Genomic DNA, 69,970 nt, shown 5'->3' with positions numbered 1-69,970 from the left:
CCACCAATGCCAGGAAACTGGAGGTCAACCGGTGTGTTATTCCCCTTCTTTCCAGCGGGGGATTTGCATCTGGGTTCGAGGTTCACTGTGCACCGCCCGCCCGCCCAGCTCAGAGCAACCTGTGTTGTCCCAGAATCGCTCCCCCACGTGTCCTCCCTTCCTCACTGACTACAATGGACTCCCCTCTCTAATGAACATACCCAGGAGAATAAAAGTTGTTTTTCTAAAGTTGGGGGGGGGGGGGAAGAAAGGAAGGGAGAGAGGAAGGAAGCGGGGGAAGAAGAAAAGAAAAACAACGCCTGCACACTGGGGCTGGCCAGGGCCAGATTCCCGAGGCCACCAACCTGCACCCCGAAGGTGTCCTCCGTGCCAGAGACCACACAGAACTACAGGGTGTTTGCTTGCCAGTGTAGGTTTTGCTGTGCTTTGTTTCGAGTAATTATTGAATCAGATAACTATGAAGATTTAATTTTTTTTTAAGGGCAAAGGTCCACTGTGTGCCTGACTTCTTAAAACTAACCTGCTAAGCAGGACAAGGAATGTGAAGACACTTGGGAAATCAGGTTGTGCAAGAAGGGGGCTTATTGCTCATTCGGACGACAAACAAAAATGGGGTGACTGGTTTAGAAACAGGACGGAATGCAGGAGGAGCTGTGCGGACAGGGCCAGGGTCAGAGCTCAGCAAACAGCGGTGCGGGGGGCAGGGGGCTCTTCGCCAGCAAGTGCACCAGCCTCCCTGTGCCTGTCCCACTCAGTGGACTCCAGAACCTACACGGCACCCAGTAGGGCAGGGGGTTGGGGACACGATGACTGACATTCCGGGCCTGCAGGTCCCCTCCAGGTCAAGCCTGCTGGGCCGCAGCTGTGCTGGCAGTCTGCCTGACATGGGCAGCCGGCTGGCCTCCACCCAGGGCCGCTCCCAGGGCCTGTGACTGGATGCTCCCTCCCCGACTAGAAGTTCCCAGTGGGCAGGGACCCCATCTGTGGTTAGAGCTAGATTTAGCGAGCACAGCTCTTCCGTTCTCTCATCTTTTCCTTTCCCTTTCCTTCTTTATCTCCCTCTCTTTCTCTCTTTCAAAAAATTTAATTTCATCTCTGTATTTAGCTCTTAAGAGGTAAATGCACATTTTTTGCACCTTTCTTTCTCTCTCTCTCTCCAGTTCAGACCTGGCTAAGGGAGGCAGGTTTTTAACTTCTTAGTACTTCACAAGGATGCTGGGATTTCAAAGGTCCAGAGAAGGCGAAGCCAAAGAAAGGAACTCAGCTGCTCGCCCGCCTTCCGTGAGAGGGCTGAGCGAGCCACAGACCGGGAGATGGGGAACGGGGGCGGGGGCAAACCTGGAAGGAACCTGCGTGTGTGTGCTGGGGGGGCTAAATACAAAACTGTGTGCACGCCACGCTCGGTACCGCCTTTAGACAAAGCCATCACACCTGGGTAAAGAAGAGGAGATGGGGGGAGTCAAATCACGGCGGGACAGGGCTGGGGTAGGACGGACTCCCTGTCACAGGACAATGGCATTTCTCAGTAAGCGCAGCTTCTACAAGAGGAGAGGGGGCCAGGACAGAGTGTGGCGCAGGGGCTCAAGCAAAAGGGGGCTCTTTGGCCCCACATGAGAGAACCTGAGTCCTGAGGGGTATGTTCCCCTCTAAAGAAAAGGGGGGTGTATGCTGAGGGGTGGGTCCTGGCAAAGAAACGCACAGGAAGACCAGATCAAAGCCTTCTGCTCCCCACGTAGCACAGAACAGCAGGACTCATGGTAAAGCTGACCCCCCAAAGACCCAGGACAGGATGACACCCTAACCTAGAATGCAAGATACCCACCCCCTGCCCCAAATGGGGCTTTTTTCATTAGGGGCTTTCTAAATTTCATCTAGAGAATTCTAAGTGATCCCACTTCCGGTGAGCGGCCCGGCTCTCTGCTGACACCTGGTGGGGGAAAGGGCTCTCCTGGCCCAGAGAAGGTGTTAGAAACAGAGGTGGCCCACCTGCCCTGCTTCCCCAGGAGCCCCCGCCTCCCTGGGGTCAGTGTTGGGGGGGTGCTGTGTTAGCTGACCTTGGCCAAGGTTCATGGCTACAAATTGGGCAGTTGGGAAGGAAGGGGAGCAAGAGAGACTTCAAAGGAGCCCCAGAAGATTGTGATCTTAAGAAAGTTGGAATAAAGTTTCAGTTAAAGAAGAGAATTTCAGGAGCAGGGTTGCAGGGAGTTTTTCCTGAAGTCGATGTTTTATTTGGTTTCTCTGACTTTTCTACTTTCCAAGAGAGGAGAGAGCGTGTCTGAGAACAGAGCACAGGGGCAGGTATGGTGGGTGGGCACCATCGCCAGTACAGGACTTTGAAGGCCCTTTTCAAACAGATGAGGTCGTGACTCTAAAGTGCAGAGGGGAAGGAAAGAAAAGGCAAGGGTGCCTATTCTTTCTGGGACCGAGGAACTTGGCCCAGCCGTCAGGTCCGATCTCCCCTCCACTGAAAACCTGGCCTAAAGATGGCAGCCTGAAGGGCAAGGTTGGGCCTGAGAGGAAAGGTGGGGGTCCCGTTCTTAGTTCTTAGCCGGGAAGACCCTTCACTAGAGAGATGCTGTAGTCTGCAGCACTGAAGAGAAGAGAGGTGCTGAGAAGGGAAAGCGAACACCAGCACTGAACGTCAGAGACCCCCAAATCCCAAAGATGCTCTCGGGAACGGAAAACCAGTAAGGATCCATCCTCAGCCGGTACCTTCTCTGTAAAACAGCACTGACCTCCCCCCTCCCCAGCCTACTCCCTCACCTCCCTGCATCTTCCCATACCGTCTCAGATGCTAGCTCCTCCAGGAAGGCTCCCTGGGTTTCCCTGCCCACCTCTGAATCTTCCCCAGCTCTCGAATGGTATGGAAAAGAATGCACGTCTCAGTCTGCCTCCTGTAAAGATCTCCCCAGAGATGCCACAAATTCTAATTATTTACCAAAGGGAGAAAGACTGCTTGACCACGTCCCGCAGGACCACCTGTCTCCGAACGGTGCTGCAAACCAGAGCGGGGGCCAGCACTCCCGCCCTAGTTCACCTTTCCACAGGTGAGTTAAAGGGGTTCCAGGGTGGGAAGGCCGTGGCTCTCAATCCTCAGGTGAGGACAACCTGCCCAAAGCCTCTCGGCTGGTTCCCAGCAGAACCAGGGCAGGAGGGCTGGGATGTGGAGTCCCCTGACCCGCGTCCTGTCCCATCCTGGCTACTTTACAGCCACGAAAGTGACAGCATTTGCCTGCAGAGATCAACCGCTCCACTGAAAGCCCTTTTGGAGGGTCCCTGGGCCCAGGGAGTGGGGGCTGTGTCTTTGGAGAGGATTAGGGGAGGGGGCGTGGGGCTGAGCCCGGGCAGCCTGCATTTTTGAACAGCCAGGCTCTCATCAGTGAAAGGCGAGCGCCATCTGCCAGCCAGCTGTGAGCAGCTTTATTTTGTTTTACTTCCAGCTCCAACTAGTAGGTATTCTCACCTCGTTCCCTAAAAAGGAGGGGTATTTCCTGCTCAGCACCTCCCCCCAAAGAAGCATCTTATTTTAAAAAAAAAGTCTGGAGAGAGGGGAAAATGGGAAAACAAGAAAGAAGTTAGGGAGTTTCCTAGGAAGGCAGCTTCTGCCACCCCGGCCTGGAGCTGCGTGCACCTCTGGGGGGGGACACAGGCCAGCCCCTCTTATCCAGCCACAGCCTGGACAAGAGGGTCTTCCTCCGGGACCCTTCTTCCTGGCACAATGACAGATGGCCTCCCAAATCTGAGCCTGTCTTAACACCTAAAGTCACACTCTACTTCTGGGGAATCAAAGTTTTAGGTCCCCCACCCCCAACCCCACCCCCCAAATGAGAGCGGCCTCTGCCACCTGTAACCTCAGTCTCAGGAGAAGACCCTAGATGTGTCCCAGCCCACCACACGCCAGTCTCTGTCTAGGACCCCCTTTCGGAAGCCTGCCCACCTGCTCACCTGGGGTCGTCACCTCTTTAGCATGAAGCCGAATGCAAACCCAAGAAATGTGAATCCCTGCACGGACCATGGCAGACTCACCCCAAAGGGGAGCCCTGTCCACCAGTTGAAGGATCTGTTGGCCTTTCCTGGATGTCACCTGGCAAATGCACGGACTCAACCATGGTCCCAGGAATGACAAGCCTCTCACAGCCAGTGCTCTCTTTCCACTACCCCAGGACCCTGGGGAAAAGTGGGTCTCCCGACCCCGCCCCCTTCATTTGGGCAGCGTGGGAAGATAGCAAGGAAAATCACTATAAGCTCAACAGCACCAAATGGCCCTGAGGTGCAGTGATTTCCTAAGACCATTCCAGAAGGACTGGGCCCCAGTAGGAAAATTCCCAAAGACACCCACGTGGAAAGGGGAACCTGTTTTCAAGTGTCCATCTTAAACCCTGCCCTGCCTCGGTGTGGGAAGCAAAAGGGACCCAATGTGCAGTTCATTTTGAAGCTAAAGATGAAGAAATGAAGTCACGTAAATGTTTAATGATGAATAGCTATTACTTTTCTGACAATCCAACTTTGAAAAATACCCCTGATGTTTTGCATTTGTTTTTGGGACTGGCCCGGAGCCTTCTAGGCATTTCCTTGGGAGAATGTTGTACTTGGTCCCCGGCAAATCGCCGGCATCGACATTTAGAAATCCTGCCGTAGGCAATTTCGAGGATTCTGCAATAAGGAGGTGTTAGGGGAGACCCTGCTTAGCTGACCTTGGAACATTAACAAGTATTTTAAATTTTACACGTACAATATATAGCTCATCAAACTACGAGTCGGTGTCTACCGCTCGCCCTGAAGGCAGCCTTACACAAGCAAACGTGTATGAATTCACGATAGATGTCCAGGGAGCAGTGGTTTTCTCCCCCTAGATTTTGCGATTCACTTAAAGGGCACAAATCCTAAATTCTCCAAGAAAAAAAACTTTATCAAAAAAATGAAATCTTTGATGAATCTGTTACATCTGAAAGCTCTACTGAGAGACCAGATGGGGACAAAATCACAAGGTTTTAGGCTAAAAACGGAATGAAGAAGCAGCCTAGTCCTCTCCCACTGTGGTCAGGAGGGAGGGAGGCTGGTCGGGGCCCGCTGGGGGTCGGGCCCGCTGGGGGTGGGGCCCGCTGCGAACCCGCCTTCAGCACTGTCACGGTCCTCGGCATCGCCGCAGTGTCCGCCCTGTGCTGGGGGTGGGGCCCTGCGGCCAAGACCAAGTGCAAGACTCTCAATCAGGAAATGTGCTTGGACCATTCCTCCTGCTGGCAGAACTGTTTGCTTTCTGAAAGACCTCATCTTGCCTTTTGCAGTCACCCAGAGGCATCCTGTCCACGGCCCCATCCCACCCTGCCCTGCAAGGAAACTTGAATGAGCTGGTGCTAAAGCGCTGTGGGTCACCTCCACGCAGTGGGTTGGCTCCTTAAGGACCTGGGGCAGCGGCGACCTGTGGTGGTCACACCTGTGTGTGCACTGGTCACACTGCATATGCATGTGGTGCAGCAGCTTTCATGTGTGTTTGTGTGTGGTGGCTCCACTGTCTGTAAGTGTTGGTCACACCACATGTGCATGTGGTGAGGTGAATTTCGTATGTGTTTGTGTGTGTGGTCACACCATGTGTGTGTAGTATGTTGTTCCCATGTGTGTATGTGGTGGGGTAGCTTTCTTGTGCATGTATGTGTGATCACATTGTGTGTCTATGTAGTGTGTTAGCTTTCCTGCATGAGTGCAAGTCACACCGTGTGTCTATGTGGTGTGTTGGGGTTCCTGTGTGTGAGTGGTAATCACACTGTGAGTGTATGTGGTGTGTTGGCTTTACTGCATGTGTGGAGGTCACACCGTGTGTGTGGGGGTCACACCGTGTGTGTATGTGATGTGTTGGCTTTCTTGTATGTGTAGTGTTCACATCAAGTGTGTATGTACTGTGTTAGACTTCCCAGGTGTATGTGTAGTTCACACCATGTGTGTATGTGGTGTGTTGGGGTTCCCTTGTGTGTGTGGTAGTCACACCGTGTGCATATGTTGTGGGATAGCTTCCCTGTGTGTGTGGTGGTCACACCGTGTATGTGTAGGGTGTGTTGCCTTTCCCAAGTATGTGTGTGGTTCACATCGTGTGTGTATGTAGTGTGTTGGCGTTCCTGGGTGTGTGGTCACACCGTGTGTGTGTGTGTAGTATGTTGTTCCCATGTGTGTATGTGGTGGCGTAGCTTTCTTGTGCATGTGTGTGTGATCACACTGTGTATCTATGTAGTGTGTTAGCTTTCCTGCATGAGTGCAGGTCATACCATGTGTGTACGTGGTGTGTTGGCTTTCCCAGGTGCATGTGGTGGTCACACAGTGTGTGTAGGTGGTGTGTTGGGGTTCCCGTGTGTGTGTGGTAATCACACTGTGAGTATATGTGGTGTGTTGATTTACTGCATGTGTGGAGGTCACACCGTGTGTGTATGTACTGTGTTGGAGTTCCAATGTATGTGTGGTATATGCCACACTATGTGTGTATGTAGTATGTTAGGATTCCTATGTGTGTGGTGATCATACCATGTATGTAGTATATTAAATTTCCTACAGGTGTGGAGGTCACCTCGTGTGTATGTGGTGAGTTGGCCTTCCCATGTGTGCACAGTGGTCACACCGTGTGTATATGTGGTGAGTTGACCTTTCCCTGTGTGAGGTGGTCACAGTGTGTGTGTATGTGGTATGTTGGCCTTCCCATGTGAGTGTGGTGGTCACAGCGTGTGTGTATTAGTGTGGTGGTGTTCCTGAGTGTGCGTGTGGGTCCTACTATGTGTGTATGTAGTATGTTGGTGTTCCTGTGTGTGTATGTGGTGGGGTAGCTTTCTTGAGCATGTGTGTGATCACACTGTGTGTCTATGTAGTATGTTAGCTTTCCTGCATGAGTGCAGGTCACACCATGTGTGTACATGGTGAATTGGTGTTCCCGGGTGTGTGTGGTAGTCACAACAAGTGTGTAAGTGGTGTGTTGGCTTTCCTGGGTGTGTGTGGTGGTCACACCATGTGTGTATCTGGTGTGTTGGCTTTCCCAGGTGTGTGTGGTAATCACTGTGAGTATACGTGGTGTGTTGGCTTTAGTGCATGTGTGGGAGTCACACCATGTGTGTATATGATGTGTTGGCTTTCTTGTATGTGTAGTGTTCACACTGAGTGTGTATGTAGTGTGTTGGAGTTCTTGTGTGTGGTAGTCACACCATGTGTGTATGTGGTGTGTTGGAGTTCCAATGTATGTGTGATATATTCCACGCCATGTGTGTATGTAGTATGTTAGGATTCCTATGTGTGTGGTGGTCAGACCATGTAGGTAGTGTATTAAAATTCCTACAGGTGTGGAGGTCACATTATGTGTGCATGTTGTGAGTTGGCCTTTTCTGGAGCGTGTGGTGGTCACATTGTGTGTGTATGTGGTGTGTTGGCCTTCCTGTGTGAGTGCGGTGCTCATGCTGTGTCATGATGTCTTATGGTTCCAATGTGTATGTTGTGGTCACACTGTGTGTGTGTGTAGTATGTTGTGCCCATGTGTGTATGTGGCGGGGTAGCTTTCTTGTGCATGTGTGTGTGATCACACTGTGTATCTATATAGTGTGTTAGCTTTCCTGCATGAGTGCACATCACACCGTGTGTGTACTTGGTGAGTTGGTGTTCCTGGGTGTGTGTGGTAGTCACACCGTGTGTGTATGTTGTGGGGTAGCTTTCCTGTGTGTGTAGTGGTCACACCGTGTATGTGTAGGGTGTGTTGGCTTTCCCAAGTATGTGTGTGGTTCACACCGTGTGTGTATGTAACATGTTGGCATTCCTGGGTGTGTGGTCACACCACATGTATGTGTGTAGTATGTTGGTTATTCCCATGTGTGTATGTGGTGAGGTAGCTTTCTTGTGCATGTGTGTGTGATCACACCGTATGTCTATGTAGTGTGTTAGCTTTCCTGCATGAGTGCAGGTCACACCATGTGTGTACGTTGTGAGTTGGTGTTCCCGGGTGTGTGTGGTAGTCACAACAAGTGTATATGTGGTGTGTTGGCTTTCCCAGGTGTGTGTGGTGGTTACACAGTGTGTGTATGTGGTGTGTTGGGGTTCCCGTGTGTGAGTGGTAATCACACTGTGAGTATATGTGGTGTGTTGGCTTTACTGCATGTGTGGAGGTCACACCATGTGTGTATGTACTGTGTTGGCACTCCCAGGTGTGTGTGGAGGTCACACCGTGTGTGTATATGATGTGTTGGAGTTCCCATGTGTGTAGTGGTCACACCGTGTATGTATGTGGCATGTTGGGGTTCCCCTGTGTGTGTAGTGGTCATACCGTGTGTGTCTGTGGTGTGTTGGGGTTCCCAGGTGTGTGTGGAGTTCATGCCGTGTGTGTATGTGGTGTGTTGGCCTTCCCATGTGAGTGTGGTGCTCACGGTCTGTGTGTATGTGTTGAGTTGACCTTTCCCTGTGTGAGGTGGTTACAGCGTGTGTGTATGTGGTGTGTTGGGGTTCCCATGTGTGTGTGGTAGTCACGCCCTGTGCATATGTTGTGGGGTAGCTTTCCTGTGTGTGCGTGGTAGTTACACTGTGTATGTGTAGGGTGTGCTGGCTTTCCTAAGTGTGTGTGTGGGGTCACACCATGTGTGTATTAGTGTGGTGGTGTTCCTGAGTGTGTGTGTGGGTCCTATTATGTGTGTATGTAGTATGTTGGTGTTCCTGTATGTGTATGTGGTGGGGTAGTTTTCTTGAGCATGTGTGTGTGATCACACTGTGTGTCTATGTAGTGTGTTAGCTTTCCTGCATCAGGTCACACCATGTGTGTACATGATGAGTTGGTGTTCCTGGGTATGTGTGGTGGTCACAACATGTGTGTAAGTGGTGTGTTGGCTTTCCTGGGTGTGTGTGGTGGTCACGCCATGTATGTACGTGGTGTGTTGGGGTTCCCCTGTGTGTGTGGAGGTCACACCGTGTGTGTAGGTGATGTATTAGGGTTCCCTTGTGTGTGTAGTGGTCACGCCATATATGTAGGTGGTGTGTTGGCCTGCCCCTGTGTGCATGGTGGTCACACCATGTGTGTATCTGGTGTGTTGGCTTTCCCAGGTGTGTGTGGTAATCACTGTGAGTATACGTGGTGTGTTGGCTTCACTGCATGTGTGGTAGTCACATCGTGTGTGTACGTGGTGAGTTGACCTTCCCCTGTGTGTGAGGTGGTCACGTTATGTGTGTATGTGGTGAGTTGACCTTCCCCTGTGTGTGAGGTGGTCACGTTGTGTGTGTATGTGGTGAGTTGACCTTCCCCTGTGTGTGTGTATGTGGTGAATTGGCCTTCCCCTGTGTGCATGGTGGTCACACTGTGTGTGTAGATGATGTATTAGGGTTTCCCTGTGTGTGTAGTGGTCACGCCATATATGTAGGTGGTGTGTTGGGGTTCCCCTGTGTGTGTGGTGGTCACACCATGTGTGTACGTGGTGTGTTGGCTTTCCCAGGTGTGTGTGGTAGTCACACAGTGTGTGTATGTGGTGTGTTGGGGTTCCCGTGTGTGTGTGGTAATCACACTGTAAGTATATGTGGTGTGTTGATTTACTGCATGTGTGGAGGCCACACCGTGTGTGTATGTAGTGTGTTGGAGTTCCCAGGTGTATGTGTGGGTCACACCGTGTGTGTATGTGATGTGTTGGCCTTCTTGTATGTGTAGTGTTCATATTGAGTGTGTATGTAGTATGTTGGAGTTCCTGTGTGGGGTAGTCACACCATGTGTGTATGTGGTGTGTTGGAGTTCCAATGTATGTATGATATATGCCATGCCATGTGTGCATGTAGCATGTTAGGATTCCTATGTGTGTGGTGGTCACACCATGTATGTAGTGGTAAATTTCCCACAGTTGTGGAGGTCACCTCATGTATGTATGTGGTGAGTTAACCTTCCCGTGTGTGGTGGTCACACCGTGTGTGTCTGGCATGTTGGGGTTCCCCTGTGTGTGTAGTGGTCACATCGTGTATGTATGTGGCATGTTGGGGTTCCCATGTGAGTGTGTGGTAGTCACGCTGTCTGTGTATGTGGTGTGTTGGGGTTCCCAGGTGTGTGTGGAGTTTATGCCGTGTGTGTTGGCCTTCCCATGTGAGTGTGGTGGTCACAGCCTGTGTGTATGTGTTGAGTTGACCTTTCCCTGTGTGAGGTGGTTACAGCGTGTGTGTATGTGGTGTGTTGGGGTTCCCATGTGTGTGTGGTAGTCACGCCCTGTGCATATGTTGTGGGGTAGCTTTCCTGTGTGTGCGTGGTAGTTACACTGTGTATGTGTAGGGTGTGCTGGCTTTCCTAAGTGTGTGTGGGGTCACACCATGTGTGTATTAGTGTGGTGGTGTTCCTGAGTGTGTGTGTGGGTCCTATTATGTGTGTATGTAGTATGTTGGTGTTCCTGTGTGTATATGTGGTGGGTAGTTTTCTTGAGCATGTGTGTGTGATCACACTGTGTGTCTATGTAGTGTGTTAGCTTTCCTGCATGAGCGCAGGTCACACCATGTGTGTACATGGTGAATTGGTGTTCCCGGGTGTGTGTGGTGGTCACAACATGTGTGTATGTGGTGTGTTGGCTTTCCCGGGTGTGTGTGGTGGTCACACCATGTATGTACATGGTGTGTTGGGTTTCCCATGTGTGTGTGGTAATCACACTGTGAGTATACATGGTGTGTTGATTTACTGCATGTGTGGAGGTCACACCGTGTGTGTATGTAGTGTGTTGGAGTTCCCAGGTATGTGTGTGTGTCACACCATGTGTGTATGTGATGTGTTGGCCTTCTTGTATGTGTAGTGTTCACACTGAGTGTGTACATAGTGTGTTGGAGTTCCTGTGTGTAGTAGTCACACCATGTGTGTATGTGGTATGTTGGAGTTCCAATGGATGTGTGGTATATGCCACACCATGTGTGTATGTAGCATGTTAGGATTCCTATGTGTGAGGTGGTCATACCATGTATGTAGTGTGTTAAATTTCCTACAGGTGTGGAGGTCACATCATGTGTGTATGCTGTGAGTTGGCCTTTTGTTGAGCGTGTGGTGGTCACATCGTGTGTGTATGTGGTGAGTTGACCTTCCCGTGTGTGCATGGTGGTCACACTGTGTGTGTAGATGATGTATTAGGGTTTCCCTGTGTGTGTGTAGTGGTCACGCCATATATGTAGGTGGTGTGTTGGGGTTCCCCTGTGTGTGTGGTAATCACACTGTGAGCATACGTGGTGTGTTGATTTACTGCATGTGTGGAGGTCACACCGTGTGTGTATGTAGTGTGTTGGAGTTCCCAGGTGTGTGTGTGTGTCACACCGTGTGTGTATGTGATGTGTTGGTCTTCTTGTATGTGTAGTGTTCACATTGAGTGTGTACGTAGTGTGTCGGAGTTCCTGTGTGTAGTAGTCACACCATGTGTGTAAGTGGTATGTTGGAGTTCCAATGTATGTATGGTGTATGCGATGCCATGTGTGTATGTAGTATGTTAGGGTTCCTATGTGTGTGGTGGTCACACCATGTATGTAGTGTATTAAATTTCCCACAGTTGTGGAGGTCACATTATGTGTGTATGTGGTGATTTGACCTTCCTGTGAGTGTGTGGTGGTCACGCCGTGCATGTGGTGTATTGGCGTTCTCATGTGTGTGTGTGGTCACCGTGTGTGTGTATGTGGTATGTTAGGGTATCCATGTGTGTGGCTGTCATGCCATGTATATACACGGTGTGTTGTGGTGGTCACATTTGTGTGTTTGTGTGGTGTGTTGGGGTTCCTGTGTGCATGTGTTGGTCATGCCGTGTGTATATGTGGTGTGTTGGGGTGTCCATGTGTGTGTGGTGGTCACGCTGTGTGTGTATGTGTTTGGGTGGCCTCCTCATGTATGTGGTGGTCACACTGCATGCGCAGGTGTGGGGTGGGACTCGTGAGTGTATGTAGGTCAGTGATTCCTCTTGTGTCCTGCATTTGTCAGTACAGACCCACGACGAATGTCCGTGCATAAATGTGGAGGCCACATCATTAGCTGGAGCCCCCGAAACGCTCCGACCCCCAGCACGTGGCCGACGGGGAGAATTCCAGCTTCAAATAAAAGGCCGGGTTGACCAACGCTCCAGGGCCTGTGGAACGCGCGTTTGCCCTGGCGGCCGAGCAGCGCCCGCCTCCCTGGCCTGCTCTCCCGCTCCCGGTCTCTCCCACCGGGATGGCCGCCTTCCTCGGCCCCTCACTCCTACCAGGAGGGGACACCTCCCCCCGCCCTGTCACTCCTACTAGGATGTGCCTTACGCTGCCTCACCATCTAGTGACTACCTGTAAGATCAGTCACCTGGACCATTTCTGGCCCTCGTACAACCAGCCATTAACAAAGCCACCGCTGAGGGGGAAGTGGGCTGCGGACCCCGGGGTGACGTGTACGATGTCCTGAAGGAGCTAACTGAGAATCTCGTCAGCGCGACAACAGAGGGCGGCTCTGAGGGATTAAGATGGACACTTTCTAAGATTTCAGAAGCCCACGAAGGCCGCAAAACCCACGGCGCCGATGACAAACGAAGCTGACTTTTTGTTACAGAGGACCCCATGGGGTTCTGCAAAGAAGAGAAAATGGCACCCATGTAAAGGGCTGTGCTCACGTGGCCAGGTAATTTCAGTACCTATATGCTTCCCAAGTCATTCTGTCTCTTCTCAACAGCTTCCTCTGTCTTTCACTTTTTTTTATGTGGACCCACCAGCTGCTTTACCAGCTGAAGAAACCGAGGCCCAGGCCTGTGGTTCCCAAGGCCGGCAGGATGCTGCACAGGCGCAGGGGACAGGCAGGCCCCTCATGTCTAGTCCCCCTGGCCGCGCCCGGCGGGCAGCCCTTCCTGGTCCCGCACTGCGTGGCAGCGCCTGGCCGTAGTTTATGTGCATGACCCTAAGCCTTATTCTTTTCAGAAATTCCCCGGCCGCAAACTTACCTGAACTCAGGTGCCCTGTGCAAAAAGAAACTGTCATGGTCACATGCACACATCAGCAATCAGTTTGATGAAGGCAGAATTATTCAAACAGGACCGAGGAGAGAGGTCATGTGGCCTTTTGAATGAGGAGAGGAGCAAGACCTGGACCAGTCAACAGAGGCTCTGGCCGCCCAAGTTCACGGGTCTTTCTAAGAATCCACACTCAGCGCGACACTGCGCTGGGGGAAGCTGGGTTGGCTGCCGCACTCCCTAGAGAGCGCGCGTGTTTCCTTCCCATTATCAACTCATTAAAGAAGTTTAAGGTACTGACCGTCCCACACACGGGATGTGTGTGACAGTGTCGTTGGAAACGCTGCCTGACTCACCGTGCGCTCGGGATCAGGCGACAATGGGCGCTTTCTTACCTCTCTCCTCGCCCCAGATTGAATCATTAAGAAACATTTAGTGAGAGCTCATGTGCAAGTTCTGTGGGCAGAACTCTGCGAGTCAAAACGCTCATGAACTCTCCCGGGGTTTCACAAATGACTCCGCAGTGCCATTTGGGATTTTTGCTCTAAGTGAGTACGACAGAGCCACGCTCCCTTAATTGTCACTGCTCTGTCACAGATCAGTTTCCTAACGCCCCTCCCTTACGACGACCCCCAGGAGTGGCTGCGTGAAGCCGCTCTGATCCTCCCCGCTGGAAGGTGTGCGCCCCCACCCCACCCCGCTGTGCCCCCTGCTGCCGTGGGAGACCAGGGCGGCCTGTGTCCACTGGGCACGTGAGGGTGAACTGTCCCAAAAACCCCACGTTGTGTTTCCGTGTCGTTCCCTACCTTGTTCTCGGAGTTCTCGTCTTCTCCTCCCAGGGGCTGGCGTGCTTCATTCTTCATCCGGCTGTCAGGAAGGAAACTAAAGACAAACTCGTTTTTTATGCACGTTTGATAACCATCCAACAACCTGCGTTCGGGTCCCCGGGCTCAACCCCAGGACTGAGCCGATTCATAGACAGGGTCTAATAAAGAGGTGGCGGGGGGGCTGGGGGGCGGGTGATACTTTTTCAGGACAAGTCAGAAAGGTTCCCCCACTCTCTCTCCGGCACATCACTCAAGCAATCGTCAATTTGGCACGGTGTCCTCTGTCTACTGCTCAGTCGGGCCTGTTGACAGAGTGTTCAGGGAGTGAACTCCGAAAGTGAGAGGCCGGAAGGGCTTTGGTCCTGGGCTTTTGGTCCTGGGCGGTAGCCAGGGCTTCTCCCTCATCTTCCTCACTTTTCTAAAGCCCATGCGGCCTTGAGGCACACCCACTTCTCTCTCCCTCCCCAAAACGCAGGATGTCTATCTGCCCGGGGCGACCACAGGCTCTACTCAGACTCTGATGGGACAAGGACCCTGTTAACCTCATTCAGTGAAGTCTGATGAGGTGGGTGTCAGCAGGGCCTGAGTCTCCGAGTCCCTGTTAGTAGGGGCCACCAGGACCAAAGAGGGTCTGGCAGACTGACCGAAGCTTTGATGATGGTGGGGACCCTGTTGTATCAGCTGGTGGGGACCCTGTCCTTTGTTTTGGTCCCTGCTACTCCTTCAGACAAATCTGATTTTGGACCGGACAGCTGGCATGTTAGCTTCATGTTCCGCTGGGAGCCTGGGAGGCACAAGGTGGGTTTAGGACGAACGCCACTTGGCCACAGGTGAAAGGGACCAAGGAGCCTTAGAGACCCGCAGTCATAGGCCGTTCACAGGCCTCCTGGAAATTACATCTTGCAGATGCTTTGGAGGGGCCACGGTCTGGCCGGGCTGGGGGGGGGGGGCAGCGAGCTTTCTCTGGGCAGGGAATGATTTGAAAAAGAAGAGGCGTGACCGGGTATGGGGAATTTCGGGTCTAGCCAATTAGGTTAGCCTCCTAAAAACACATTTGTTGTTTTGCTTAACACCAACCTTCCTGCATAAAAATGCAAGGTGATTTCTCAGAGTATGCGCTGACCCTCTCACCAAGCAGGAGTGAGCCCTGACTAAGAGGAAGAAATACTTAAAAAACAAAACAAAACACGATGAAGGATACTGGGCCCCAGTTATTTCAATAAGCTCATTAGATCCGAGAAAGGCTTCTAAACAGTCTGTTACAGCAGAAGACTAAAAACACAGGGAGGCAGTGTGTGAAAACCACTGCATTTTATAAGTATTTTTTTTGTGGAAACCTGAGTCTGTGAGAACGCTTTAGATCCTGAAGAAAACCACAGGGGGATTTCAAAAAGAATCCAAAGAAAGCCTGCATCTGAAAGAAGGAAAAAAAAGCCCCAGGAACAGGCCCAGGTTGCAGCACTGGCCAACGACCTCAAGCAAACGGTGGAAACCAAACACCACCGCAGCGATGCTGGGCATCTCAGCAATGGGAGCTCACGTTCCATGTCCACTCCACGGTCACTTGCGGCCGGGAGTCTGCCAGGGCTTGGCTGCGACTCAAGAGAGCAGAAGACTACCGGACACCCGTTGTCTGACAAGGGATTTTAAGAGCACACAGTCCACGCATGATAATCATGCTTTACGTTGAAATAATGTGACACAGCTCATTACCACATCTTTTGGAGAAGCATGGATGCCTTCACTGACTTACCTTGCAGAAGTCTTTGATCAGAAGTCCCTGACATATCATCTCTGAGCTTTTGTTTTATTTGCCTATGAAATGGGGTCCTCTCATGTTTTTATTGCCCAAGGCTGTTTCAAGGGACAAATGGGACTCTGTGAAAGGCTTTCATAAATACAGTAAGAATGTGCTATCATTATGCAGAATTGTTGCTACTACCTGTTCCTAATAACTCTAGGGTAGTTTGTGTATCTCCTTCTTTTGGGTCAATAGGGAATAGACAAAGCAGCTTCCTACTAGTTTTTCACTCATATACATATATGAAAGGATGAAAGGTCAAAGGATGAATATATATATGGTGAATTCTAAACTTTAACCTACCTACATAGAAAAAAGTGTTTTGTGAGAGAAATCTGGGGGAAATTGAATTTTAAAAGAGAGGAAGGAATTTTGGCCTTTGAGAAGCATGAGATACTACAGGGAGACAGAAAAGGAAAAATGATGAAAGTCCCTTTTAATTCTACAAATCTGGCCTGCCAGGCCAACCCCTCCCACTGCACCGGACAGCTCAGTGGAAACACTGTGAGCACAGAAAAGCAAGTGCACAGGGTCAGGGAAGGGCGCCAAGGTGCCCACTGTGTGGTGTGACTGCAACTGGGGGCCTGCAGGGGCTGCCACTCAGCTCCTGGGGACTCACTGTTGGAACAGTGTCGTGGCAGAATGGCCAGTGGGACGTGTGGCATTTGTATGCACAAGTTTAGTAAGTGCAGCATCTACCACGAAATTCTAATCTAGCAGTCCCTTCGCTTCTTAAAACACGAGGGAATCCACCCAAATTAGGTTTCCAGAACTGTTTAAGCCACTAAAAGCATTCAAAAGGGCAAGAGAAACGTGGAAACCGTCCATTATTGGACAGTGCTGAATAAGAAAAAAAGGCTTCTAAACTCTTTTAGATATTCTAGAGTTTTAGTCATCCTATTGAGTCTATCTATCTGTTTATCTATCTAACTAATCTTTTCCCCTTTTAAAAATCCCTGCAGGCAGCATGGGGAACACAGTCCATAAACTGCAATAATGTGTATGATGCCATGTTGCTGGCCTCGGGGTGATCATTTTGAAAGGGGTGTAAATATCTAATCACTGTGTTGTACACCTCACACTAGCTAGCACTCTACGTCAACTATAATTTTAGAAAATCTCTGTAATGTTAAGCTGTTTGGGCAATAAAACCAGAAAAGGCATATATCTATACACCAACACACACACATTTTAAAAGCAACAGATGAACCTGCATGTCACAAATTCGGAGCCATGTCAAAGGATGGTCATTTGGTCTGCATTTTCAGCAGTGGGGAGGTGGATGTCTTGTTTTATAGGCCAGGATGTTAGTAAAAGACCCCATCCCAAATGTAAGTCCTCATCCTTCCTCCTCTCCCCTCCCCAGTGAGTGGCCCCAACCCACACAGGGCACTTGGGCAAAATGCAACCTGGTCAGAAATGGCCAGCCTGGCTCTCTGAATTCAGATTCATGGTCTGAGCTTGGTCTCCTGGGCTATGACCCCAGGGGACAGAGGCATTGCAATGCAACTTGGACTTCATTAAAGTCAATGTTCCACCCCCAGCCCCCTGGAACAGGGGACACTTCTCAAGTTCTGAAGACTCGGCCCCAGACGGTTTTCTCTGCAGGGTTGATGTTACATAATCTTGGGTATAAGCTTCCAGTATGGATTTGAGGGGGCAGTGCTCCCCACTCTGCACCCCACCCCCCAGAATAGAGGGCTCAAGATGGAGCAAAGGAGACTTTGGTAGAGACCTGCTGGGAAAGGCTTCATTTCACAAATGAGGCCATCGAGGCCCTAGCAGGCAAGGGACACTGCCCATTAGGGGCCAGGCCCACACTGCCATTGGGCTCTTCTGTCCTCACCGAATTGTGTCCCCCTTCCCAGTAGAGGCTGGCTTCCCAGAGCTATATTTGGGATATTGAAAAGGGACTGTCATGGCAAAATCTGTTGTCTGCAGGGAAACAGTGCATTGTCATTTGAGGCTCTGTGGCTTTTAGTGCAGTTGACGCATCGAAGCATAAACCACCTCCCTCCTGTAGGTTTCTGGTAAAACAATGACATCATTATCTCCCTGGGTGGGCGTAAATGACCATCACATTTAAAACTACGATTTGTGAGAGACGCACGTCACAATAGCACACAGTGACATTGACAGTTATGCCATTCATGAAAACCATCACATATTATAAAGTATTTAACAGACATGTAGCAAAGCCTTAGAAATTGTGATCTTCAAATCCCTCGAAGTCTTAGAGACTCAATTAAAGAAATGAAGATTGTGGAGTTTCACTTTTGAAATTTTCATTTAAGCTACACATTCAGACCATTGCTAATTACTGTTTTGATTTAACTGTGGCCCAAGGAGTCAACACCCCCAATTTGAGCTTAGGAGTCTTGAGGCAGCAAAAGGGGGTGGGGATTGGGAGGGGCCAGGGAAGGACTTGAAGAGAGGCAAGGGGGGCTTGTTGGGGGGGGCTGGAGAGGTGGAGGGGGCAGGCAGAGGGCCCCCAAGGTACCCTTCTAATGTGATTATTTAAACACAAGACCTTTGATATTTTTTAAAACCCCAACCCATCTGCAGAGGGTCTTACCTTTGAGCCTCTTTGCCCCCAGCTAAAGCTGCTTGAAAAGATTCACATGCAAATATTTATATTTTTCAAAAGTCATAGTCAGTGTTACCACATTTTGCCCGCACACTTAATATACACTCGGAGCATTTTTTTAAAGTTTTATTTTAATTGCATTTCAAACACAAGCCGCCAGTTCACTCCCAAGTCACAACCCCTCTTTTAAGCCAAGCCCCTCCTACTGCACTAGGGTGAAAGTGTAAACGATTGGCTTACCTCAGGCTCGTCCCTAGGGAAAAAAAATTATTTCATATTTTCAAGGCACAGCCACACCCACCCCCTGGAACCAGCCCCGTTTGGTTTGGACCCAGACTCGCCTACAGCAGGTTTGCGTGGGTTCCCCTTCCCGCATCCCTCCACGCCCCCACCGGGCGAGCCAGGTGTGTGCAGAATACCGAGCGTCTGCGTGCAGACCCCGGCGCCCCAGATACCTGAGTGTCTGGTTTTTCAACCGTAAAGGCGGGAGGGTTTGGCGAACGAATGAGAAGTGAGGAAACGCTTAGCGCAAAGGGGAAAAAGAGAGAAAGACACACAGGAAAAAACGGTTATGGAGGCCGGCGGGAGGCGGCCCCTCTCCCCGCAGCCCGGGACCCAACACATTACCCAAGACGTCCCACCACCGTGTCTGCGGTTCCCGCGCCGCCGCTGCAGAGCGCCGGCTCCCAGGTGCCGCCAGAGTACGCGAACACGGAAAGTTTTTGCCCGCGCCATGGCGCACAACACAAGACAGCCAGCTCCGCGATACGGTACGCAGTCGGCGGGTGATTTGGGGGTGCCAGGGGTACACTTGAGCATGTCATGCACAGGCGGACACAATATGGACACCAACACACACCAACAAGAAGCCATCTGAGTCCAAGCAGCCGTGCCAGGCGAGGCAGGGGCGCACATTCCCCAACGACCCCCGCCCGCCATGGCCCCAATCAGCTTAGCCGGGGGGGAACCCCGAGGCCCCTCCCCGGCAGTTCCTGGCTCACCTGTGGCCCCCGCCTTCCTGGCTGTCCCCCACCCCAGGACACGGGGTCGTCTTTTGGTCGCGGACGCTGGTTTGTCCAGCTGGAAACGACCCTCAGTGTTGTAGGGTACCACTTTGCTCCCTGGAGGGTATATACTTCGACCACCCAAGCCCCCCAGCAGCCCCCCAACCCACTCCCCAGGCAAAGTTGGGGCCCCTCACTGGAACTTCCTAGCAGGCTCTTCCGGCCTTTGCCCAGACACCCTCCTCCCGCCGCCAGGCCCCGAGCCCAGCCGGGCAGCCCTTCCACCCGCTCCCGGGTCCCCGGCGGCCCTGCTCCCCACGGGCACAGTCCGCCGCGTTACCTAGAAGCAGCAGGCGGTACGAGTACGTGTAACCCATCTTCTCGTCCTGGAGCTGTTTGTCGATGAGCTTGCTGCGCTGCTTCTCCGCGCGCCTCTGAGCGCGCTGCTCCGGGGTTTCCTTGCGCTTCTGCCTGCGCTTCTCCGCCAGGGGAACATTCTTGACCTTGGGGCTGCACGGGGCTCTGGGCTCGGCGCTCTCAGATCGGCCGAAGCAGCCCGTGAAAGCTCGCACGAGGAAGTTGCGGAGCAAGTTACGCTGCGGCTTTCCGCGGCGGTGACCGCACCGGGACTGGAAGCATTTCGAGCATCTGAGGGTCCCATCCTCGGACTCATCGCTGCTGCTGACCGACCCTTCGTCGCAGTGGCGGCCTCGCTCGGACCTGCCCCGCCAGGCATACGCGCGCGGAGGCTGCGGAGTAGGCGGATCGGCAGCCTGGATCTCCGGGCTGGGGGGTCTGAGGGTGCGTATGAGCTTCGGGCGGGCTCCGGAACCAGGAACTGCCCAGGCGACAGGCGCGGCTGAGGCTGCCCGGGCAGCAAGCATGGCTGGGGTGAGTGGGGCGGCCCCAGCGGCTGAAATACTGGAGGTAGCAACCGCTGCCCGGGCGGCAAGGGCTGCCCGGGCGGCAAGGGCAGCCCGGGCGGCAGGGACTGCGCGGGCGGCAACCACTGCCCGGGAGGCAGGGATTGCCCAGGCGGCAGGGGATGCCCGGATGGCAGAGGCTGCCCGGATAACAGGGGCTGCCCTGGTGGCAGGGGCTGCCCGGGCGGCAGGGGCTGCTTCGGTGGCAGGCGCGGCCGGAGCGGCTGGAGCGGCCTCGGCTTCTGGAGTGGCCCCGGGGTCTGGAGCAGCTCCGGTGTTTGGCACTGCCCCAGCTTCTGGAGCGGCCCCGGCGTTTGGAGCGGCCCCGGGGTCTGCAGCGGCCCCTGCGGCAGGAGCTCCATCTCCCGGAGAGGGGACTTGGCGTCCCTCCGCAGCGGCGGCGGCTGAGTTGGCTGAGCTTCCTTCCATCTCGGCTGCTTCGCCCTCGACTGGGGGTCTCTCTGCCTCTGCTCGCTCTCTCTTAACTGGGGCTCTCGAGACCTCGATGGGCGGGCCGTCAAGCGCGATTGGGGGGCTGTCCATGTTGACGGGAGCGTCGTGGACCACAATGGGGGCGCTGCGGATCTCGAGCGGGGGTCCGGAGATCTCCATTGGGGGGCTGCCGCCCACGAAGTATGGAATAGGTCTGACGGCTTCTCGAGATGAGCTGCCGATTGCGTAGGGGACCCAGAGGGGGGGCTCGTTCGTGGTGGGAGTGAGGAGGACCGCACTCGGCACCGCAAGTGATGAGAACTGGCTGCCGCTGCCGTGGCCGGTTTGTAGGCTAGCTCTGGGAAGCCCGGGGGGTGAGCTGTCGTCCCCGAAGGCTGCTCCATCAAACTCAAATGGCATAGCCTCCTCAGGGGGAGGGCTGCCTCCTCCGAAGCCTGCGCTTGCTGGTCTGAGGGCTTGGGGCTCCTCGGGGGGAGTGCTCGAGACCCCCACTCCCGGGGCTCCTGGAGCGATGTCTGAGACCTGCAAGAGATGCTGGCTGCCATCTGCCTGGGGAGGCTGTTCAGACTCATAGGGCATGGCTTCTTCGGGCGGAGGGCTGTAGCTTCCCAGGCCTGGTCTTGCCTCCCTGAGTGCTCTGGGCTCCAGGAGCACTGGCCTGAAAGCCTGGAGGCCTGCCCAGGCCACACTGGTATCTCCAGGCTGCTCCAGGGTCGGCCAGAAGCCTCCCGAGCTGGGCTGCTCGACCTCAAAAGGCATGGCTTCCTCCGGAGGTGGGCTGTAGCCTCCACGAGCTCTGGCTTCCTCCACGCCTTCGCCAAGGCCCTGGAAGCCGGGTCCGGAGACTTCTGGGGGTCCACAGGCCTCGCCTTCTGTCTCGATGGGGATGGGCTCGCTGTGAGGCGGTGGGGTCTCCATCCCTTCGGCTGCGCTAGGCCCAGCACCGGGGGCAGCTGCCCCTGGGGCCTCCAAAGGTGGCTGCTCCTCGGGCTGTTCCCCGAGTTCAGGGGGGATATTGCGTTGTCCTGACATATCGTTGCCGTCGAGGCGGTCGCACACGCCCATAACACGGTGGCGGACTCTTAAAATAAACTTGGGGCCCCAAAAGATGGAGCACCCAGCCAAACTAGGGTGAAGAAAATGTTTTCCAAGAAAGTCAAAGAACCAGCGAGAAAGTTCTCCAGTCTCACTTGCCGGCCCTTGTGAGGTCTCAGGGGTCAGGGCCTCCAGCCGCAGACGATGGCAGAACCACCTCCGTTGTTGCTGGTGGGGTCTTATCTTCTCCTGGCCACTTTTTATGCCCTCAGACTGCCCCCGGGGTCCCCCACCCCCTTGGCCTGGCCTTGTTCCCTCCTCTTTCTGTCTCTGTCTCTCTGTCCTCCAGGCCAGCCCCGCCTGCTTGGATCTGAGGAGCGTGTCGATTCGGTCCGAAAATCGCTCGTAGTGCTCTCTCTCTGCCACCAGGGGACGCCGGCCTGGTGCCCAGGCAGCTGCAGGAGCCGGCTTCTGTCTCCAGAAGCCCTGGACTTTGGGTCAGGGGGCGAGGAGCGCAGGTCTCGCAGGGACGCTTCAGCTCCTTCCACTCCTCTCCCTGACTGATTGGGAGCCCTCCCTCCTCTCTTCTCCCCTGGCCAGAGAGAGAGAGCTCTCCTGCGTTGCGGGACACGTGACGCAAGACGTGGGCCCCGGGCAGCAGGAGCGCAGGAACCGAAACCCTCCCTCCCAGACACAACAGACTCTCCCCGGGGGGAGGAGAGCTGCGTGACGGTTTCTTCACCTTAAAGGACCTGTCGATTCAAGGGCTGCAGCCCCCAACCCCGGGGAGCCTTCGATCCTGAGCCCCTAGTTCAGAACGCAAGGTTTTGGGCGCATGGGAAGGGGGCAAAGGCATGTGCGAGAATGCGACAGGTGGTCGTGAGCCCACCAGTGGAGAGAAGGCGGCGAGGGGTGCAGGGATGGCGCGTGTGTGCGCACAATTTTTTAAAAACGCCTTGGGGTGCTTTCCGCCGCTTCTGCGGCATTCGTTCGCCGACTTGCCAAGGCTGACTCCGTAAAGCACTTCATGTTCCCATTCCCACCAATGCTCTGGGGGGGGGGGGTCTCCGCAGTGGCCGAGGGCAACGCAGTCCAGGTTCCCCTCCATTTATGTGGACAAATGATTCAGGGAATAAGAGGGTCTCGGGCACGTACCACGGAGACCTTGTAAACAGGAGCCGTGGCAGCACGAAACAGGGGGTGCGGGATGCGCACGGGGACCCCACAGAGTGCAGGCCTCAGAGTTCCAGGGGTCCAACTGCTCTGGGGAAGGGTTAAAGAGGATTTCAGTCGGGATTTATGGCCGATTTACGGTGGTTTCAGAGAATGGTCAACCCTGTGCGCACCGAACCCAAAGACACACATCGTATCTTGCCGCGCCGCGCCGAGCCGCGCCGGCAACAGCTGCCGCGATGCGCGGCTGCCCGCCTCGGGTGCCGGCCGTAGGGTCGGCCAGCCAGATCCTTCCTCTGGCTCTTCTCCAGCCCCTCTCCAACCCGCCGCTCTCCTCTCATTACGGGAATCTCCAGGTAGCCGCTTTTACTTTCCAATCACAAGAACCCGCTGAGGCGCCCCTAAACCTGGTCAAAAAACCACCAACCGCCAACTGCGCTCCCGTCTCCATGGCGCGTGGTGGGCTCAGAGCTCGCGGGGAGGGGGTCAATACCACACTGCCTAGGCAAGTTTTACATGATCCACGCATGTGTGCGTACTGGTCTGGCTCTGGGGTCTGTGGTGGGATTTGAGCCCCGGGAAATTTTTGCTACTTGCAGATCACGTAAAACCCGGGACATGGGCATCAGGTCTCTTATTAAGAGGGTGACACGGGCTTGCGAGCCACTTTTAGGTTCAGGTGCAAGGCAGCTGGGCAGGGGAAAAGCGGTCCCCTGGCCTGCGGGCGGGGAAGGGATGGCGGGATGAGTGGAACACAAGGTGGGCTGCCGCAAGCGAGGCGTGTCGCGGTACCAGCGCGTCGTGGTACCAGCGAGCCGCGGTACCAACGAGCCGCGGGCGGGCGAACCACTCACAATCCAATCTCATTCAATCTCACGCTTCCCTTGTAGAATGAGAAGAGCACAGCGCAGCCGCGCTCCCGCATCTGCCGCCAGTGTTGCCGCGCTGCGCGGAGGAAAGCTGATAGCCTCAGCCTGGGCAACGTTTGGGGTCTCGCAAAGGTGTATCATCTCAGCTCTGTGAGTTTACACACTTCCAAATGCCAACACTGAACTTTGGCTCAAACTTTAGTCAACTACATCCACGTACAATGGTTCAACTATTTCAGCATCCACTCTATTTGCCAACTGGATCCCAACAGACAACTCGCTCCCCTCCGACCCCAGGGCTGGGTCAGCCATTGGGCTGGGGTCACGCCAATCAAGGCTGGTTGGCGAATGAGCAGGGGGCATTGGACCGGAAACCGGATATGAGTGGGAGGTCCAATAGGGGGCGCGGTGTTGGAACGCCCTAAGAGGTTGTGCTGTTGGGGTGTTTGGAGATCAGTTGGGGGGTGGCGTAGGGCAGTCAGACCCCAGGCACCACGAGGCCGGCTAGCATCGTGGGGGTCACTTTAACTGACTCCAAAAACTCACAAAGTGGTCGGGAGCTCTCAGGGGCCAACCCCTGGTCTCCCTGATGGCGCTGGACAAACACACCTCACCCAGGGGACCACTGCTGAGGCGAGAACGGAGATTTCCAGGGCCTGGAGGGAGAAGGCCAGGACCCTGAGGGAAGAGAGGGCTGACCGCCCTGGTGCAGATGAGCAGCCCCGATGGATAAGGAGTTGAGGCCCCGGGGATGCTGAGCTCTGCCGAAGTGCAAGGTCAGTAGATGTTGGGGTTGGAGCCCCAGGGAGGCCGCAATGGGTCCCAAAGGGACCGTTGTACTTGCCAGGCCTTGCTCTTTCCCAAAACACTATTTATCAAGCAGGGGGTAGGGGTCTCTTTGTTTGACACCCCGGCGGGCCCATAGGCTGCCTTTGTTCCACGCTCTTTCTGGAGAGCACTGCTTTGAGGGGATCAAGATTGGGCGAGTTACCATTCGAAAGGGTAAGCAGCATAGAGATGAAAGAACTTTGATTGGGTGGACCCTAAAAGTCGTGATGGAGACAATGGCAGATCAAAAGGGCTTCCTTCCTTGGAGGGACAGAGGGCTTGACTATGAATAGGAAGTGGGGGATGGGAGGTGTTGACCCAGGAGGAGGAAAGATGGTAGCACACTGGGGTACAGGGCTGGGTAGGGCCAGCAGGCTACCAAGCAGCAGGAGAGGAGGCAGGGAAAACCAGATGGGGGCTCTCCCAGGACACCAGGAATATCAGGACAAGCAGTTTTGAGGCTATTCTGGTAGGAAATGGCACTGCAGACAGTCTTCTCGGTTGTCCCGTGGGTGAAGAGTTGAGGCTGGTGTTAGGACTGGTTGGGGCAGCGTGTAGAGTATCTCGGAGAATGCAAGGGGTGGAGGCCTGCACCTGGGGAAGGAAGCAGGAAGGCTGAAAGAAGGACTCTCTAGCAACTTGAGTGCTAAAATGGCCTAGAAAGCAGCAGAGCCAACATTTGGCTCCTGGATGATGAAATCCAAGTGGAAAGGGAAGTCGGCAGGAGCCGACCTGGGGTTTGATGGGCAGAGGTGAAGGGTGGGCAGTCTAGGTGGTGATTTTTACAGCCTGAAGTTTAGAAGAAAGGTAAAGACCCCAAATGCAAAGTGACACTCATCCTTATTGGGGTATGAGTTTGCTGGATCAGAAAATACCCTCAAGGGGAGAGATACACTTGGTGCCAGAATCTTGAACACTTGGAGAAGGGAAGGGAGCCAGGGAGGGCCAGGAAGGGCCCAGTGGCTACAGCAGAGGGGAGAGGGAGAACTGGTCAGCTCTGCTAACCTACATGGTGTTTCCTTAGCCTCTACACTGTCAACATCTGGGGCCAGGTCCTCTGTGCTGGCAACTGCCTGTGTAGTGCAGGACGCTCAGCAGCATCCCCAGCCTCTACCCACTAGATGCCAGCAGCATCCCCTTAGTTGTAGCAATGAGGAATGTCTCTCTACTTTGCCGAATGTCCCCTGGAGGGCAAGATTGCCCCCTGCCCGCCCCACGCCAAAGCCACTGCAGTAAACTGAGAAGGGACCTTAGCTCTGAGTAGAATCACCCTAATTTAAAGGTAAATTAGGACGAATAAGAAAAATTGCAGCGTTTAACTCTGATGTTCCTCTTTTTGTCCACCTGTATTTTTCTATAGTGACTGGCCACCAGACTCCAAAAACCCCAAGTTGCTTGGGTGAGTGGGGTTCAAAGCTGAAACTCTACTACAGAAGTGCAGTGGGACTCCACGGAACCTGTAAGTGTGGCCAGATGTTGGAGAAGTGGACAGACCCAAAAGGCAGCTGGGTGCCTGGCCGCAGGGATCCGAGGAGTCTCTTATGGTGAGAGTTGGGGGTGATACATGGATGGGCCAACTAGGGGCCACCCTGATTAGTGGGACCATCTGGTGAGCCTGCGCAGGGCTGGTGACCTTACTGGCTTAAGACAGAAGTGTGATGTTGCCTTGGCTGGACGGGGCCAGCGGTGAGTGGAAGTGGGCAGCACAGTCCAGCAACCCCTCCCCTTGTGGGGGCATGATGTTTAGAGTCTGCTGTTGTCGTTTTCTAATGGCAAAGTTTCTGAAGCACGGATTTCTGGTTCGGGATGGCCTCCTACCTGAGAAGGAGGTATCTACTGCATAGGAGCGAGAAGGAATGAGGGAGGGAAGTCTGGAGCTGCTGGCAGGGCAGGTCGGTCAGGGCTACTGGAGGCGGCAGGGCTGGGGGGAAGGGGGGAAGGACTGAAGCCATGTGCCTGGGTCTGGACCCTGTCCCTACTGGGACTGTGGAACTGGGGGTCCAAACCCAGGGCAGGGTCTCCTGGGTTCCAGCTGCTGAAAAAGCAGCAGTTTTCTCCACGTGGTGTGTGGTGCACCAGGAACAGGATGGGACAGGGCACTATGTCCCAGGTGAACCGCACTTCTGGAGAGAGGCAACCTGTTCAGACCAAATGGCCCAGGTGCCATAGGTAGCAAACCCGCTGGCTTTTTCGTCAAATAACTAACCCCACTGCAAAGATGTTCCTTCAGTGTGGTTCTGAACAGTACCACTGCCACCTGCAGAGATGTGGTCCCTTTCCTTGGTGGCCCCACGCATTACCCTGGGCTTCCCGAAGTCAGTCTTAGCCCTATACTGACGCCTCCACATAGAATCAGCAAACAATGGTTGACATGTTTACACTGGGGGATTCTTACTGCCAAATGCACAGACACATCCAGATTGTAAGTAGCTGCCTGTCAACCTCCTTTCTTAGCTCATCCCTGCATCCCCGGAAGCCCCAGCGCGGAGAAGAGGAGAGGAGGGTCCTCTGACGGTGGGGGTGGGCCTGAGGGTGGGCCAGGGGGAAGGAGCAGAAAGCAGGAAAGCCCACCCTTTCTGTTGGTGGCACTTCCCCCTGCTGTGGCCCTGAGAGGAATCAGTGCAGAACAGCCTCTGCAGCCCAGGCCTGTCATTAGTTGTCAGTGGGTTTCTTTCAAATGAGGGAAAGGAGGGTCTTCCCACCAGTTCTGAGGAAACGGCAAAAGGGAGAGGACACCGGGAAGAGAGCTGGGACCACTATGATGCTTCTCAGCCTCCCAGTGACAAATGGTTTCTGAGTGCTGACTGAGTAGCAATAAGACTTGAAGCCGTTCAATTAATTACTGTTGAGCTGAGATGCGCTGCATCCTCCTGCCTCCCGGCATCTCTTCTGCCAGCCTCGGCCAATGGAGGCAGCAGCAGCCCACTGCTGTCTGCAGAGGGGTCTGCACGACCAGGCTGTTTGTTGCAGGCTAAGGCCTACCGAAGGGGGGAGCGCCTCTGATGGGTGAGGGTCAGGAGCAGAGGCAGTGCTGATACTAAAGACGACGGGACCTAGGCCTGGGGGAATGCAGTATCTGACAGAGTCTGCTCTGGGGCCCGGTGGCCAGGGTCCCCCACAGTGAAGCCAGCACCTCTCTGGAGCTCGCTGGCTGTGCTCAGCCCTCATCTGCATGGGTTGCTCAGCTCTGCTGCAGCCAGGCTGGAGGCGGTCCCCTGGCCACCACGCTCGCGCTGTGGGACCAGACAGCCCCCAGCCTGTGCGTTCCTTCTCCAGATTCACTGGTGATGCAGCAGAGAATTTTGAGGGGAGAAGTGGCCATTCCAGAAAAGACAAACAGTACCAAAGGAAGGGGGCTAATAGAGGGGTGACATGGGGTTTGGGGTGCTGAGGGAATCCCGGAAGATAACTTTGGCTTTAGTGGAAGCTCTGTTTAAAATTTCCGTAATTCATGGTGGAAATTCCAGGCCCCCTGGGGGCTCTGGCCAACATCATTTGCATGTAAGGGGAATGGTATATTTCACCTTCACCCAGGGCCCCAATTCCCCAGAGCAAATTTTCCTAATGAAATCTAATTGACACAGCAACATAAACCAGGCACTTAGAGACCAGCTCTCGCCTGGGGGGGAAGAGAGACTTGTCTTCTTCAGGTGCTGGCAGCTCCAGGCCCTGTGTCCCTCACACCTCTCAAGTTGTGGCCCCTCCCTGAACCAAAACCTAAGATTTAGGATTTGAACTACAAAACAAGATTTCCTAAGGTGTAAATCTTTCTGTTTGGTGGAAGCGAGTGAGCTGCATGTATGGAGACTCCACTGCACCCATGGAATTGAAATTTCTGGGCCAGGTCTATAAGTGACTGGGGGGTGAGCAAGGTAGTGTACCTGAGCTCTCTCTGCCAGTGGCCCTCCACTGCTGTTCTCAGCTATCAAAATGCTGTCAAAGACTGCCACTTAGTGCCCCCCCCCCTTTATTTCTTCAGGTTGTACTGTCCGGCCCAAACATTCCCAGGCTTCGAGACGGCCACCTCCAGTCCTCCTCTTCCTTCCCTGGTGCTTCCCTGCACCCCCAGTTTGTTCTCTTACCCCCCAAACCTCACATCTTTGCCTTCTGCCACCCTCAACTCTACCCCACACTGTGGCCACCTGTTCTCTGTCCACGCAGCCTCATCTCACTTGTTCCCTTGGGCCTTTCTGACCCCCACACCCACCTGTCATCTTGTACCGTGAGCACCCTAAAATAAGCCCCTAGAGTAAACACTGGCCACGCCTACACAGTGGCAGGAGCGCAGCCTCCCAGGAGCAGAGAGCTGGCCCGAGAGGCTGGGGCCGGGGCTCCTGCCTGTACAGCCTGAGCCCCGACAACAGGTGACCGTGGCCCAGGGCCTTGGGGGACCTGAGTCACCGGGCTGTTGAGTTAACTAGGCACCACCAGTACCGGCCTCTGCACTGGAGGCTTTGGGGAAAACCAAAACAAAATCCAGTGAAAAGGGGGAAGCAAACATCAGTAAAATTCACCTTCTGTATAGCTTTGTATTGTGGGGCCTCAAAAAAGGTTAAATATCAAACAAAAATGAGATGTTAAATCACTTAATTTGACATGAGCCAGTTTTGTTTTGCAGACATTGGCTCTGCTTTTGCATCCATGCATTTACAATGGAGGCGGCGGCGTTTGGGGGCAGTGCAGAAACTCTGAGTCACTCCAGGGCTTGGTGGCACAGAGACAGCGCCACCGCACTCGGGAGTGGCTGGTCATCAGATGGCACAGGAGAGGCACAACTGAGAGAAAAAGTCCAAAAAAGCTCCTGGGAGGGAGTGATAATGGGGAAAAAAAGGTGGAGAAAATAGGTTTATCCTAACTAGCTGTAGCTGGTGAGCTGCTTGCTCCGGGCCTGGCCTAGTCAGGACACTTAGAGGTGTTCCTGAAGCACATTCAACACCTCTGGTCAGTTAACACGTGTGGTCAGCGCTGCCGTCTGTCTGCTGGCCCTGTGCCACCACCGCCCAGGGCTTGTTCTCGCACACAAAGAGCAGAGGGCGCAGGTGGGGGAAACAGCTCCTACGAGACCCACTGTGCCTCTGCCCGTGTCCCTCACAGGTTAGTCGCGGGGCACGGCGGGACCCTGTGTTCTCCAACTGGCCTCCTGAAATCATTTTGCCCCCAATTTAAAACCAGATTTGACAAACTCAGATTGGATCAACCCAAAACAGACTTCTTCACAACTGGTGCTTTTGACTTGAGCAAGCTTTGAAAAATGTTTTGGCTCCATCAACGTTAAAATTATTGATAGTCAAACGGGGCAATTCTGGGTTTCTTAAAGGAGTCAGCCTGTAGGCCTGTGGAGCTGAAAGGCATGCCGGGGACACCCCATGCGGCCGTGTTCCATGTGGAGAAACTGAGGCAGAGGCATGCTGGGTTTGACCCGAGGCTGCTGGGCAGACAAGGACTAGAAGATCCTCAGACCTGATGTTCTATGGCCCCATCTCTGGGTGTCAAGATTCGGAAAGAGTCACTGACCCTGCAGAGCAGTGGAGGGGTTCTACCCTCCATTCCGGAGGGGGATCACAGGTGTTGTTTGAGACTGGTCCCCGTGACGTCACTCCCTGTTGGAAGCTGCATCTGGTGTTAGGATTGTTTCTTGTTCTAGGTCACCTTTCTGTTAAAGAAGACCCACCCCCCCCCAGAGACCAGGGTCTCTGCTGGGTCTCCTCTCCATAGCTGCCCTCGTCATGAAGAGGGGCAGTGACACAAATCCACTCAGGAGCTTTAAAAAAAGACCTCATTCTTACCGACACTGAAGTCTCAGCTTTCTTCTTCATTAAACCTGCAGCACAGCTGCCGAAATGGGGCAGGGGGTGCGGGGGGGGGGGCACATCAAGTTCATTCAAGAAACATTATCTTAGACAATTCCAAACTTTAACATTTCTAATTCTTCAATTCTGATAAATATTAATTCAAAGTTTGCCAAAATGTAGAACGCACGCATGGCAGACTGTCGAAACCACGCAGTATTCAAACATGGCTACATGGTCTTCCAATGTGGAAAGTCAGGTTATAAGAGCAGCTTTGTCCAAGAAAAAGCAAGTTCCCATCAAGCAAATGATTGAAATAGTAAAGGGAAAACCCCTAAATATTGGCACACATCATCACGTTTAACTAATTTTATTCTCCTCTTCCTCTGTGTCTCTGTCTGCCTTTAAAATACTGTGGAATACTTGAAATATTCACCTCTGTGGTCAGCTATCAAGTCTGCCTTTCCGGAGAATCCCCTCAGCAGACCCGACCACATCTAGGCCGACCGGCCGGGGAGCCAATTCAAATGCTAACTTCAGTTTAGCAGGTGAGACAAAGGGCTGGTGGGCAGACTAGTGAGTTGGGAGTGCTTGGGGAACTTGCCAGAAACATCTCTGGAAAAGAAGGGGATGAACTGCCTCGGGCAAAAGAGGGTTGGGGGAGTGTGTTGCAAAGCCCCCCTCTCCTCAGGAGGGCCCTGGGCACTTCCCCAGGGGTCTGGCGAGGCCCTCAGTTGTTCTGCATGGAGCCTAATGGACCTCACGCCCTGGAGCAGGACGGAAGGAGGAAGTGGGGGAGGGGAGGAGTGTGGGGGTGGGGAACAGGTTTTCCCCCCGAGAGTGTGTGAAAGAGGCAAACTCTCTGTGTTCCTAGACGCCCCTCCCCCTCAGTGAACCTGTATGTTGCTTACGGTTTTTTTAGCCCACCTCTCCGTGCAGACTCGGGGGAGGGGTATGGGCAAGGCACTGAGCACTTTTAAAGAACTTGTTTATTCATCTTGTAACAAGGCAACATGCTAATTTCTCTGGTGAGAACCCTACCTCTGCAGAAAAACCGGTGAAAGTAGCCCCCATCTTTGAAAGTTAGCTCCCCACACTGAAAAGCAGCCCCAAAAGCCAACTGGAACCCCGGCTACTGCTGCCTAGTCACTGGTGAACTCAGGCTTTGCCCAAGGGAAAACAATGCTCAGCCACAGGAGGAAACACAGCATCACCGTAAGCAGGAATTCCAACTTTGGGGAGCTTCACTTCATTAAGCAATTTCACACGTTCAAGTCACCGGCAGGGCACGGCTCGGCTTGGCGCGGCACGCCTCACCCTCCTGCAAGTCCAAGGCAGCCTCCAAACTTACACTTCCACCCAGCCTGGGGAAGCCCCTGGCCAGCCAGCTGCCGGGGAGTATTTGCCCACTGGGTGTTTACAAGTGAAAGCCACAGCCGCGTGCGGCACTCGGTCGTCAGGAGCCCCAGCCACGGCGCACACAACTTAGTCCCAGGGCGCGGTGCCACCTTCTCTAGGGAGGAGACCTGGAAGGAAGACCGTTTAAAGGTCTGTTCCTTCTGGCTGCTTCCTTTTTTTAGGATTCTAAGAACCCGACCGCCTTTTCAAGCCTCAAAACACTCACCTTTGCCCCAAGTCATTCTCTCAGAATAGTTCAAACCCCAGGAAAAATGAGACGCGCACGCACCAAGATCGATTTCCAAATCAGGAGAGATGGTGTAAATATGTTTCACTTATCCGTCTTTCCCCCCAGGACTGGTGAAAAGGCACACTTTCTGCACCTACGACGTGTTACCGGACTGCAGCTGGTTTTGTGTTCGGACACAGGCAGTTTCACCTCCAGATCACAGATTTCAAACTTGGCTCCTCCCGAGCTGAAAATGGCCGGTGAGCGCTGCCTCCCCACCCCGAGGCTGCCTAAACTGCCGGCCCCTACCCCATCCTGACCGACCGCCCAAAGACTTGCGTTGGATCCCAAACCTTTCCCCAGCTCCGCGGGTGCCGCACTTTTGAAGACCCTTTGTAGGTGTCTTGACGATCTACACGACCCCTCTCCAGCCCACTTCTTGTTCTGCTTTACCTTTCCGAACATGAACACCTCTCGGGTCTCTCAACCCTCTCTCTCACCAGCAGGGCATTGCGCAAACAGCCCGGGACCTCTCCATCCAGGCTGCACCCAGCTCTGTTGCTGGAACAGCTGCGCCAAAAGGTTGGAGATACCCTGACGCAACGTGACCAAGCCTGCGCCGCACCAACCTCAGCAGCCCTGGAGGCACCCCCGAAACTCCTGTACCTCCTGTGCCTTCCCTCCAGGTATCGGTAATCTTAGGGAACCTCCTGGGGCTCTCGAGAGGTCGGCTCTAGGGTGCGCGAGGGCAGGTGCGCACGCTCTTTGTGGCAGCCTCAGCCCCGCCAGTGCCGGGAGACTGGTGGCGGCCAGGACTGGCGCACAGCCGCGTGGGGCACTGGCGCCCAGGATCCCGAGGCTCCAAATTGGAAGCGCCGGGACTTGGGCTCCAGGCTCTGAGTGTCTTAAGCACCTCGCGCAACTTTCCCCGGAGCCAGCTGTCTCCAGAGTTCTCGCCCAATGCTGGTCTGATCACTTCCCGCACATCGCAACAGTGCCGCTACAGCGCGGCTGCTGTGGCTTTTGTGAAAGTTGGCGCGCGCACCGCCAAACCACATTGCAGGCACCCGCTAAAGCCAACTTGTTTGAGACCAGCCTCTTCCAGGAGGGAAAAAAGCACAGGAAACAACTGACTTACCTGTGCGTTTGGGGTGTACAGTCGGAAATCTGGGGCATGTCCAGGATTCAGTTGTGCGTCCTGGGCACCAGCTCGGGGACCTCAGGTGTCTCCAGCGGGGTGCGAGGACCCCCGCTGTCCAACAAGCCTTTGGCCGCCCGGCCGCCCTCCGGTGCACTGGAGTGATTTGGGGAGCCTTTCCGGGCTCACCCTGGCCCCCCACTTCCCGGGATGGCTAGCAATGCCCAGTCACTTCCCACCTTCCTCCCGACCTGCCTTTCCTCCTCCTTCCCTTCCTCTCACAGCTCCCACGCCGACCCCAGCCTCCCCGGTTTCACGGTGGGTAACTCACCTGAATCAAAGAAAACAAGGAGAATCTGGACCGAGTCCTCCATTAGTGGCGCCGGATGGGGATGGGTCCCCTCTTGGAAGGGGACTCCGGGGATGGGTCGCGGTGGGTGGGTTTCCTGGGCTTGCAGCGACGCTGCTGCTGCTGCTCCTTTTTTGGCTCCGCGGATTCTTGCGGGTCCCTCGGACGCTGGTCCTTGGGTTGGGGCTCCTCCCGCTCTCTGGGGCTCCTGGGCTCCTGAGTGCTGGACTGCGCGCGACTTGGGGAGGCGTCGGGGCTCCGCAGCCTCAGAGCTTGGAGACGCTCAGTGAGCGACTGACCAAAGGTGCTCTGCTTCGGCACCACGGGGCCGCGCTCGTCCTCGGGCTCGGGCTCGGGCTCAGTGGTGGGGGCGGTCTCCGTCTCCGTGTCGAAGTCGATCTCAGAGTCAAGTTCTGACTCGGACTCAGATTCGTAGTCGAAGTCTTCCTCGTAATCTGGACACTCAGGGGGGGATGGGTTTCGGTCTGCCACCTCGTGCTCGGTGTCAGACTGGGGGGGCTCAGGGAACACCTGGGCGGCGGAGCGGTGGTGGGCGTTAAGAAAGCTCCGGCGCTGCTGGGCAGCCGCACGGTGCTGGGCGCGGGTGTTGGAGGTGGCAAGGGCGCGGAGGAGCGCGATGGAGCAGGAGAGCCAGAGGAGCGCGGTGGCAGCCCGGCGGCCAATGGATGGGCACAGATCGTTGTAATTGTGGCGAGCTCGGCGCCACTGGTGAGCCCGGAACCTGCGATCCATTCTCCTGGGCGCACACCGAGAAGCCCCGCTGCCCTCTGGCTCTGCAGAGAGCAGCTCCGGTGCGCGTGGGCTGCTGGAGCTGAAAAAGATGCACCTTACAAGGTGAGAAGCTGGGTCCGGAGGTCCCAGCCCCACCTCGGTGGAAGGGCAAAAAGGAAAGAACCTACCTTTCTGACCACTCAACTTTCTAAAGCTCCGCGCTTCTGCTGGCCTCTCTGAGCAGAAAGGAGGGATGGGGAAAGGGAAGGAAAAGTCTGCCTCCTCGCCGGCTCCTCTCTCGAAGTCTCAGACTCTACAGTCTAAGACTCGGGAGAGGTGCCTCCGCCGGTCCTCTCGCCTTGGAGAGGAGAGAGGAGACTGAGGCGAGGGGAGACGGAGAGGTTCTGCAAAGTTGCGCGCCCGGACTTCTGCCGGGCATGTGCAGTACGGAGGCGGGGGCGCCTCCCAGCGAGCTGCGCGGCGGCGGCGGCGAGCTGGTGGCGCAGACCCTAGTGGGCCGGCAGGTGGCAGGAGGGAACCTTGTTTGAAAGGATTTTGGCTAAGCGAGAGGCGGGGGGGCCTGGCGGGTGCCAAGGAGCAAGGGAGTGAGCCACAGGTTGGAGTACTTGGGCACCTGGGCATGGCAGGGGTGCTCCATGGGGTCCATACCCTCTCCCTGATTTCTCCAGTGTGCAGTCTTTAAAATGAACAAAGCCAGAAGCAGAAGCTCAGACCAAACAGAATTGCAGACATTCAGGGGAAATGAGGGTCCCTACGGGAGTATTAAGAATCCAGCCCTAGGCATTTTCCGAGGGCTTAATAGTTTGAGGTTGGTAACCTCAGGCAGTCATTAATCATGAAACCACCTTTGGCAGATCTGTTATAGTGACTATGATTTCAGAAGTTACCAAACAATTCGTCCCCCCCCCCCCCATACAGTCTCAACCTGCTAATTACCTCGTGGACAAGTAAGTACCATCCCTAGGAAGGGTCCCCACAGACCAGCCAGCAAGCCTGCCAGCCCACAGGTGGACCGCCCTGAGCGCCAGCCGAGAACAGGTGCTGGAGGCGTGGCTTCAGAAGCACCTTTCCTGCACTGGTAGGAGGTGGGGACAGTGATACCCCCCGACACGCCTGTGTGTGTGTGGGGGGGGGCAGAGGGTTGTTCAGAGGGGTCAGCTAGCAAGTAAACCTCACTGGGTACCCCTTTTAAAGCTCTCTCACAGGTTTTCAACAGCCCTTCCGGGCCCACCCATAGTGTATTCCAGCTTGAGTTCTGCCTGAGAAAGTGACGGGATCACCTAGAATGTTCAGCTCGGGGGACAGCTCAACACCCTGGAGCACGGTGTTGAACCCTAAGTGCTGAAAGGTTGGAGGGAGTTTATGCAGCTCTTCTCAGCCCCGGACAGTCAGGTGAGCCCCATGGCCTCGAGGGGAGCCCTGGAATGCCCTGGCGTTCCTTCTGTGACCGCTGTTCCTCCGGGGTTGTGCCTGCCCCCCTCTTAAAATAGGGCGCACCCCTTTGCCATAGTGGCAAGACCAAAGGTGGTAGAGCTCAGGGCAAAATCAATTCCTAGAGTCCACAGCCGTGTGGATGAGGCTGCTGCACTCGGGACACATAGTTCTGGTGTCTTTGGGTCCGTGTGGGGGACATGGGAAGGGGCACAACCTACTAGAACCGCTTTCCCTGCGGCCCACTGGCCACCCTCCCAGCGCTCCCTCCCTGTGGCCGAGGAGCCCCAGCTGTGGGCAGTGTGGTGGGGTTCGCCCCCGCGCCTAAACGCTGGGCCCACTTTCAGACCAGCACATTTGGAGTTAGGCGCTCGGTACAAGTCTGGCAGCAGCTCTGGGCGTGTGGAGGCTTTATTCCTCGTCTGGACTGGTCCTGACCTGGCTTCTGGACTGTGTCTGTCTGCCGTGTGGTGTCCTTCCTTCTAGCGTGGAGCATCACAGTGCTGACTGGTTGATAAAGTGGGGTTCAGCTGGCAAACCCCATGAAAAGCTACTGTCTGCATTCCAGTTGTGCTCTGTTCCAGTACTTTCCAGAGAAACTGAAAGGGTTTGTTTTATTGTCACAGGTGCCGGATGGCTCCAGTCACCGTATGGCTGTGATTATGGGATGCTGGACAGGGGCCTCTGCAGCCGGACATCTCAAATCCTGATCTCTCTGCCACGAGGGGAACATTTTAAAGGTTCTGCCCACAATGTCCCACCTGCTTAGTTTTTTTCAAGGAGCGCAGCCTGTTCACGGTGCACGGAACATAAGGACACATTCAGGTGGTTGCAGGCACACACACCGCTGGCGAGTGCCCCTGACATGGGGAGGAGTGCCAGCTGTCGGCACTGGTGTGGGCGATGCTTCCACAGTGCCCGCGAGGAGGCATTCAGCATGTCATGAGTGCTGCGTGCCTGTCACGGAGGTGGCAGCCCAGAGTAGGTCCACGCTCACACATGCAGTGCAACGGCCTGCATTATTCAAAAAGGTGCATTGCGTAACATAGTTCTGGACTCGATTCTGCATTAGTAATGCACGTTCTTTGCAAGATGCATTTTAATCAGCAAACGGACATTGGACAAGACACTGCACTGCTGAGCTCTGGTCCTGCACTTTGCAGATAGGTCTGGAGTCCGGCTGCCAGGGCTCGGGAGGAGCGGAAGGACTGCGCTGAAACGGTGCCGTCTCGCGCTGCGCGCCGAGGCCGAGCAAACGGGTCTGTGCAGAAATGCTCTTTAAAATGCATCATGTGCGTGACTTTAAAAAGTGCTTGCTGCAGAGTGAATTTCAAAACGGAGCAAGCTGGTGATGAACGACCTCGGGTTGTTAGCAGCTGAGGAGCGAGGGGCTGTGTCTGTCTGCCGGTACATACAGTGCGGACGTGCGTCACCGCCTGGGCTGTGCCGAGAGGGGCCCCAAACCTGTTGGGCAGGCATGTGGGTTCCCATCATTACCGTGCTGGACAGTAAGGTGCTTATTTGGAAGAATTTGAGGAATGTTGTCTTCAGCCCCTTCGAGGATTGTCCTGTGGAAGAGGCATTAAGATGTATTTTGAGTGACTCCAGAGGCAGAATTAGAACTGACGGGTGCTGGTTACAGCAGGCAGATTTTAGCCGAGCCCAAGGAGGACTCTAACAATTAGGGCTCTGGAATGGAACGGCTGTCAGGGCTGGGTGGCTCTTTGTCAGAAGCGGTCTTCAATCAAAGGACAGATGACCACATATTGGAGATATTTTCCATGGCACTCATGGACCAGGGAGGGGAGAGCCGGGTGCAGTGCGGGTTCTGATTCCATGAAAGGCACGTGGAGGCCCTGGGACGGGCGGGGGGCTCCTCCGACTCCGCTTCTATTTTAGAAGCGTTGGAAAGTGCAGTGGCTCAGTGACAGGAAGGAATGTTTGGGTGGCATCTCAGGACATGAGCAAACAGGTGTGTGCTGTGGGCCTTTTGTAACCAGGATAGGGCCCGGAGGCCCTTTGAGCCAAAACTCACTTGTTAAAGCAAAGAAATGAGCCGGGTCTGTCTGTTCGTCACGTTGGTCCTCTTTGCCTCCCTTCCCAGAGCAATCTTGGAAATTAAAAATGAAACTGGCTATTCTGCAATCATGCATTGGGTCTCTGCTGTGACCAGGACCTCATGCCGGCATTGTGAGGAGAGGCGGTCATGGAGAGCAAACACCCGCCACCCAACGGCACAGTGTGCATGTCGGTGTGGAACGCCCCCGAACGGTCAGCAGTGGGTCGCCAACAGGTGTCAAAGAATAAGCACATCCACACCAGATACGGAACCTGGGGGAAGCTGATGCTGGCAGTTACAGCCAGAGGCAGAGTTTAGCTGGTGGGCCTCTACCTAGAGATTTCCTTTTCTTTTTGAAGTCCCTGGAAGGGTTGTGTCCCATCCCCTGTCCCCTGGGTGCAGAGCTCTGTGCTGGTCACTCTGGGGAAGACAGGCAGACCCCATGAATTCTCAAAGGCTTGCCAGGCTCTTGTCGTGGGTCCCACGGACACCACCCATTTTCCAAGAGGAGACAGAAGGCCAGAGATTGGTTCTACGCTGCCAGGGGAGTGGGCACGATGGCTCTTGAGCCTGTTTTCTAGCCAGTCCTTGGAAAGGGCCGCTTGTCAGACTTGACTGTGGGTAGGAATGAACGGGGGGCTGGAGGCGCTCCCCACTCCTGACTGGGGCTATCACTGGCCAGGCCCCACCTCCTCCAGAATTTGGCTGTGCCCTCCCACCCACCCCGCAGGTCTGGATGTAGTGCGATTTCTCGGCTCCTGGTCCAACGGAGGTCCCTGGATGCCTCCTCGCTGGGGCAGAGCACAGCGCAGGCCTCTGGGGCCTCCCGCCTGTTTCAGCCCCAGCTCCAGCGTTCAGGCCGTTCGCCCTCTGTCCTAGCCTCTTGCCTGATGGCGTCCTGTCCAGAAGTCGGGACAGGGCTCTGTCTACGAGCTGCCCACCCCTCCATACCCGAAGCTCGTGCCCCTGGCCTGCCGAGAGGTCGGTATCCAAAGATCCCTGCAGCCCAGGTGACTCGTCTGAGATGCCCCCTCCTCCCTGCACATCCGCCTCCTCCTGCTGTGGGAGAAACGGGGCTGATGTGCAAGGGTGACTCAGCCCTCAGTCCCCCGGCTGGAGGGGGTAGCTTTTGTCCAGCTCTCCTGGTCATCCCACCTGCCCCTCCAGCCACTGGCACTGACAGAGGGCCTCAAAGTTGTTTTTCTCTCTTCTGCGGAGGCTCTGACTCACCCTGCAGACTCGGCGGGGGAGCGAGTCTAGTGGTGTCGTGGTTCAGACACACGCGCACAGGAAGCCTTTCCGCTGCAGCTCTTCAGAAGATGATTAGACCAATTTTACATGTCTAGTCGGCGAGGCTCTGGGAGAGGGGCTGTTTCTGTGTGTGCGGCCTGAAGCGGGGGATTGAGGCAATTACCTGCAGGCAGATGACTCTGGGCTCTGTAATCCGTCCATCCTGGTAACCTGGGGAGTTGGCTTCATTCACTGCAGAGCTGCTTCGAGTTAAAAAGAATTCTAAGGCATTTGTTTGTGTTTTGCTCTTGCTTTGTTTTTCCAAAAGGCAGTTGGTGTTAGGGTGTGTGGGTCCCTCAGGTTGCAGGACCCTGGCAACCAGACAGGTGTGTGGGCGTCAACCTGGATCGGTTCATGATCTGCAGCCCGTCACGGGGTGTGTGCAGACCAAGCCACCTCTGCTTCCAAGGTGCTGGCGCTTGGTGTCCCTTCCGTCCTTTCCTCCCACCATTCTCCCCCGGCCCACGAAGCCCCTGAGATGGTGGCCCAGATGGTCCACAAGGTCACCTCACAGCCAAGATAAGAGAGACCCCCATAGGGCCCACAGAGTCACATGCGCCACACACACTAAAGAAAACATCTTGAGACTAGGTGAATGAAGAACAGGTCTTCTCGTGACCGGAAATTAAAACTCATAGGCTGGCGACGACTTCTGGACCTTCCCCCCTCCTTCCATTGTTGTGGCTAAAAATCAGTGTATATTGGGGGTTTTCCCCTTTGCTGGTCTAGAAATTCTGTCACAAAACAGCCATTGCTCCTCACTCGGGAGGGCTAAGCCCAGAGTTTTCCAAATTGTAATTAACCTTGAGGACAACTTGGGTAATTAGGGAGTCAGGGGTCTGGCAGGGGAGCCCAGACAGGAGACTGCCCCCCAGCCCCCAACACACACTCACAGAGAACCAGAGGAATCTAATCACCTCCAAAGGTGCTTTGAACTAAAGCACCCTCAGAACAGAGCTTGAGATGACCCTAAGATACATATAGCAATCACACACTTGGGATTTTTTTTAAGACTGTCAGGAAATCTTCATCTCTGTCACTTTGAAATACTCTGTTGCTGAATTCATTTTTAAAAACAGAAACCAAAAGCTCCCTGTCCGCACTCGGGAGAAGAGGGTCTGGCAAGCCTCTCCCTCCCCTCGGACTTGCGCACTGTGGGTCGTGTGTGGTTCCGCTGGGAGCGCGTGAGTTCACCCCACCCGGCCCTGAGGTTGCGAGGTCCTTCCCGGTGGCTGAGGCTTTACCGCCAGAGGCTCCCAGCCTGCTGGCCGTCACTGCAGACCTCACTCCATCGTCCGAGGGGCAGGTGCCCCCACTGTGTGCCGCCTCGGACCCCGGATAGTGCCGCCCACCCATTTGCCTACAGGACCTCGGAACCGTTGTATTTTATCAAGTTCTGTAGTGGCCTGGCTGATATGGTGACTGGAATTGCATTCGGGCTCTAAACTAAGTTGGGAAGTATTGTCATCTTTTCCGCATTTATTTAGCCTTAAGCCAGAAGTATTGATCTCTCTCTTCATTTGAGTTTCTATTTCTCCCATTAAGGATTTGGGTTTTTTGTTATGTGATTCTAACACACCACATGTGGGGTTGATGTGTGACTAGTTATCCTATTTCCTGAGTATCTGGTACTTCTGTTGCTATTGTGAACTGGCTGTTTTCATTACATTTTCAGGCTATTTGTTATGTGTCTATAGGAATGGTATTGATTTTTGTGCATTCTTCTCATATTCTGCTACTTTTAGAATTGGTTGGTTTATGAGGTGACCAGAGGCCTATGCAGCAGGCACCTGCTGGAGGGTGTCGTGGAAGGGACCCCACCCCTGAAAGAGGCCCGCCTGGGTGGGTGGGGCTGAAGGCTGAGCGTCAGCGACCTGAAAAGAAGAAGGGCGGTTTTCCCCTCAGGCTGCATTTATCCCGAGAAGGGTCGGAGCTTCATACCTTTTAGTGTTTGGGTGCCATTTATTTTTGAATGACAATAGCAATTTGAGCTTTTAAGATTTTACAGGGTTTTATAAAGAGTTTTAAAAAGTTTGTTCTAAGACTTCCGCCAAGATGGAGGTGTAGGTGGAAGCACTTCGCCTTCTCACACAACCAAGTTTAAAAACAACAAAGTTTTAGCAATAAAAACGCAGCCAAACCACAGAAAATTGAACTACATGGAACTCTGACAACAACGAACCCTTCAGCCAAACCTGTAAGAGGGGCAGAGCCAGCAGCAGAGCGGGGGCGGGCAGGAAAGATCCACCGGACCTACCCAGGTGCGCCAGCAGCCGTGGGCGGATCCCAGGTGTGGAGAAGCGGGCAGACCCACTGAGGGCTGATCTCAGTCACACATTCACGCGCAGATAAACCGGTGAAGGAGCTAGCGGTGGTGAGATGGACCTCGCAGGCCCCAGTGGCACAAAGCGGGGGAGAGAACCGCCAATGTTCCTCTCTGACCCCGCTCCCACATACAGCGTCACAAAACAGCGACCTGGGTGGCCCCGCCCTGGTGAACAACTAAGGCTCTGCTCCTCATACTTAACAGGCATGAACAGATCAAAACATGGCTCAAGAGCAACTCAGAGCCCCAGAGCCGATAAATCTAAGTGATGAAGAAATAGCCAAACTTTCAGATGCACAGTTCAAAACACTGGTGATCAGGATGCTCACAGAACTGGTTGATTTTAGTCACAAATTAGAGGAACATATGGAAGCTAAACTAATTGAAATGAAGGGAAATACACAGGATATCAATAGTGATGGAAAGGAAACTGGGACTCAAATCAAAGGAGTGGACCAGAAGGAGGAAAGAAATGACCAAACAGAAAAGGATGAAGAAACAAGAATTCAAAAAGATGAGGAGAGGCTTAGGAACCTTCAGGACATCTTTAAATGTTCCAACATCTGAATTATAGGGGTGCCAGAAGGGGAAGAGGAACAGCCACCAGTGGAAAACTTATTTGAACAAACAATAAAGGAGAACTTCCCCAATCTGGCAAAGGAAATAGACTTCCAGGAAATTCAGGAAGCTCAGAGAGTCCCAAAGAAGTTGGACCCAGGAAGGAACACACCAAGGCACATCATCATTACATTAGCCAAGATTAAAATGAAGGAGAGAATTCTACCAGCAGCAAGAGATAAGGGGACAGTCACCTACAAAGGAGTTCCCATTAGACTGTCACCTGATTTCTCAAAAGAGACCTTACAGGCAAGAAGGGGCTGGAAAGAGGTATTCCAAGTCATGAAATCCAAAGACCTACATCCAAGATTGCTCTACCCAGCAAAGCTTTCATTCAGAATGGAAGGGCAGATAAAGTGCTTCTCAGATAAGATCAAATTCAAGGAGTTCGTCATCACCAAGCCCTTATTATATGAAATGTTAAAGGGACTTATCTAAGAAAAAGAAGATAAAAAATATGAACAGTGAAAGGACAGCGAACTCACAGTTATTAACAACCACACCTAAAACAAAAGCAAACTAAGAGGACAGCTAGATCAGGAGCAGAACCATAGAAATGAAGATCACGTGGAGGGTTAGCAACAGGGGAGTGGGAGAAGGAGAAGTGGGGAGAAGGTACAGAAAATAAGTAGCATAGATGGTAGGTAGAAAATAGACAGGGGGGAGGGTAAGAATAGTATGGGAAATACAGAATCTAAAGAACTTGAGACACGTGGTCATAAACTAAAGAGGGGAATGGTGGAGGAGGGGATGTACAGGGTGGAGGGGAATGAAGGGGGGGAATAGAACAACTGTAATGGCATAATTAATAAAATATATTAAAAATTAAAAGTTTGTTCTAATTGGGTCTTTAAAAAAGACTTGACTTAGCACATTAGAAGAACAAACCAGTCCCAGCCCCACGCTGCCTCTGAGATGCCTTTTGAAGTTGGCGCGCCCTGCGCTCGGAGTTGGAACCGCCACTGGGGCCGCTGGGACTCGGCGGTTGGGTGACGCCTGGTAATTCAGGACTTCGGTTCTGTGCTTTATAATAATCTTTGGTTCGTTATTTTGCATTCTAGTTAGTCGCATCACTTCGTTTTTGTTTCCGCCTCCCTCTTTTGCGGGTTTCCGCGCCTTTCCCCGCCCCTCACCCTGCACCCTGCACTCTGCACGTGTGCCCTGGGGAGGACTCGGCGCCTTCACTGTCGGCACACGGGGGGGGGGGGGGGGGGGGGGGACTCCCTCGCTGGGCATCTTTTTTAAAAGGGTTTTCTCTGAACACTTCTGACAGTGTGTAGGTGGGTGTCTGAAAACAGCAACAACAGCAAGCTGGTGTCCTGTGAGAGGGACTCAACAGAACAGCAAGGGTGAGAGGGGAAGGGCCAGATTTGGGACCGGCTGGGCCTGGACAGGCGTCTGGCCTCCTCCTGCTCCAGAGCTGACCGCTGGGGTCGCCTGTGTGGGTTTCTGTCTCCTGGGCGGCAAAATGAGGTCCTTCTCGGGTCCAACACAACCTGCCTTCCAGGGTTGTGGACATGATCACATCAGCAAAGAAGTAGAAAGTGTCTGGTAATGGCCAGTAGCAAGCAAACACAGAACCAGTCACTCAGTTGTCCTTGTGGTTGTCGCTGATGACGGGTGGAAGTGGTGGTGATGGTGATGGTGTTGTTGGTGGTGATGGTATCGGTGGCGGTGATGGTATCTGGTGGTGATGATGGTGATGACAGTATCACTGGCGATGGTGGTGGTGGTGGTATCAGTAGTGGTGACGGTATCATTGGTGGTGATGGTATCTGGTGGTGATGATGGTGATGACAGTATCAATCGGTGGTGGTGGTAAAGGTCGAGAGGCAGGGGAGTGACAGTGAGGGCTGGGAGGAGCCCGGCGAGGCAGAAAGAACCTAACAGAAAGTTGGAAAGGCCAGTTGAGTTGGGTTTTCTCTATGTGAATTTCCAGTTTTTTAGTGGCCTCTTGATGAAGGTCTTAGAAGCTGGGCTTTGAGCTACAAATCTTTGCTGACTTCTCTCACTGCCAGGCGCCGGGAATGTGATGGTGAGCTTGATCCGACTCTGCCTCTCCACTCAGTGGATCTAATGGGGGGTCTGGAAGCAATGAGTCATCACATTCAGTAGGTCGCCTTGCAGCCTGAGGATGGGCACTGGGAAAGCAGAGGAAGCTGCCCTGAGTTGGTCACGCTGGGGCACGCGCACTGTGACCTGAGGGGCAGGCACTGGCGGCTGGGGTGGTCGCTCTGAGCGTGGGGGTCGTGAGTGTATGGAACCTCTGCTGGAAAGCAGCGGACAGGGTGAGACAGCTGGCAGAGGTCGGCAGGCCCGGGCCGCGGGGTGACTGGAGTCTGCAGGGGTGGCAGGGCTGCCACGCAGGCTGGACGAAATGCCGTCTGTCCATTCGACACCCTTGAGACCATGCGGAACTCTTGCCCTGAGGGCCAGGAGGTGCTGGAATCAAGTTATCTGCTTCAGAGCCTCTCGGCCACAGAGCAGGGAAAGGGAGTTGGAGGCAAAGCCTCTGGTGGTGCCAGCTGGCTCTAGCGAGGGGTGGTTCTAGAAATATACAAAAACGGTGGTGGCAAGAGTGGCCTTGGGGGTTATTTGGGAGGTCACTCAACCAGACTTGGTGGCAGATGGATGTGGGGAATTGGCCGTGTGAAGGATGACACCCTGTACCTTTCGCAGAGCTGGAGAAGGGTGGACGGAACCCCGAAGTGGGGTGAGAGGCCACCATGAGTCCTGTCTTTTTTTTTTTTTTTTTTAAGATTTATTTTGAGAGAGGGGAAGAGAGGGTGAGAAACATCAATGTGTGGTTTCCTCTCATGTACCCTCTACTGGGGACCTGGCCTACAACCCAGGCGTGTGCCCTGACTGGGAATCAAACCAGCGACCCTTTGGTTTGCAGGTCCATGCTCAGTCCACTGAGCCACACCAGCTAGGGCGTGAGTCCCGTCTTTGACTTTGAGTTGGAAGTACCTGTGGACCATGTGTGAGAGGGGGTCAACAGGCAGAAAGAGGTGGATTTCGAGGTCAGCAGTGGGCTCTAGCAGAAGCAGGAGAGCATGGATGGAGAGGGGCCCCCTACCTTGAGTTCCAACTGAAGTGGTGTAGGTAGAACTTGTCCCAGAGCTGGAAGGGACTTGGGAGATGAAGTCTGAGCTCTCTCATTGCACAGGTGGGGAAACTGAGGCTTAGAGAGGGGTTGGGATCTGCTGGTTAATAGTAAAACCATCTTTTGGACGGAAACGTCAGCACCTAGCTCAGTCCCTTGTCACAAGGCACTGAGGGAGACTCCTCATGTAGAGAGGGGACATGATACGGAGTGCAGATGTCAGCCCCCCGATAGATCTATTTTTGTCAGCATCCAAACGGACCGTTCACAGCTTCACATTCTTCTCTTGATCACTTTAGAACTCACGTTCTGCCGGTTCCTTGGTGCAGAGCAAGCAGGTGCTGGCCAGGAGGGGTTTGGAAGCTGTAAATTGAACCATTCCCTTTGCAACTGAGCCCAGCAGGGGCCACGCAGCACTGACTGGGCAAGGTTAAGGCTAGGATCATTGGGTGACACTCTTTCTGCTGGTTATTCAACAGCCCAGCCAGCTCCAAAAGCACCGGGTTTGACTGTGTGGGGAGGAAGTACAGGCAGGCGGAGCTGACGTTTCTCCTGACCCTTCGTCAAGGTGTCTGCCCTAGAAACCTGCGACATGGCAGCTGCTCCTCCCAGCCGTCACTGTGAGCAGTCCGGCGTTCGGGTGCGCCCGGACATGCGCGCCAGAGGCATCGGAAACTGAAGGTGACCCACCGGAGCTAAGACTTCAGTCTGCTTTAATTGCCTCCACCAGCCACAGTCTCCATCCCAACCTCGCAAGTGTTCCCGAAATTACCGACTGCACATGTAGTGACCGGTCTCCACAGAAATACCTTTTTTAAAAAAAAGCATCTGTATCCTGTTGAAGCCTGGCACTTGGCAGGCGTCTCAGAGGCCCAGTCTGTCGAGAGCTCCTTCCCTGTGGGCTCTTGGTCCCTTAGAAACAGCCCCTCTGCCTCTGTCCTGGCACATTCCTTTGACACGCCGACAGGGTCCTCAGGGCCCAACTTCAGGCAGTACGAATGCTAGGTCGCAGGTCACCGTGGAGCTTTGGCTTGGCTGCCCTTCCAACACAAGGCTGCCGGCCTGTCTCCACCGGTGGTGCAGGACTGTCTGTCCCCCTCCCGCCACCCACTGTCCCTCCAGAGAGTGCCGGCTCTGCCAGGGAGCCCAGGCGCCCGAGTGAGGGGCGGGGCTGGCACCGTGTTCCTGCAGGGAAATCCACCCTGTGTCCCACAGATACCCACTCGGAGGCATACCGCAGAGAGATGTGGCGAAACCTCTCTGAAGACGGTGGGAAAGAGGCTGTGTGCCTGGGGTTGGTCCAGCTCCTTCCAGCCCTGCCGACGGGGTCACACCACCCTCACCGGGCCGGCCGGACCCGAAGGGGAGACCTCTTCTGATCCCAAGTCTAGACCGTGGGAGTGGCTGCAGTGAAAAGGACGCTCCCTGCCTTTGAAACCGAGGTCCCCGTCTCCCTCGCCTGCTCCCCGCCCGCTCCCCACCCTACTTGCTGCAGTGCAGACTAGTCACGGTGCCACACTAGGGCCACGGTCCATGTGAGCATGCACGCAGGGCATTTCTGAACATGAAAGGCAGCAGCACTGACTGGAGGAGATGTCCGGCGAGGACAGGACTTCCTGCTTCACTTCATGATGCCACTGTTAATACCACAGTCTAGCACTCGGATAGGGAAGGAAGTACATGAAAGGGCATAGTGTCACTTGTATCTAGTGTACCCATGGCAGTGACTTCTTGTCTCCCACTGGTTCCCAGTAGACACCTGTGGGGCAAGAGGGTCTCTCCTTGGGCTGTGTGCGCTGGGGTCCCTTTCTGGAACCAGGGTGGGAACTGGAGGAGAGGGCAAGCCGTGTGTGCTGGGAGAGCATGGCTGAGGTTCTTCCCAGCCTGCTCCTCCCTGCTGCTCAGAGTGGCCTCCATGCCGGTTGGGGAGGTTGGTTGGGGGGTGGGAGGGCCATTTGCAGGCAGATAGTATAGTCAAAACTCTGGGCTCAAAAGGTACCTTAGAAATTAGAAATCTATTGCAGTCCCCCAGAGACACTGGCGTGGTCTTCGGGCAGACTTCAGTGACCCACTCACTCCACGCTGTTGCTATACTTCTGTACCGGAACCACACTTAACAGTTTCCCTTAATCAGCTTGCTGTGTTACAGCCCAGCAATTCTGCTTCTGAGAATATATCCAAAGAAATCTGAAACACTGATTCAAAAGAGTACGCGCACCCTGTGTCCACTGCAGCGTTATTTACAGTCGCCGAGACCGGGGAGCAGCCACGTACCCATCGGTAGACCAGTGGGTGAGAAAGCTGTGGTGCACTCACACGTGAGACTGCTACTTGGCCCGAAAAAGGAAGGAAAGCTTACCCTCTGCCACAGCACAGGTGGACCGGAGATGGGGATAAGCCAGTCAGAGAAAGACAAGCACCACATGGTTTCGTGTGGAGTCTAATGAACAAAATAAACGAACAAACAACAGAAGCAGACAGACACAGAGAACAGACTGACAGCTGTTGGCGGGGCTGGAGGGCTGGGGGCAAAAGGTGTTGGAGCAGAGAAAAAACTGATGTGGCCAACAGTATGGTGACCACTGGGGAGGGAGAGGGGTGGGAGAAGAGGGGAAGGGGGTGCATGGTGATGGAAGGAGGCTTGACTTGGGGTGCTGAGCACACAGTACAACACACAGATGAAGTCCTACAGAATTGTATACCTGGAACTTATATGATTTTATGAACCAATGTCACCCCAATAAATTCAGTAAAAGAAAAATAAAAAATCAACTTGACTTTCTCACCGTAAATCTAGTTTTAAAGGACAGCTATGCCAGCGTCACCTGGCCTCTGGCTGAGCATGTTTGAATACACGTGAAGACGGCTGTGCAGCTCTCTGCGTGGGCGGTGTTGGCCCTTGTCCCCTGGGAATCACCTTGGCCGCCGCCTTGATCTAGTCTAGCACTTTCCTCTCCCCATTTGAGGGGCAGGGGCTTAGTCTGTGCCCCTGGCAAGGGGAGAGCACTGGACTCCCAGGGAACACTGTGACAGGGGTCTCTGTATTGTGCAGCAGGCTCTCGTCACCTCCAACAGACACCTGTCATCGAAGGGGACACAGTCGGTATGACGGTCTCGGCAAGGCACCCGAGGCTGAGGAGTGGCAGGGTGGTGCTGGCTCCAGCCGGCCCGAGCCTCTCAAATTTCAACGGGACTAAATGACACAGGGTGTATTTTCTTTCCATGACATTTGCCTTCTAATAATAAGTTGACAGATGTCGTTGTCTTGATCTGCCTTTACCGTGACATGTGCTGTCCCTTCCCATGTTTGTGTTTGCGGGTGCAGCCAAGGAGCAGGCTTATCAGTGGGTGCCAACCCGGACAGCCCTTGGCCTCCTGAGGGCCATGTCCCCAACTTCGGGGGCAGGCTCTCAGCACCTCCCTCCTGCCGGCACATCTTGCAGCCCGCCCCCTAGAGCTGAGGTCTTTCCTCTTTTTGGGGGGTGGGTGTGGGAGGTGGGTCTTCTCCATCCTGTTCAAGTATGTGTCTGGACTGTCTCAGCGGCAACAAAGCCAGGCCAAGCGGCCACCGACCAGCCCACTGGGCCTCTGCCCCCCTCGCCACCTTCTGTACAGACCATACGGACCGAGAAGTGCCGCAGAGTTCCTAGCACAGACTAGGTCCTCTCCAAACATTTGTGGAATACTTTTTTCACGTGTATATTTTTGAACTTGTCGTTATGGAAATTTCCACACACACACTGAAGTGGCCAGGAGGCCCAGGGGCCCCAGCACAGCTGCTGAGCCGTCAGCCCTGCCAGTCTTACTCCCTCCATGGCCCCCGCCTTTCCTCTGAGTGTCTTTGAAAGCAAATTCCAGAAGTGACACCACGGCAGCTCCCTCTGAGAGCCTCCACCACTGCTGGGTGCCCTCTCCCCGCATGAGGCCACCGCGCAGGCCCTGGGGCCCAGGAGTCCCCCACAGCCGTACCCATTTTAGAAGCCCCCAAACTGGCCACCGGCGCTTCCCCCAGCCCCCAAAGTGGAGCGGACACAGTTTTAGTGCCCAGGCAAGTTTCAGCTGTGCTTTCTAAAGAAGCGCACGTTTGGAACACACGGAACCCAAGGCGGTGCAATGTCAGCTGTCACCGGCCATGTGGAAAGGCTTGCCATGGCCAGCCACCGGGCCCCCTTGGTGCTATATTAATAGCAGGGCCATGGGGCCCGACGGCACGGAAGCCAGGGCGGACAGGGACAGCTGTGGGGGACATCACACCATGCTCCAGGCATGTGCTCCCGTCCCGGCACACAGGTGGCCCGCACCCTGCCCTGCCGCTCAAGCCCCCATAGCTCTCGCCTGCCTTCTCCTTGTAGGGTCAGGAATGGGCCCGAGCTGACAACACGCTTGACGAGGGGCCAAATTAAGGCTGGCACGGTTGGGGGTGGAGGGCTGGGGTGGCCCCAGCCGGGGTCGGCTTGCACTTCTACTGGAAGCACAGGCACGTGCCGATGGAGGAGGCGCTGCTCCATCAAGTGCTGGGGCCTTGGGTTCTACGTGCCCTGGGGGGACAGAGGGACTTGAACATCACGAGCCAGGTGGCAGCTCAGATGGCAGCAGGGTGGAGGGGGGTGCTGACCCGCTCAGGGAGCTGGGGAGGGTTGGTGCCTGGGAGAAGCCCCACACGCGAAGCCTGAGTGGGCAGTGCTGGGCAAGCAGGAGGGCAGGGGCTGTGGGCGAGGAGAGAGGTCGGCGGGGCCCAGCCCCCAAGCCCAAAGGAATGGGTTGGGTACTGAAGCCAGTAGTTAAGGTCCCTGGTTTTGGTGTCAAACCCAAACTGAGCACCATCCTCAACCCCCACTGTCCACCCCACGCCCCAGGCAACTCACTGATCTGCCCAGTTACAAGGAAGGGACCAGGGCTCCTGGATGATGAAGCCAGACAAGCGGCCCCTGGCACTCAGAAAGGAGTCCCTGACCGGAGGCACTGCTGTTCAGAGCAAATGTTCATCTGAAAACCGCCCCGAGGGACAGACGCAGAAGCTCCCCCCAGGCCTGGTCCCGCCCAGAGACGTTTGTGTTTCAGCAGCGCCGGACTGGTTACAAAGTCTGAATCACAAATGATGCCCTACACTTAGATAGTAGAAGATTTTACCAAGAGCTTTGGAGATTGGACTTCTCCCAGCCCTTGGGGACCTCGAGACACCTGGGGCCTGCTGACCGCTTGTCCACAGGCAGCTGTGGCTGAGGGGCGACCGCCCCCTGTCGGCCGGCCACAAACCCGTCACCATGGGGGCTGGCGGCCACCTGGCCTGTCACTCAGCCCCGAACAGGACCTGGCCTCTGCAGGCATCTGCACTTGTTCCCCTGCAGTCAAGTGGAGCTATTATTATCTCAGAAGGAACAAGGGCCACCAGAATTGGCACCGAGGTGCTGGCCAGGACTCCTTGACTTTGCAGTGACATTGGTCTGGGTGGCCTTGGCCATGGGCTCTGGGCTCTGGGCACTGGGGGCCTGGCATGGAGGAGCGGAGGCAAAAGCCCCCAAAGGAGAGGGTTGGGCCAGGGACACAGCAGGGTTGGGGCAGCTACTGCGGCAACACCAACTGACATCTTGGCTCTTCGGGCTTGGCGGCCACGGCTGCCAGGACCTACAATGGACCTGGAGCCCAGGGTGGTCTGAGTCCCGGGTGTGGCTCTCAGCATGGGGACAGGAGGGTGGAGGGAGCTGCAGGTGCTCTCAGGGCTGCCGGCTGGAGGCGAGCAGCCTTCAAGCTCCCTCTGGTCCCTGCAGCCCGACCTCTGTCTGCCTGTCCGGGCCTCGGGGAGAAACCGTGGCCGCGGGGACCCAGCTGGGCCTCAGGGTGCCTGTGTGAAGGTCGAGGGCAGCTCTCCTCCTGAGAGGAGAGACACTTCCTGTGGGAGAAACACCAGGGCCAGTAGTCTCCACGCACCCTGCCCCCAGCTCAGTCTCGGCCCAGAAAGCCGCCCCTTCGTCTGTTTGTCCCCTCTTCACCCAATGGGTCTGTGTTGCCCGCCATGGCCTGGGCATCCAGGGACATGTCAATTCATTAAAACTTCATCTCACAGGAAAACTGAGGCACAGAGAACTCAGATGACTTGTCCAAGGCCACACAGGTAAAGTGTTCGAGTCTGCACTTGAACTCAGGGGTTGGCTGGGCTCCGGAACCCGCCTTGCAGACCACTGGCCTTGAATGCTGCGTGGGAGACGAGTGGCTCCAGGGAGGGCTCAGCAGACCCTGTTGCTGAGTCAGGTGCCCTGCGGCGCAGGCCGCGCACAGGCCCTGCAGCAGGGAGCCGCCTGGCCGGGGCTCCAGGTCTGGGACACCAGCCTGGCTGCGGAAGGGGAGGGAGGAGGGGCACGAGGGGCGGGGCACGAAGAGCTGCGGGCTGCACCCAAGTGTGGGAGAGGCGCTGTGGGAAGCAGGAGCGGCTGTGGGACCCCTGCTGCTGCAGGTGAGCATGGTGATGCAGAGGGCGTCCGAAGTGCGTCCCAGAGGCTGCCAGCACGTCCCGTCGCCGTGTGAGGGCTCGGGTGACCCTACAGGTCTGCGCTGGCACAGCTGAGGTCTGCTTCTGTGTTGGTCAGTTGGGTGGGGGCCTTCTTTCTGACAGTGTTGAAGAAGGTCCCCGCCCCTTCCAAAATGTTCCTCAGCCCTCTGGGGCTCAGCCTGGAGTGCACCTACATGGCCCAGGGCACGGCGGCCCAGGGGAGAGGCCTGGCGGGGAGGGGCCGCCCCTGGGGAAGACTGCCGCCCCTGGCCGGACGCCACTGTACGTGGGACCCATCTCCCCAGCACGGCCTTCCCACTTGGCACCCTGAAGGGAGCAGCCATCTTTGTCCCCTGGACGCCTTACAGAGTTTTAGGGTTTTTCCCTGACAGGTGAGGAAAGTGAACTTTGAGACAGGTCAGTGTCTGAAGCCCCTTTTCCAGTCCCCTAATGAAGATGGCTGGCTGGCAGGGGCAGCCAGGTGGGAGGGCGACCGGCGCCTGCTGTGGGTGTGCTGGGGAGAGGCCCCTGGCTGCCCCAGGCCCTTCCGGGAGCCAGCCTGGCTCCCTGGGTGACCAATGCCGCCTGGGGTCCAGCCACAGCACAGTGCCCTGGCCCCTCGCCACCAGATGGCGCAGCTGCAGTGACGATGCTGCTGGCGCTGTCCAGGCCTCGTCTCAGGAGAGTCCCTGGGCTGGGGGCTCCCGAGCGCCCTGCAGCCGCAGGCGAGTGGGTTTCCACCAGCTCTGGTGCCCCGCCCCAGCCCTGCCGCCCCTTCTGCTGGCTGGAGGGGCCCAGAGAAGGCTCCTCTGAGCCCAACTTCCTGCCCCTCTGCTTGCCAGCAGGGGCCCTGCAGAAGCTGGTCTGGGCAGGGGATTTGTCTGAGATCACAAGGACAATCTTGAGGGGGGGGGGGTGGCTCAGCCCTCTGCACTGGGAGCCCTCTCTCCTCCATCAGCACAGGGGTCACATTTTCAAAACTACAACTGCTTCTCTCAAAGTTGTTTTATCTACTGATTTGAGAGAGACAGAGAAACGTCAGTTTGTTGTTCCACTTATTGATGCACTCACAGGTTGATTCTCGTCTGTGGTGTCACCCCTGGTCTCCGTGGCCCCATGTGTTAACTTGAAGGGGCTCGACTGGCTATGAGCCAAGTCCCATTGAGCTTGGTAGCCCCACGAGGGTGTGGAGGGGTGACTCCGGACACTGAGAAGGGCTCGGACACCAATGCCCAGGCCACCTCCCTGAACTTAGGGAGCCACTACGTGAAGGCAGGCTTCCCCCCCTTTGATTAGACATTTGGCCTCCCTCAACCGTGGCCCACAGCTGCTGCCGCCGGTGCCCTTTCTGCACAGGTGGCTCAGCAGAACTAATGTTCATTGGATTTTTATGATAAATTAATTATGCCTCACATAATTTCTTCATTACGGGTGGAAGATGGCTCCATGGGAGTGCTGGAGTGGGCCACTTGGTCACTCACGCTGGGGAGGCGCTGAGACGTCATTTCCCCCCCTCCCGCCCTCACCCGCCCTGCACTGGCTTAATGGCTGCATCTCCCAGTCCAGTAATGGGAGAAGCTCACCTCGGCCCAGGAGTGCAGAGGGAGGAGGCAGGGAGAAGTCAGGTTCATGTAGCCCTTGAACACGGAAGGCTGGGATACTGAAGGTACAGAGAAATCATTCTTGGAGACAGAAGGGTCTCCCTCCCTCCATCCTCCCTCAAAGTTCTACTGACTACACCCTGGGACGCTGGTGACACCGCAGTGAGCGGGGTTAGACGTGGCCTGGCCCCTGGGGCACTGGCATCCAGACAGGCACAGACAGGGATCGGTGGGCAAGTGCCTGAGACCTGCTGGGCCCTCCTGGGGGTGGGGATGGGGGATGGGGGATGGGGGCTGGGGGCTGGGGGCTGGCTGAGGTTCCAAGGCAGGAGACTCAGAGGGGGCATGGCCAGCAAAGGCCCCATGGCAGAGAGCCTGGTCCAGCCACAGCACAGTGCCCCGGCCCCAGGAAGGACAGGCCAGCCGAGGGGGAAGAAGGATTGGTACTCATTTCCCAGAGAGGTCCGAGCGTGATGAGCTGTTCAGGAGAGGGAAGCACGTACTCAGATCTGCCAGGGGTCATTTTATGGAGCTGAGTCTCAGCCACGACCACTGGGGAACCGTGAAGGGAGGGTCCCTTCCACACGCAGTCCTAGGTCCGAATGGGCCAGGAGGCCCAGGAAGCGGAGAGCGAGTCCACGGAGTGATGGAGGCAGGCCTTGAGCGGGGCGGGGCCAGCAGGGACCAGGAGGCCGCAGGCCCTCTGCCTCCTCACCTGCAGGGAAACAGCGCACCACTCGGGAGATGCTGACAAGCCCCAGGTGACTCATCCACCCCAATTCGCCCGGCAACAGAATAAACCAATCTTCTTAAACCTCCAACTGTTCTCATCCATTCGTCTTTTTTTTTTTTTTTTTAATATCTGAAGCTCAAGAGAAACCGAAATTCACACCAAAAGAAAAAACCTAGACACTAGATTGAGGCAGACGTGTGCTTATCTGTCTTCCAGAAGAATTGAATTAAAAACAAAGCGCACAAACAGAGCCTCGTGACGTTGCCTGGGCGCCTGGAAGAAATCACGACAGCCCCCCCCCCACACACACACAGGTCCAGCCTCCTCCTGTCGGTCCCCACACAGAAAACACAGGGTGGCAGAGCCCAACCGGGCACAGGCTTTGTGCAGGCCCCAGGGAGCACTCCTTACAGGTGTCCCGTCACTGTCCCAGTCTGCTGACCGAGACACAGAGGCTCAGAAAAGTCTAGTAATTTGCCCAAAGCTCTTACCTTGGAGCTACCAGCACTGGGCCTTGATCCCCAGTGGTGACACTAACAAGCAAAGTGCAGAAAGTGGGGTGGTTTTCTGATCCCTTTGGGGAGGCATCGGAATCACAGGAGGTTTAGCAGCATCCCTGGCCTCTCCCAAGTCCCTGTTCAAGGCCAAATGGACGGTGGGGTGTGTGCCAAGGTCATGGCTGGTACAGAACCACTGGCTGGGCACGCCTCGAGTTTTAACAAGAGGGCTCGAAGAAATGGTACGGACTCCTGAATCAGGGCGCTTGTCTGCTATGTTCCTGAGTCCCTGCCCTTTACAACTCTTCCCTTTGACTACCCGATTTACAAGTCTTCCCTTTCCAAGTCTTCCCTTGTGACTACCCGATTTGGAGCAACCCTGTGGGGGTCCTTTATACCCTGTGCCCTTCAGACAACTGCCACGAGGTTTCCTGACACATAATGACAGGCAGGTGGGAGGAACCCGAGTTCCCAGAAGCACCTGAACCCATGGACTATGTCTGGCAGGCTGGAGAGGCGCTATGGCAGCCACTTTGCACAGCGGTGCCTAAATCAGAATCAGAAGATGAGCCCAGAGTTGAGTAAGATACAATAAAACCAGTCTGGAAATTCAATATCTCACAGCCCTTCCCATCTTTTAAAAAATCCATAATTCATACATAACCCAGTCAGGGGCGTGCAGCTCAAAATGAATTATCCTTCTTTCTAAAGAATGAGGCTGGGAGAGGCATTTTCTTGAATTGCAAAAAATAAAAGGAAACTCCTCGGAGCTCATGGCCCCTGATCTCCACCTCCTTGGCCCAGACCTCCACCCCATAGGGACAGGAACATGACAACTTTTATTCGAAACACATTCTGAAACACACGCTAATTGCACTGCTAGGAATTTGCATTGTGCTGCCTCCTCCCAGGCCTGCGACGATGGACATACAGGTTTATTCACCGCCGAGAGGCTGGTCACAGCAATGGACTGGAAATGACGTAGCTGCCCGCCATGGAGCGCTGGTGAAATCACCCCAGTCCCTCTTGCAATGGAACGGCCTGGGAGCGCTGAAAACAGAAGCCGTGGCTTCCTGTACGATGCGCGGAGGTGCGTCACGGCGGTGCATTGTTGGAGCACGGTGGGGAGCGGTGTTTACCCCGTGCCACCGTCTGCGTCTATAGAAAAGGGGAAAGGCACACGTCCCTGCTGGCTAAGACACAGCCGGAGTGTTCCCAGGCCGGCTGCCATCGGGGGGACAGGGGCCATGGGACGCTCCCTGCTCACTCTTTTATATGTTTTGAGTTTTGAAGCAGAAATAAGGGCTCAGAAACAAATACATAAAATTAAATTTCCTTTTTTAAGGAAAGAAACACAGACACACGGCACTAATTTGGCGTGGAAACCACCTCTGGGGCAGGGATGGAGCGTCCCTCTGAAACAAACCCAGTGTGCTGCCTTCGGGAGAGCCGAGCTCCTCTCCAGTTCTCGAAATTTCTCATCTGGCAGTTGTTTTCTAAGGGCTCTTCACTCAGCTGAGATTCTGTAACAATTTGGTACCTTCTGAATTCCAGCGCGGCCTAAACACTCTTGAGTTGTGGGCATAACTCATCCCAGAGCGCCGTCCCCTGAGCCCCGATGTCCCTCAAAAGGTGGTCAGGGTTTTTGTTGGTACATGGATAGTTATTAACCTGATAAGCAGCGACATTTTTTTTTTTAAATATTTCCTACCTGTGGCAAGGGATGCAGATTTCCCATTCAGCGTGGTGGTGTGAAAGTTCCCTTTCAAATCATTTATCTAAGTAATGCAAGAGCAAGACAATATTAAGTGAGTAACAGCACAGCTAAGCCTGCAGACATGCAAAGACCACAGAGCTGGGACCTGGCGGCGGAAATCTGGGACACACAGCTCTGCACAGCATCACCCCCTCGCCCCAGCAAATCTACTTTCCTCTCAATCATCTAGCCTCTTGGGCTCCCTGACTCAGTATGATCCCGAAAAGAGGAGAAAATAGGCACCGTGGTGAGCTTCCGATGACTCTGCCGAGCCGCGGGTCCAGGTGTGCTGTGATTAGGGCGGTGGGGGCAGCTCCCCAAAGTACACTGGGCTCCTTTGCTGGCTCTGCCTACTTCCGTACAGAAATGACCTTCTCTTTCCATTCCATTCTAGAATGTATTTTCCGTTCCCTTTTAGAAAGTATTGTCCATTCTCTGATGCCAATTATGCCCTAACAATTCTCTATGCAATTATGCTACAGACCCTTAGCTGATAAGGGAGGTCCAATGAGCCAGGGGGTTTGGCTGGATCAGCACTTGCCTGCAGCCCCTTCTCAGAGAAATTGCAGACATGCGGTGCCAGAGATGGGCCCTGGGATAGAGCACCCCACTGAAGACTGACAGTTGACTGAGGAGATGACCACAGTGCTCTAGGGGCTAGTGAAGTGCCAGGGGGCTCCAGGTGACATTGTGGAGACACATGGGAGGGGTTCCAGGCAGACGGCATAGTGGTTGGTCCTCATTGGGACAAGGACAAAGAGAAGTCCAGCAGAGCAGGCTGAGGGTGACACGTGAGGTCACTACTGCACAGGGACAGTGCCTCCCAGAGCCCTAGCTCTCCTGTTTGCCTTCAAACACCCACAAGAGCCATAGTGCCTGCTCGTCTGGAGCAGTCACAGCCTGCTCTCCTGTGCACGGGCTGTGGACACCTCCCATGTCTTCATTATTTTCTTCTAAAAACCCTAGTTAATCCCCCCGTTCAATTTTGACTTAGGATTGAGCTTGGGAAAGGCAAGTTCTTGGGGAACTGGAGTTTCCGAAATGTCTCTCTGCGGTTCTTAGACAACCCCGAAGACGGCTGCGTGGCATGGGGTAAGCCAACTTGCCTAACTGTGTTCTTCCCACTGTGTGTAAGCAGGAGGAGGGAAGGACTTGGACACTCAGCTGCATGGACCTTTCAAAACCCAGGTTCCCAGGCCCTCTGACCTGGGCACTGAGTTGCCAGGAGTGGGCTCCATGGTCTGTATTCTTATTCACCCCCCCCCCCCCCACACACACACCAGCCTTGCGGACAGGGGCCTAAGGATAATTCCCAACCGGATTCTTCTTTCAAAAAGATTCAGCGGCGAGTGGAGGCAGAGTGGAGAACAAAACCCTGATTTGCATGGGGGGGGGCAGAGAAGTTCCCCACCACCGGAGACCCCTCTCCAAACAACCTGCAGCTGTGATTATACATGCAAAGTAAAGCGAAAATTTCAGAGAAGTATCTGGAGAATTCAATTCAGAAGAAGCACATTTGTCTGAAATACCTAGATAATTAAAGAAAAAATATATTCATTGCATAAATTGCTCATTAATTCACTCCTCTGTGGGGGCACAGGGCTGAAAAGCAGGCGCCTCGATTAATCCAAGCCATGAAATCCTCGAGGGGCGCTTTTCCTTCCCTGGGCCTGGGGCCTGGGTCTTTGTATTTCCTTCCTCTCTAAGAAAATCGTAAATGAAGTTGTCCCTTTGCAACAATGGGTTTCAGGTGTGGCGCGGCAGCATGAGTCCTGTAGTTGGTAGGATCAATTGACGTGCGTATTTTCTTCTTTAAAGCACACATTTTGAAATCACATGCATTCTTTCCAGTTCACTGGAAATGCTAATTTCCCCGTCACATCTCCAAGTTACACCGTGTGGGGCTAAGCGAGCAGGAGCTGGCACAATGGCACTTCAGACTGATCCCAATCAGAGGGAGAGACAGGGAAATGGTTAATTTCAGAAGCAGGCCCCTGATTGGGAGAAGAACCTATAGAAGTATTTATTTCCTTAAAAAAGAAAAAGCCCTGAAAATTCAGAAACCACTTGGAGCGAACAAGCATCCGAGACTGGTGGGTTGATTTTCAAGACCCCTTAATGAAATGTCGGCACGTCATTCCCCACTCCTTCCCCTGCCTCTGCCTACTTCTGCCACGGGCGCCACAACCCCTCGACCCCAGCGGCCTCTTTCCCTTCGGCTGCTCTATTCAGCCACCGCGAGCATGTTTCTGCCCCGGCTCTGCTCTCGCCCCCACCTTCGAGGCTCCAGCCCCTGACAGGCACTTGTGGGGCGAACAAAGGCCCCCGCCGAACCTGTAGACTCCCCTGTCCAGCCTCTGAGAAAATACGGTGGGCACCCTCTGCACTGTCAGTGGGAACGCAGACTGGTGCGGCCACTATGGAAAGCAGTATGGAATCACCTCAAAAAATTAAAAACAGAACGAACTGCCTACGACCCAGGGATCCCAGCTTTGGAAATTTATCTGAAGAAACCCGAAACACTGATTCGAAAGAATTTGTGCACCCCTCTGTCCACTGCAGCGTTACTTAGTACGACCAAGATACGGAGGCAGCCCAAGTATCCAACAGAAGAGGAGTGGGTAAGACAACTACGGGACGTTTACATGTGGGATTCCCTCGGCCATAAAAAAGAAGAAAATGTTACCCTTTGCAACAGCATGGACGGACCTGAGAACACTACGCTGAGTGAAATGAGCCAGGCAGAGAAAGACAAATCCCATATGATTTCACTCGCGTGTGGACTCAAACAAACAAACTGAACTAACAAGCAAGACAGAGGCAGACTCACAGATGGAGAGCAGGCTGACCGCTCTGGGGGTGGGGGTGGGGGTGGGGGAAGGGGGAAAAAAAGAGAAGGAACTCATGGCCGTGGACAACGATGCGGTGATTCCAGAGGGGCCGGGGGAGGTAGGAAAGGACACAGGGCAATAAATGGTGATGGAAAAAATACCATAAAAAAAGTACACAAACTGCCCTGGCCGGTGTAGCTCAGTGGATTGAGCGCGGGCCTACTAACCACATGATCACGGTTCGATTCCCAGTCAGGGCACATGCCTGGGTTGCAGGCCAGTTCCCAGCAGGGGACTCACAAGAGGCAACCACACATTGATACTTCTCTTCCTCTCTCCTTCCCTTCCCCTCTAAAGATAAATAAATAAACTAAAAAAAAAAAGTGCACAAACACAAAAGCAAATCTGAAAAGAGAAAGAAAATACAGGTGTAGCCTTTTTATGCCTGTTGGCTGGAGCCAGAGAGCTCGCGTCAGTGTCTTGCCAGGATCAGTACTGAACCCTGGGTGCTCGTGACCTGCTTCATGAAGCTGCGGAGGACCAGTCGTCCTGAGTCAGAAAAACCCCGTGTCAGCACAAACTATGTTCAGGCATTGGGGATACTTCTTTCCAGCTGGCTAATACACTGATGAGGTTTTGTTTTTTAAAAAGATTTTATTTATTTATTTATCTTTAGAGGGGAGGGGAAGGAGAGAGGGAGAGAAATATCAATGTGTGGTTGCCTCTCGTGCGTCCCCTGCTGGGAACTGGCCTGCAACCCATGTATGTGCCCTGACTGGGAATCGAACTACGATCGTGTGGTTCCCAGGCCCGCGCTCAATCCACTGACTACACCAGCCAGGGCTTGATGAGTTGTTTTAACTACTCACTGGAGGACCCCATCCCCAGATTGGGAATTTTATAGACCAGTAAAAAAGCGAAAATTATTAGCGAGGAGATTTTTGCTTTTCATTTTACCAAGAAAGGGTATTAAAAAGCAACCACCTTCAAAGGCCACTTCTCACAAGAGGAAGAGCTGGGGACGCCTGCAAGGCAGCGTGAGCGGGGACTGGCTCTAGGGGTTACTCCCCCGAGGCCAGGAGCCCCCTCTGGGCCTGGCACAATCCAGGCGCTTGGCCACCGGGTAAAGAAGGTCCTGTTGTTCGCAGGTCCACCCTTGGATTTGGGCGCACCCAGCCTGGCACAGAGCTCACTCCCTGCCTCAGGTACAGGGGGAGGTCACACGGTCTCCAGGCTGAGACCCTGTCCCAGCCCCGCCCCAGGTCAGGTACAACCATGCTGAACGGAGGATGGCAGGTGAGCTCCACCAGAAAGCAGACCACAGCAAACGGGCAAGCAGATCAACGAGAGGCGAGTGAGAGGAAAGAGGCAGAAGAGGTGGCCCACTCTTTCTCTTGAACAAGCCAGGCAAGCCAACCCCCAGTTGAGGATGCACCCCAAGGACTCACTAGTGTGGGGGGCAAGGCCTGGCACCCGAGAAAGAGTTGTCTGTGCCCTCCCATGCTGCAAGGGCCGTGGCCGTCCCTTCCCACTCCCTTCCAGGAAGAACCAAGCACCTCCCGTGAGCCCCAGCACCTCTCCTGCTGCTGCCAGGGCCAGGCCACTGTGAAGACCAAGTTCACATTCCTCTCTGGCAGCCCTAAGGCCAGGCATCCTGAGAGGGAGGGCCCGCCTGGGACCTGATCACTCGAGAAGGACCACGCTGGTACCGGCCCTTCTTCCTTCCATGACAACTGTCTTTTTAAAAAGCACCTGCCCACACCGTCTGAAGAATTCACGGGGCACCACGTGCTGCCCCCCCATTCCAAAGGGGGCCCTGGATGCAGACACAGGAGGGACATGGGGATCGGGAGGAAAACCAGCAAACGATGTCCTGGGGGCTGGGTCTAGCCCGCCAGCTAAGAGTGATCGCTACGTGTTAAAGTGATTGGATAAAGACATCAAAAGAAGAAAATTTTTCTTGACACGTGGAAGTTATTTATGGGAACTGAAACCCGAATTTCCTGTAATGTGTCACTGGCACTGGGCCAGGCCCGGCTGCGTTCATCGTCTGCGGCTGCTTTTGCTGAAGGTATTTCCTGCCCGGCGCTTCCCTCACGGCAGGTTTGCTGAGCCCTGGCTGAGCCCACGAGTGGACTTTTAGAGGGTTCCATCCATCCTGGAAATGGTCTGCCCTTGGGCCTGGGTACTTGTTCAGAAGAGGGCCCAGAGCTGTTTCCACTAAGTTCTCCCCGGGCCAGGTTCCCCAGCATACAGGTCTGCCAGAGTTGGCAAACACACAATAGCAGTTACGTTGGATTTCAGAGAAAAGAGAAACTCTTTTTGAATTATATGCCTGTCCCAGTTACTTCACACGCACTGAAAAATTACCCATCGTTTATCTGAAATTCAAATGTCATGGGGTATGCTGTTTTGACCTGTGACAGGGCTAGAAATGTCCCCTCTCATGACCCCACCCTCACTGCCCAGTTGACCTCCTTCAAGGTGGGAGAGGCGGGAGGGGCGGGAGGAGCAAGTGGGGCAGGAGGGGCAGGTGGGGCAGGAGGGGCAGATTCCTTCTCTGACTGCCCAGGCTCCTCCCTCCAGTTTCCTGAGCTATGTGGGGCTTTAGTAAATAAAATGTTACATTTATTGTATTTTGCTGTGTATAACAGACACCCACATTTTTGGTCCAAACTTTTAGGAAAAAATATCTTTCATTTTAATTTTTTAATTCAAGTATTTATTTACTTATATTTAGATGCTTGTTTTTGTATTATAAAGAAGTTTTAGCATTTATTTTTGAGCACATATCGATTACGCTGTTACAGTTGTACTGATCTTCTCCCCTTTGCCCCCCTCCGCCCAGCACGCCCCACTCCCTCAGGCCATCCCCCCACCATTGTTCAGGTCCATGGGTCACTTGTGTCAGTCCTTTGCCGTCTCCAATCCCTGTACTGTACATCCCCAGGGCTATTCTGTAACTACCTCTTTGTCCTTCTTAATCCCCTGCCTCTTCACCCATTCTCCCCCTCCCCCCTCCCATCTGGCAACCTTCTGGTAATTTCTTTCCTCTTGCTTTTGAGAGTCTCTATCTTTAACCTTTGGCCTTTTAATAATGATGTGTCTTGGAGTGGACCTCTTTGCATCCATCATAATTGGGACTCTATGGGCTTCCTGCACTTGTATGTCTATTTCCTTTACCAAATTAGGGAAGTTTTCTTTCACTATTTTTTCAGATAGATTTCCAATTTCTTGCTCTTTCTATTCTCCTTCTGGCACCCCGTGAGGTGAATGTTGGACCTCTTGACGTTGTCCCAGAGGCTGTTTATACTATTCTCATTTTCTTTTATTCTTTTTTCTTCTTATTGTTCTGTATGGTTGTTTTTGCTTCGTTATATTCCAAATCACTGATTTGATTCTTGGCTTCATCCATTCCGCTGTTGTTATATATGCTGCCTCCAAGAGACCCATCTCAGATTGAAGATATGCACAGACTAAAAGTAAAAGGTTGAAAAAAGATGTTTCATGCCAATGGAAAAGAAAAAAAAACGGGGGTAGGAGTACTTACATCTGACAAAATAGACTTTAAAACCAAGGCTATAGTAAGAGATAAAGAAGGACACTACATAATGATAAAGAGAACAATCCAACAAAAGGGTACAAGCCCAGTAAACATTTATGCACCTAACACAGGAGCACCTACATATGTAAAGCAAATCTTGATGGACATAAAAGGAGAGATTGGTGGAAATACAGTCATAGTTGGGGATTTTACCACCCCACTGACTTCAGTGGATGGATCTTCCAGGCAGAAGGTCAATAAGGAGACAGCAGCCTTGTGTTGCTGATGTAGACACACTAGAGCAGATGGAGTTAATAGACATCTTCAAAGCATTTCATCCCAAAGCAGCAGAACATATATTCTTTTTGAGTGCACATGCAATGTTTTCTAGGATAGATCACATGCTAGGACACAAAACAAGTCTCAGTAAATTTAAGAAGACTGAAATCATATCAAGCATCTCCTCTGACCACAATGCTATGTAACTAGAAATCAACCACAAGAACACTGAACGACACGCAGACATGAAAGCTAAATAACGTGTTATTAAACAATGAATGGGTCAACAATGAGATAAAGGAAGAAATCAAAAGATACTTTGAAACAAATGAAAATGAGGGCACAACAATCCAAAATCTGTGGGACACTGGGAAAACAATCCTTAGAGGGAAATTCATAGCATTCATTACAGGCCCGTCTCAAATAACAAGAAAAAGCTCAGGTAAACAATCTAACTTCACACTAAAGAAACTTGAAAAGGAACAACAAACCAAACCCAATGTGAGTAGAAGGAAGGAAGTAATTAAGATCAGAACAGAAATAAATGAAATAGACTATAAAAAAGGAGATATAAGAGATCAATGAATCCAAGACCTGGTTCTTGAGAAGATAAACAAGATTGAAAAACCTTTAATCGGGCTCATCAAGAAAAAAAGAGAAAGGACCCAAATAAATAAAATCAGAAATTAAAAAGGAGAAATAACAACCAACACCCAAAAATACAAGGATTGTTAAGAAAATATAAACAATTAATTATATGCCAGCAGATGGACAATCTAGACAAAAATGGATAACCTCCTAGAAACATACCATCTTCCAAAAATAAATCAGGAAGAATCAGAGAATCTGAATAGAGAGACTACAACTAATGAAATTGAAGCAGTAATCAAAAAACTCCCAGCACACAAAAGCCTTGGACCGGATGGCTTCACAGGTGAATTTTACCAAACATTCCGAGGACTTAAACCTCTTCTTCTCAAACTATTTCATAAAATTCAAAAGGAGAGAAGGCTCTTGAACTCATTTTACTAGGCCAGCATTATCTTAATTCCATAACCAGACAAAGACACTACAAAGAAAGAAAAGTATAGGCCAGGGGTGTCAAACTCATTTTCACTGGGGGTCACGTCAGCCTCACAGTTGCCTTCAAAGGGCTGAATGTAATTTCAACTCCTTGATAATTAAGGAGTAGTTACATTTACACAGTCATAAAATTATTTTGGCCCTTTGAAGGCAACTGTGAGGCTGATGTGGCCACCAGTGAAAATGAGTTTGACACGCCTGTTATAGGCCAGTATCTTGAAGAACATAAATGCTAAAATCCTCAACAAAATATGAGCAAACCAAATACAGCGATGCATCAAAAAGATCATATACCATGATCAAGTGAGATTTGTTTTGGGAATGCAAGGATGGTACAATATTCACAAATCAATAAATATAACACCACAAGATATATAAGTATAAAACCCACAAGATTATATCAGTGGATGCAAAAAAAGGCTTTTGATAAAATACAGCATCTATTTATGATAAATACTCTCAGCAAAGTGGGAATAGAGGGAACACACCTAAATGTTAATACAGGCCCATATATGACAAACCCACTGCCAGCATCACACTCAGTGGTCAAAATCAACAAGCATTTCCCTTAAGATCGGAATCAAGACAGGGATGTCCACTTTTATCTCTCTTATTCAACATAATACTAGGAGTTGTAGCCAGAGCAATCAGAGAAGAAGAAATAAAAGGCATCCAAGTTGGAAAGGAAGAAGTAAAATTGTCTTTATTTGCAGATGACATGACACTGTACACGGAGAATTCTAAAGATTCCACCAAGAAACTACTAGAACTGATAAATAAATTCAGCAAAGTAGCAGCATATCAAATTAATATTCAGAAGTCATTGCATTTTTATATGCCATTAACAAACTAACAGAAAGGGAAATTAAGAAAACAGTCCCATTCACAAATGCTCCAAAAAGAATAAAATACCTAGGAATAAACCTAACCAAGGATGTAAAAGAGCTGTACTCAGAAAATTATAAGACACTGAAGAAAGAAACTGAAGAGGATACAAATAAGTGGAAGCACATACCATGTTCATGGACAGGAAGAACTGACATCATTAAAATGTCCACACTACCCAAAGCAGTCCATAGATCCAATGCAATTTCTATCAAGATTCCAATGATGTACTTCACAGAACTAGAACAAATATCTCAAAGATTTATATGGAACCACAAAAGGCCTTTTTCAGGATACCAACAGCAATCCTGAAAAAGAAGAACAAAGTTGGAGGATCACACTACCTAATATCAAATTATAATGCAAGGCCATAGTAATCAGAACAGCCTGGTACTGGCATAAAAACAGACACACACATAGATCGATGGAAGAGGATAGAGAGCTCAGAAAAAAACCCCACACCTTTACAGTCAATTAATATTCGACAGAGGAAGCAAGCACACACAATGGGCTAAAGACAGTCTACTCAACAAATGGTGCTGGGAAAACTGAATAGACACACATAAAAAAATGAAACTACACCACCTTCTTATACCACACACAAGAATAAATTCAAAATGGATGAGAGACTTAAATGTTAGATCTGAAACTATAAAAATCCTAGAAGAGCCTTGGCTGGTGTGGCTCAGTGGATTGAGTTCTGCCTTGTGAACCAAAGGGTTGCTGGTTCAATTCCCAGTCAGGGCACATGCCTGGGTTGTGAGCCAGACCTTCCGTAGGGGGCACTCCAGAGGCAATGACGCATTGATGTTTCTCCCCCTTTCTTTTTCCCTCCCTTCTCCTCTCTCTAAAAATAAATAAATAAAACCATTGAAAAGAAATCCTGGAAGAAAACATAGGCCGCAAAATCTCAGACATCATTCGTAGAAATTTTTTTACCACATCTATCTCCCCGGGCAAGGGAGGCAAAAGAAAAAATAAATGGGAACTCATCAAACTGAAAAGTTGTTGCACAGCAAAGGAAACTGTCAACAAAGTAACAAGATAATCCACAGGATGGGAGAACATATTCACTGATACATCTGATGAGGGGTTAATATCCAAAATTTACAAAGTGCTTATAAAACTCAACGCCAAAAAAAAAACAACTCAATTAAAAAATGGGCAAAGAACCTGAACAGACACTTTTCCAAAGAAGACATATAGATGGCTAAGAAACATATGAAAATATGCTCAACATCATTAGTCATGAGAGAAATGCAAATAAAAACCATGGTGAGATGCCACCTCACACCCATCAGAACAGCTATCATCAATACAGCAAAAAACAAGCGCTGGTGAGGGTGTGGAGAAAGGGGGACCCTCGTGCACTGTTGGTGGGAATGCAGACTGGGGCAGCCACTGCGGAGAACAGTATGGAGATACCTCAAAAATTTAACAATGGGCGCTGGCTGGCGTGGCTCAGTGGATTGAGTGTTGGCTTGAGAACTGGGGAGTTGCTGGTTTGATTCCCAGTCAGAGCGTGTGCCTGGGTTCCAGGCTGGGTCCCCAGTGGGGACGCACGAGAGGCAACCACACACTGACATTTCTCTCCCTCTCTTTCCTTCTCCCCTCCTCCTCTCTAAAAATAAATAAATAAAATCTTTTAAAAAAATGAACAAATCTTCCTTTTGATCCAGCAATCTTATTTCTGGGAATACATCCGAAGGAACCCAAAACACGAATTCAAAAGAATATAAGCCTATGTTCATTGCAGCATTATTTACAGTTGCCAGTATATGGAAGCAGCCCAAGTGTTTATCAACAGATGAGTAGATAAAATAACTATGGGACACTTTATACAATGGAATACTACTTGGCCATAAAAAGGCAAATTGTACCCTTTGTGACAGTATGGATGGACTTGGAGAATATTATACTAAGTGAAATAAACCAGTCAGTGAAAGACAAATACCATATGGTGTCACTCACATGTGGAATCTAATGAACGAACTGAACAAACAAGCAAAACAGAGACAGACTCATAGATGGAGAAGAGATAAGAGCTAGTTGGCAGGGTGGGGGGGTTAGGGGTTGAGCAAAAAAGAAAAAGGACTCATGGATGTGACCAACGGGATGGTGATTCCTGGGGGAGGAGTTATAAGGCGACTAAATGGTAATGGCAAAAATATAATAAAAATATATCTATTAAACGCAAAATAAAACACAAGAACAGATACAAAATATTTCAGGTACTACCCACATATAATGCATATCATTATTTTTCCCTAAAAAATTGGGTAAAAAAGTGTGCATTATACACAGCAAAATATGGTATTTCCTCTACATTGATTTTTTTTATATATTTTTACAGCATAAGCTCTTTTACGATCACAACAGAAACCCATGCTTATTAAAAACTACACCCTACGTAAAATGGGTGACACATGAAGCGAGGGTGTCCAGGACCCGCTGCTGGATGCCACGCGCCTGCTGCGGCTGTTTGAGTCCGCGCCTCCTGAGTGTCCTCCTGGCCCCTCAGTGCAGCTGCTGCCCTCTCTTCTGTGCAGTAACATCCTGTGGACACTTCCCACCCGAGGGCATCCTACCCACTGATGGCTGCACCATCACCGAGGTCATGTCCCACAGACAAATCTGGTGTGGTCCATCCCTGTGTTACTGCAGCTTGGAGCCTCTTGCTCTGATTATATGAATTAAGGAAGCGGGTGTTACGTTTTTTCTTTTTATTGAAGTAATGCATGTATGAAGGGGAACCAACCCCCCCCCCCGAAATTATTCAGTATCTTTTGGAGGGTGGGCCCCTTGTAGTACAGGCTTCCTCCACTAGGTGAGTGTTCTCTGAACCTACCTGTATCAGTGTACCAGCTGGTGTTGTTGAGAGAGGCTCCGTTTGGCTTCAGTGAATTTTTTAAGACTCTTTCAATTAGTTTGCCCATTTCATGGTGGTGATTTATGAGCGCACCTGCCCACACTGCTCTGAGTGTTCAGCAATTTTTGACCAAAAACATCATGACGCCCAAGCCCCATCCTTTCTGTTCACCTGATCTCGCCCACAGAGACTTTCTGTTTTCCTGGTTGAAAAAAGCCCTCAAAGGGAAACATACTGCCAGTGTGAAAGAGGTGAAACAAAAAATGTCAGAAGCACTAAAAGGCATCAAAATGGACAGTTCAAACACTGTTGTGAGCGGTGGCACAAACGTCTCGATAGGTGCATTGCATCAAATGCAGAGTACCTGGGATGTGACTGAAGTTCAAACATGTAAGAATAAATGAACAGTATTTTATAAATAAGTCAGGTTTTCTGAGTGCCCCCTTGTACAGTCTTTACAAGCCAAGAGCACTGAGTGTTTGTGGTGGAAAAGATGGTCCTGACTCCGCACTTTCAGCCCTTCCTTCACATCGTTCTGCCGAAAGAGCGTCTGGGCTGTTCTGACCTACCTGTCTGAGACTGGACCCGCTGATCTCCTGCACAGGGGTGACACTCGGCTCCTCAGCTGGCCTGCGCCCCTGAGGCTGCCTCCGCTTGTGACACCTCACGAATCTGAGCCTCTTTGCCCTGGGTGGCGCCCGACTCCAGCCTGAACTGCACTCTGCTTGGCCCAGGTGAGCATCGTGAGGACCAGATGCTCCCTGACCTGCTGGTGATGCCGGGAGGAATGGAGACAAAGGCCTGCCATCCTGCAGAGCACCAGGCCTCCTGCCCCTCTCCACGCGGCTCTGAGACCATGACCCAGCCCCTTTTTCTTGATCCAACCCACATTTGCTCAAACAACCCCCAGCTGTCTGCCAGGTGGGGCGCTGGGGTGTCAGGAGAAACACCTGTCTTCTCTTGGCGCTCGGCAACTGGCCCTGGCCTCGCCGCAGGCTGGAGCCTGAGCCACGGGGTCTTCTGGTCACTGGGTGCACATGCCTCGGGAACGGGGGTGGGTGACCATGGGACAAGTTCATACCCACCAGTTCGTCTTTCCTGAGCGGTATCTGGATGCCCAGTCCCAAGGTGGGTGCCCAGGAGACACAACAGAACAAGGCCTGCTCCTTCCCCAGAGGACCTGACCCTGCGGAAGGAGCAGGTGCCACGCCCATGCAGCGGGAAGCACCTGAAGCGGCCGGAGGAGGGCCACGAGGCCAAGAACACCAGGCAGCATCCACGCAGCAGCTGGCCCCATGCACGTGCCCCAAATAACTCAGATAAATCCCTATACATTCACCTGGGGAATCTCACGACCACCCCGGAGACGAGGAAAACGAGCGGCAGAGGCTCACTGGCCCCACAGCTTATGAAGGGCAGACCTGGGGGTCCCTGCACTCCAGTCAGTACACAGCAGTGACAACAGTCACGTGGACAATAACAGTGAGGACAGTGCTAATGTAAGCATGTGATTCTCACCAGTCCCACAGGACGGGGGCTCTGTCCTGTCCCCATTTCCAGACGAGGCAGTTGAGACTCGGTGGTGATGTTAGGAGGGGAAGGGACGCCTGCTGGGGCAGGGGCTGGACTTCCTGGAGGAGAGGGCAGATTTGGAGGGGTGAGGGGAGAGGAAGTGGGCACTGGGGCTCTTCCTGGCTGGCGTGTTTCACTTTAGCTTCTCCAGGATCATGAGCGCGATTCTGAGGATGACATCATCAGCTCAGGCTCTGAAGTCAGTAAGGGCAAGAAGGCCAAAGAGGCCGAGGAGGCGCACATGGACTTTCCCTGAAAGTCGCTGTCTTCACTTTGGCTTGAAAACCACGCTGGAGCTCTTCCTTCCCGCCACAGGGAAGGCCCTGCCTGCCCGACACCCTGCCCTGCTCTTTGGGACTGCAGCACGCCCAGCGTGGCCCATGGACTGCGGCATGGACCGACCTGAGCCCTGCGGGGACGCCTCTCTGAGCACGCCTGTGCCCCTGCCCCTGCCGTTCAGGGTCTGCACCTTACCAGGGCCCCGGGCGGCCCCATAAGCAGCCCTTTCCTGGACAGCAGAGGAGATGTCCTCTATCAGCACCGCCCAGGGCAGCAGCCACCCGCCCTGTGTGGCTTTTGAGCACTTAAAATGTAGCTCATGCAACTGAGAAACAGATGTTTCATTTTACTGAATTAAAATGAAATTTCAAAAACTAACACTTGACTGAGTTATTGGAAAACTTGGAAGTGTGTTTAGAACAACTTGGGTGTGTGGATCTATGTTTTCCACTCTAAATTTTATGAAATCGACATACAGGTCAAGTACTTCCAATGAAAATTTAGCATTCGAATTGCAATGCTGTAAGAGTGAAACGCATACCAGATTTCGAAGACTTGCTATGGCTAAGGTTGTCTCCTTAGCAGGAGGGCGTGGGAAGCCTGCTGGGAAATGTGCCCAGAGCTGAGTTAAAACAGACCGCTGGGGAAATCCCAAGCTGA

General features: G+C 53.3%; 2 protein-coding genes and 1 long non-coding RNA gene across 7 annotated transcripts; 1 reads left to right on the top strand and 2 right to left on the bottom strand.

Moving 5' to 3' along the window:
* Positions 1 to 18,390: 18,390 nt before the first annotated feature.
* LOC128625777 (guanine nucleotide-binding protein G(s) subunit alpha isoforms XLas-like) lies at positions 18,391 to 21,746 on the bottom strand. The gene is given in 9 exon segments (XM_053671129.1): positions 18,391 to 18,450; positions 18,452 to 18,475; positions 18,477 to 18,676; positions 18,679 to 18,727; positions 18,730 to 18,827; positions 18,830 to 18,893; positions 18,895 to 19,244; positions 19,468 to 19,965; positions 20,050 to 21,746. Coding segments are annotated over 9 exon segments (2,862 nt in total). The 5' UTR covers positions 21,569 to 21,746.
* Positions 21,747 to 23,983: 2,237 nt separating this feature from the next.
* LOC119055307 (uncharacterized) lies at positions 23,984 to 46,844 on the top strand. 5 transcript variants are annotated; one of them, XR_008392679.1, is made up of 9 exons: positions 23,984 to 24,356; positions 25,769 to 25,952; positions 30,646 to 30,745; positions 31,951 to 32,084; positions 32,328 to 32,510; positions 34,983 to 35,142; positions 35,259 to 35,456; positions 36,122 to 36,235; positions 45,374 to 46,844. It is a non-coding gene; the product is annotated as an uncharacterized LOC119055307 (long non-coding RNA). The 5 variants fall into 5 exon arrangements; XR_008392678.1 differs by lacking the exon at positions 45,374 to 46,844 and having other exon boundaries at positions 32,331 to 32,510; positions 36,122 to 38,224; XR_008392676.1 differs by lacking the exon at positions 45,374 to 46,844 and having other exon boundaries at positions 36,122 to 38,224.
* Positions 33,297 to 34,497, bottom strand: LOC119055349 (neuroendocrine secretory protein 55-like). The gene is made up of 2 exons (XM_037153546.2): positions 34,232 to 34,497; positions 33,297 to 34,143 (listed from the first exon to the last, which is right to left on the bottom strand). Exon 2 carries the CDS (start codon positions 34,062 to 34,064, stop codon positions 33,336 to 33,338), a length of 729 nt encoding a protein of 242 aa, XP_037009441.2. The 5' UTR covers positions 34,065 to 34,143; positions 34,232 to 34,497; the 3' UTR covers positions 33,297 to 33,335.
* Positions 46,845 to 69,970: the final 23,126 nt, after the last annotated feature.

This window comes from Artibeus jamaicensis, unplaced genomic scaffold (assembly GCF_021234435.1).
Source record: "Artibeus jamaicensis isolate MK-2021 breed Jamaican fruit bat unplaced genomic scaffold, CSHL_Jam_final contig_685, whole genome shotgun sequence".
Taxonomy (NCBI): Eukaryota; Metazoa; Chordata; class Mammalia; order Chiroptera; family Phyllostomidae; genus Artibeus; species Artibeus jamaicensis.
Note: the sequence above shows the minus strand (reverse complement) of the source record. Positions and strands in the feature narration are given on the sequence as shown.

What these genes read in the sequence shown, in the direction of transcription:
- LOC119055349 (XM_037153546.2), bottom strand. Translation starts at nt 34,064, where the DNA reads ATGGATCGCAGGTTCCGGGCTCACCAGTGGCGCCGAGCTCGCCACAAT.